At 34.4% G+C, this 71,519-nt stretch overlaps 5 protein-coding genes, 3 long non-coding RNA genes and 1 pseudogene across 25 annotated transcripts; 4 read left to right on the top strand and 5 right to left on the bottom strand.

Annotated features, from left to right (window-relative positions):
- Positions 1-1,252: 1,252 nt before the first annotated feature.
- On the bottom strand, positions 1,253-7,723 carry LOC140882714 (uncharacterized). 7 transcript variants are annotated; one of them, XM_073288878.1, is made up of 8 exons: positions 7,474-7,723; positions 6,812-6,868; positions 6,617-6,724; positions 6,326-6,508; positions 6,164-6,245; positions 4,741-4,848; positions 1,850-2,008; positions 1,256-1,721 (listed from the first exon to the last, which is right to left on the bottom strand). In XM_073288878.1, the coding sequence occupies exons 2-8, from the start codon at positions 6,866-6,868 to the stop codon at positions 1,504-1,506; spliced, it is 915 nt and encodes a 304-aa protein (XP_073144979.1). In that variant the 5' UTR covers positions 7,474-7,723; the 3' UTR covers positions 1,256-1,503. The 7 variants fall into 7 exon arrangements, with proteins under 7 accessions (XP_073144980.1, XP_073144979.1, XP_073144977.1 ...); XM_073288876.1 differs by having other exon boundaries at positions 1,257-1,721; positions 7,489-7,723; XM_073288879.1 differs by having other exon boundaries at positions 1,253-1,721; positions 1,850-1,918; positions 6,617-6,868; positions 7,489-7,723.
- A 7,378-nt stretch (positions 7,724-15,101) lies between these two features.
- LOC140881229 (uncharacterized) lies at positions 15,102-17,398 on the top strand. The gene is made up of 2 exons (XM_073286373.1): positions 15,102-15,434; positions 15,684-17,398. The coding sequence occupies exon 2, from the start codon at positions 16,079-16,081 to the stop codon at positions 17,009-17,011; it is 933 nt and encodes a 310-aa protein (XP_073142474.1). The 5' UTR covers positions 15,102-15,434; positions 15,684-16,078; the 3' UTR covers positions 17,012-17,398.
- Positions 17,399-17,608: 210 nt separating this feature from the next.
- Positions 17,609-20,468, bottom strand: LOC140881228 (uncharacterized). Of its 6 annotated transcripts, none has more exons than XM_073286368.1 (7): positions 20,055-20,468; positions 19,696-19,975; positions 19,441-19,626; positions 19,012-19,093; positions 18,787-18,894; positions 18,010-18,165; positions 17,609-17,929 (listed from the first exon to the last, which is right to left on the bottom strand). In XM_073286368.1, exons 2-7 carry the CDS (start codon positions 19,930-19,932, stop codon positions 17,670-17,672), a joined length of 1,029 nt encoding a protein of 342 aa, XP_073142469.1. In that variant the 5' UTR covers positions 19,933-19,975; positions 20,055-20,468; the 3' UTR covers positions 17,609-17,669. The 6 variants fall into 6 exon arrangements, with proteins under 6 accessions (XP_073142469.1, XP_073142470.1, XP_073142471.1 ...); XM_073286369.1 differs by having other exon boundaries at positions 20,086-20,468; XM_073286370.1 differs by having other exon boundaries at positions 20,226-20,468.
- Positions 20,469-22,074: 1,606 nt separating this feature from the next.
- On the top strand, positions 22,075-24,434 carry LOC140878872 (uncharacterized). The gene is made up of 3 exons (XR_012149354.1): positions 22,075-22,175; positions 22,540-22,602; positions 23,913-24,434. It is a non-coding gene; the product is annotated as an uncharacterized lncRNA (long non-coding RNA).
- A 2,138-nt stretch (positions 24,435-26,572) lies between these two features.
- On the bottom strand, positions 26,573-29,879 carry LOC140880374 (uncharacterized). 6 transcript variants are annotated; one of them, XR_012149634.1, is made up of 5 exons: positions 28,908-29,879; positions 28,077-28,814; positions 27,230-27,720; positions 26,916-26,945; positions 26,573-26,804 (listed from the first exon to the last, which is right to left on the bottom strand). It is a non-coding gene; the product is annotated as an uncharacterized lncRNA (long non-coding RNA). The 6 variants fall into 6 exon arrangements; XR_012149636.1 differs by having other exon boundaries at positions 28,132-28,814; XR_012149638.1 differs by having other exon boundaries at positions 28,594-28,814.
- Positions 29,880-36,567: 6,688 nt separating this feature from the next.
- Positions 36,568-42,354, top strand: LOC140885184 (uncharacterized). 2 transcript variants are annotated; one of them, XR_012150830.1, is made up of 6 exons: positions 36,568-36,696; positions 37,391-37,421; positions 37,522-38,007; positions 38,103-38,179; positions 38,263-38,711; positions 42,246-42,354. It is a non-coding gene; the product is annotated as an uncharacterized lncRNA (long non-coding RNA). The 2 variants fall into 2 exon arrangements; XR_012150829.1 differs by having other exon boundaries at positions 37,522-38,179.
- A 10,652-nt stretch (positions 42,355-53,006) lies between these two features.
- LOC140883236 (uncharacterized) lies at positions 53,007-55,407 on the top strand. The gene is made up of 3 exons (XM_073289621.1): positions 53,007-53,759; positions 53,831-53,995; positions 54,939-55,407. The coding sequence occupies exons 1-3, from the start codon at positions 53,585-53,587 to the stop codon at positions 54,983-54,985; spliced, it is 387 nt and encodes a 128-aa protein (XP_073145722.1). The 5' UTR covers positions 53,007-53,584; the 3' UTR covers positions 54,986-55,407.
- Positions 55,408-55,941: 534 nt separating this feature from the next.
- On the bottom strand, positions 55,942-59,514 carry LOC140881748 (cyclic nucleotide-gated ion channel 17-like; annotated as a pseudogene).
- A 663-nt stretch (positions 59,515-60,177) lies between these two features.
- LOC140880878 (probable alpha,alpha-trehalose-phosphate synthase [UDP-forming] 11) lies at positions 60,178-63,408 on the bottom strand. Its single transcript, XM_073285727.1, has 3 exons — positions 61,006-63,408; positions 60,656-60,929; positions 60,178-60,590 (listed from the first exon to the last, which is right to left on the bottom strand). Exons 1-3 carry the CDS (start codon positions 62,994-62,996, stop codon positions 60,510-60,512), a joined length of 2,346 nt encoding a protein of 781 aa, XP_073141828.1. The 5' UTR covers positions 62,997-63,408; the 3' UTR covers positions 60,178-60,509.
- Between the last annotated feature and the right edge of the window lie 8,111 nt (positions 63,409-71,519).

Below are 71,519 nucleotides of genomic sequence, written 5' to 3'. Positions count from 1 at the left end.
GCTTTAAATGAATAAAAAAATTAAATAACATACGTATTTGATGTTCAATTTCCATTTTGGTTGATTAAATTTGTGTTAGAATTTGAGTAATATAAATTAAAAGTTGGCTTTAAATGAATAAAAAAATTAAATTTGTGGAATATTGAATTGGCATATGTTTAGTATATTTTATTTAATAAATATAATTTGCTTTATTTTGTTTTGGATAAATTTCAGATTACCTTTTATAAATATTAATATTATTATATTTTTAATTAATTTATTGAGGTAATTTGTTTTAAATTTTTTTTTGTTAGATATCTTATAGTATTTTATTTGAATATAGATCTAAAAAATATGTTTATCTTTATTATGTAATATTCTATAGTTTATGTCAATTTAATTTTATAAGAACCTTTATGGTTTTAATAAAGTTAATATATGTTTGATTATTGTAATATGAGAATTGATGAAGCCACATTGTTCCATTGATTACTATATTGATCATTTTGAATTAAATCAATCTTATTCCAACATTTAATTTTATATTCCGATTGAAGGTGATTAAGAAATTTAAACAAAATCATATCATTAGAATAATTACTAAATATATTTTTAAATTTAAATTAAAAACAATTAAAATAACGAAAACATTAATTAATAAGACGAAGATGGAGTTTTAATAAATTCATTGACAGTAATAATCTAATCATAAAATTCTAAAAGATAGACAATAAATACTAAACCATAGTCAATATAATTTATTAATCATTAATGCTAATCATTAATGTATAATCCGAATTTATATATGCATGAATCTATTTAATCATTATTATTATTATAAATAATGTAATATAGAATGGAAGGGTAAAAAAGACCAAATGTACATTATGAAGGGTACAAACGTATACACACAATTGAGTTTTAGTTTCATACAATAAACATTAAATCATAGTCAATATCATTTATTATTCATTAATGCTAATCATTAATGTATAATCCGAATTTATATATGCATGAATCTATCTAATTATTATTATTATTATAAATAATGTAATATAGAATGGAAGGGTAAGAAAGACCAAATGTACATTATGAAGGGTACATACATAAATACACAATGAGTGTCATATTCATGCTTTTAAGATAGTGTATGTATGTATATGTATTAGATATATATTGTACCTTTGCATATTACATTCATTAAAATATTTAATCTTTCCAAAATCGATTTGAAATTTACAATTGAAATAATCGAATAAGAACACCCATATTTGCTTACTAAAAAATAATAATAATAAAAATTAATCCCAACAAAACAAAAAACACATTTACCTAGTTAATAAAAAAAAAAAACACACACACACACACACACACTCACCTTGTTTGTGAAATATGAAAATAATAGAAATTTCCAAATGTTAAATTAATCATCCTAACGACAACTATCGGGACTTGATGCATTTCGAAATAAATAAAAACGTTAAGATAGATATTGCAACACAAAAAATAATTATAGAAAAATCACACCACATCGTCTTCTTTTGGAACTAACAATAATTTACCTGGAATACAACCCTCCTCAAGGGCTCTATGTGCCTTTGCGGCTTCAGTGAAACTGAAGATTTTACCAATTATTGGTTTTATATGTCCATCTTCTATTAGTGGCCAAAATTTTGCTTCAACATCAGACCAAAGCTGATCACTTTCGTTCAAAATATCTATAGTCCGCAGATCCACCCCTATGTACATAAAACATCATAAAAATAATATTAACATAAAAAAGAAAAGAAATGAATTATTAAACAAAAAAATGAACAAAAAATCGTCTAAAAGGATGAGAAATAATAAAGTTGGATAATCATTCTACCTTTGATGCTTGTATCCTTCTTCATTAGGGAGGAAAGGTCAACATCCACCCAACTCGAAATCTTGTATCCTGAAACGACAATAGACCCACCTTTAGCCAGACAATCCATGTTTTTTTGAAAATGATCTTTTCCACTGACATCTAGAATAATGTCCACTCCTGAAAAAGAATGATTGAGTTAGATGTAAAACCGAATTAACAGTCTCATGAGAAAACTGAGGCATCAACGACAAAAAACGAGATCACAACCGACATACATACTAAATCAAGCACTGAAGTCAGTAAAATAAAATCCATACAGATCTACCAAAATTCTTTTTCCCACTTATCGAAACATGCATTACATTGCTCAAGTATCGATATCTCAACCTAAACACACAAGCAATAATATCACAACCTATCACACCATATCAAAAGGTACATGTTTTTGGGATTCACCATTTTATTTACAAAATCATGAACTACTTTTCTTCACATCTCTATTTTTGTCTAACGGGGAAACGGGTGAGACTGTGATGCACCTGGAGGTGCATAGCCCTTGGATTAGGGAGGCCGACATGAACCATGATCCAAGGGCTTAGCTCCACCAGGTGGAGCATAGTCTCACCCTACGGAAACCTGCTATTCATATCCTCATATTATCACGTACAACTGTATAAACATAGTCTGCACATCATTTCTACTGGTCAATAAACAACCTGGAAATTTTTGTCAATACCCTAACTCATTGTGGGTTAAAATATAACAAATACGACGGTACCTTCACCCAATTACTTTTTACTTAACATGACAATAGACGGCTAGATAATCATGTACAAAAATGAAGCATCTATGGATTTCTAGGTCTATTGTTCTTTCGATAAAAAAATAATGCAAGTGCATATGCCATAGGCCCCAATCAATCTGTAAGATTTAACATTATTAGATCCATGTGAACCTACCTTAAAAGGATTTTGAACTTCTCTTTCTCAACAAGATGATGATGTTCTAGCTTAGATCCATGTGAACCTACCTTAAAAGGATTTTGAACTTCTCTTTCTCAACAAGATGATGATGTTCTAGCTTTCACATTATCCTACTCAACAAATCTTAATTTATTAGAGTTCCCACTAGTCACAAAATTTTCACTCACACGCAATGTATATCACTTCTAAAATGTATATCAATATTTATACTGAATATAACATTATACATAACCTAGAATGTATATCAATATTTATGCTGAATATAACATTGTACATGAGCTAGAATGTTCAAGTGCTAAATTAATTTCCCCAATACAAAAATGTTCCTTCTTGAATAGCTGTATGCATGAAGGTTAAATAATAGTTGAACTCTCATTCATAAGTAAAAGAATTTGTAATTCATTCTAAGAATATTACCTATATAAAAGTGACTTCGTCATTCTATCGACTGCTGTATACTTCTCTATAAAAATCTAATGTTATATTGGGATATGAATGTAAAAGTGAAATATCAGTCAGGGTATAAAAGTATAAATATGTGGCAATAAAAGATTGAAGTGTAGAGAAACGGAATGGATGAAATTAAATGAATAATGATAAAATTAGTTGAATGACATGAAATGAGTAATGAGAATAAATGACGAGGCTGAACATGCATGGATGTAGCGAAAGTGGTATAAATGTAGTATTTGCATTTCAAACGTAGTGATAAACATCTTAATTTTGATAAGGTTTTATAAACTAAATGTATGTCACAGAAGTTAGAGATAGCCTGCAAAGGGAATGCATTGGAATATATTTATGGAATTGATTTAAATAACAGAGACTGGAAGCATCACAATTTGTAGATATATATTTCGTTTGAATCATTGTTGATTCTAAGGTATCGTAAAGATATAATTTTACTGATATTATATTTTTCAATTTAGACGACTCTCAATTTGTCATTTCATTATTTGTCCCAATTATCAGTCATTTTTATATTTTGTACTGCAACTTTCAATATACAACCATCATCTTGATTGTTTTCAAAGTTTATATCAATCTGTAGTACAAAGACTAATAAGAGTGAAAAAGATCAGTTAAATAGTGGTTTTAATTGATCATATATAATATCACAATCCTAAAAAGAAAAAAATTATCCAAAGTAAAGAAAATGGTTTGCAGTGGTTGCAGGTGTTCAATCATTCAATGATGTCAATATGGCCCTTGTGTGTGTGTGTGTGTGTGTTTGAAATGGATTAATGAATCTACGGATACTATAATAAAATGTTTTGTTTCATTTATTGTTAGATAAAAAAGATGTAAAGTTAATATGGTTGAGAAAAAAATAATAGATATCAGATGGTATAAAAATAAAGTACACAAGCAAATGAACAAAGCAATCCAATAAAGAAAAGTTAATATGTTGGGGAAGACCGTGTAGTTGTTATTTGGTAAAAACCTCATAGAATGTAGATATAGAAGCTTCATCAGAATCCAAAAATACAAAAACAAAAAAATTAAGCAGCACAAAATGTTTATCCCCAGGCCTTGTATAATTACGAGCCTTCAAAGTAAAGATGCTTAAAAATAGCTTCATTTGCCAAGAAAAAAATACAAATGACAAGGTACATAAAAATTACAGCCGATAAAGATGGAGAAGATTTTGTAACCACTTATCATTTTGGATGTTGTATTTCAGCTATACAATAATACATATAACAATTGCTTCAAAATTCTTAACACGTACAAACTATAACCTTCACATAATATTCAAAATATTTCTTCCTTTAATTTCCATTATAAACAAAATGTTTCCACGTGATTTTTAGGTTTACTAGTTCAATAAAAATGACAATATTTTGTAATTAATCATAACCAAATAATCGTTCGCCAATAATATACAGATCTGAAATGTAAAAGGCATGATAATTTGGGAAGTACCTGTTTCTCCTGTTTCAGCCTTCACACGCTTGCAAAAGTCTTCTTTTTCATAGTTGATGCAGACTTCTGCTCCTAGCAATTTGCAAATTCGCAGCTTTTCTTCCGTTCCTACAAAAAGGTAATTTAGTTACAGTAGCAAAAAGTGTCTCGCAAGTTAATAACGTATTAGATATAACATAAAATAAAAATAACTTTAAATTTATTCACATTTATAATAGGAATAAAATAAGTAGTAAAGTAATAATCAAAATTTCAAATAATCCATTTTTTTTAATGTATTACATTTCCAATAGTAGCTAAAGGTCTTGCGTTTGGATCTTAAGTTTCTTTCGATAAATGCTGATTATGTTTTTAGTTTTCCTCTTCAATAATTATCTTCGATTAATTGTATTGATGAAATTAAATTTTAATATTTATTTTTTATTGTATAACAATTTTTTTCAATATTTACGTGACTACAATATTGCTACATTTTTTACTTATTATTTATTTTAAAAAGTTAAGTAAAAATATAAATAAAATTAACATAATTTTAATAGTAGTTAATTTTGTTGTAAATGCAATAAATTAATTACCATTATGTCATTACATTCAAATGCATCGATCAATTTCTTGTTTCCATATCACTTGCATGTAGCATATGTAGATAGATTAGAAGGAAATATCAATTTCTTGTTTCCAATTTCTTGAAGATGATCTGAGCTGTAATTACCAAGAGAACTAGGAAAAATGATTTAGCAAAGATGCCAAATGAGCAAAGATGGAAAAGCACTTGAGTACTCATGTTCCATTCAGTGACCAACTCTAGCACCAACCATATGCACAATCAGTAATTCATATTCTATTTAAAAGGAGTTCCACAAATAAGTCACTATAGTTGTCAAATTGAGGTTTACAAGGAATTTCCAAGGCCATTAACTACATGTCAAGCCAAAAACATTTGAACTATCAAGTGTTTCCAAGAAAATCAATATAATACATCACAAATTACACATCAGCTCTCATTTCGATCCATACACAACTGCATGGAGAAGTCAACTCAAGTATAGAGATATAAATCATTAATCTCTGGTAATATAATGTTCCGAATGTAAAACAGTAAACTCCATCTGTTCCAGAATTCCATTATATTCAGACCAGAGAATTATAACCACTACACTGTCATCATACTTAACTGGTATGAGCCTTGAAGAAAAAACAATATTCTTGTGATATTACTAGCATTAGCGCGATAGTTCAGTGGATTCATACATGAGTAAACATGATACCTCTGATGACCATATTATTTTCCCTAATCATAGATAACTGAGCACACCAAATTTCTCCAATTAAGTGAATTGAAACAATCAAATGCACGAGCCCATGAACAGCTAAAATGCAGTATTAGCATACGGTATAAAATGAAAACAATAACCAGTTTTACCTGCAGCCGCAAATACTTTACAACCGATATGCTTAACATATTGAATAGCAATAAAGTCAATTCCCCCAGCAGTCCCGTGTATCTGCAATCGCTCTCAAAATTAACATTTTAAAATTTCGACATTGTGTAAATTATCGAATTTGTTTTAAAAATTGGCAATACCAAGATTGTTTTGCCAGAAGTGACGTTTTTCACCGCTGAAAGAGCAAAATCAGTTAACCGCAATGCTTCGGGCAACGCTGCTGCTTCAACAAGGGAAACTCCTGAAGGAATTCGCAGAGCATCAACTGCGGGAACCACCACAAACTCTGCATATCCACCCCCAAGTTCAAGAACAGCACAAACCTGTATAAACGAAAAAAAAAAATTTGCAGTCATAATAGATAAACCTAATTATTTAAATGTGAAAAAAGCCCATAAAAACTATTAAATCATTGATAAATTAATACTCACCTCATCACCCTCTTTAAATTTGCGTACGTGTGAGCCAACTGCAAGAACTTTTCCCGAACACTCACATCCAAGGTATGAATCATGATCAAACTGATATAATAAAATACCCTGTCGGAGCCAAGCGTCATAAATGTTTAGTCCAGTCGCTGCTACTTGTATCATTATTTCATTACTATTAACAGTGGGTTTTGGAACCTCTTCTATTTGAAGAAGATCCGGACCACCTGGTCTTTCATAATTCACAGCCTTCATCTGCAGAGTTAAATATAGCAAATATTAGACAAATATCACAACACGAGAACATTCTCAATTCACCCTCAAGTTAAGTGAAATAAAACATACAGCTGCGCACAGTCCCAAAAAAGGGATGGGGTCATTTAGGGTGACAAACGCCATCAGATTGACGACGTTGCTAACCACAAATAACATGAAACCTAGGGGCATGGAACATTCGGGAAGCAACTTTGCTACTCGAACCCGAAAATTAAAACCGAACTACCGAATAAGTCGGGTACCCCACACCGATGGGTACTCGAAAATTTATTTTAAAGTAAAAAAATTGACAAAAACAATTTAGCATCAATTACCCAATTGAGTGAAGCAACAAAAACAGATTGATACCTAGCATAATTGCACACAAAAAATGACAAAATCGGCTTAAAATAATCTGTAAATTGAGAACATCATAATTGCATATGAGAAATCAGTTTAACCGTATAAATTTATGAACTTGATAACATAATTGCATATAAGAAATCAATTCAGAAAATGACCGAAAATTATGCTGAATCTGTAGAGTGTAGAGTACTAGAATGTTATAAAAGAAACACAAAAATAATTAAACGGAGGAGGCTGACTACTGAGGAAGAGACCGTGAGTCCGGCGCGGTAGAATTAGAGAGAAAGAGAGCCGCAAGGCTTCAACCTTCAGCCGTTCAGCGAACTGTGCAGAGTGCTGTGCGCACACACCTTAACACTTCGCGGAATCGAGAGCAAGAGGTGTTGGCGAAGGCTGCTGCAATTTTGCAAATCGTAATGGAGATCGGAGAGGGCAGACCGCCAAGGAGGAGAGGCAAGAGGGAGGACAAATTTCTCAAATTAGGGATTCTATTCCTTCGTCATATATTAATATATAGTCATATCTTAAAATAAAATTTGTAACCTACTAGGAATTTTATTACCTCGTCATGCATTATAGCCGTTTTACAAAAAAAACTATTGGCTTAAAAAAACATTTAAATACGTTCAGCTTTTTAAAATATTTTTATTAATGTTTGGATAATTATTAAAAAAGTGTTTTTTTAAATTAAAATATAAGCAAAAGCCAAAAAACCAAAATTTCTGACTTTTAAAAAAGCACTTATTTAAGCAAGACGCGGGCGCGCTGAGTTAATACGATGTTACTGTTTTGTTTGAATTGAAGATTTCAGAATTTGAGAAGAAAATACCATATTTTAGAAATTCTAAATATGTTATTTAATTTATGGAAGAATTTTGAAGAGAAGGTTTTCTTTTGAATAAATATTGTTGGAGATTTGTTTTTTATTTAAACAATTGTCGAGATTGTCTTGTAGATAATCTTATCTTTTTTCCTAGATTTTATTTTTTTTTCTCTCCTAAGTTTTACACGTTAATTAAGGTTGAACAGAATTCTACTTTGCACGTTTTGCACGATCGAAGACGGTGAATATTTTTTCTTCTTTCTTTCTTCATAATTTATAGGTTTAATCTTTTATATTTTTTAGAAAATTATGAAGCCGACTATGCTTGGTTAAGTTTTTATGTCTGATTCAAGGAATATTTCTTGTATTTCGATTTATCACTGTGAGTTTCTGCGTTTAAATTGATGTTCTTGTTTGTTTCTAGTATTTGTTAATTTATTATTTATTTCATGAAAGTTGTGGGTCGATTAATCTGACAAATTAATTGATTTTATGTCTTTTGAATGCTATCCATGAATTCAGTGATCCGTAATTGTCATGAATGATTGGTATTTGAGTAGCGATAGATTATGTGTGTTGTGCTATCATATCATGTTTGATCAAAATAAATTAACGAAAGTAGATTTAACAATTGCAGCTATCTCGATTTTTAGATTTTAGGATTAACTGTTTTCACAAATCGAAAAGCTATTTTTAATCAATATGGAACACTATCAAGCCCAGTTGGTTATTAATAAGTTTTGATTGGATGCTGGGTTTGGTTAATTAAAATAGGAGAACACATAAATTTTAGTGGCTATCCCTATGATTTTAAGGTTAATTGCTAGAAACTGAATGAATAAATTATTTGTTAGCCGATGACCATTGATATAATTAAAATAAGGAAATTTCTTGAATCAGAGTTTGTTTAATTATTGAATTTCATATTTATTTGAGTGTTCATCTCGTTTATTTAATTCTTGCTTATTTTTATTTCTAATACATACTAAACCCCCCTTTTAGTTACGTTTACTTGAAAGAAGTAAATATACGTTCCCTGTGGATTCGACCCTGCTCACTACTACACTCGTTTTGTTAGTGAGTAGGAATTTTAAGTTTGTTGGCTGACGACAAGCCTATCAAATTTTGGAGTCGTTGCCGGGAAACGATGTTTATAATTATTTTTTTCGAGTTTGTGTTATTTAAATATTTTTTTATGCCTCGTTCTTCTCGTACAGGTGAATTAGAATATATTCCAGAAATCGAGAAGACAGCTAAGAGGTTGAGAAAAGAGGCGAGGCTATGATGTAACCAAGCATCGATTCCATCTCCTAGTTTGAACGTGGAATTGAACTCGAGCGAATCTAACCCGAGTTTGAAACTGAAGAAAGTGAGACAGAAGAAACAATGGCAGAACAGCGCAGAGAACCCTCAAGGAGTTGGCTAATCCTAATGTTACTCAACAACCATTATACATTCAATTTCCTACTACTGAAGCCAATTTTGAATTAAAATCTGGTTTGATTCACTTGTTACCAACTTTTCGTGGTCTTGCAGGTGAACATCCGCATAAGCATTTAAAGGAGTTTCATATTGTTTGCACTGCCATGAAACCTCAAGGAATTACATAGGAACAAATTTCACTGCGAGCTTTTCCATTCTCTCTGACTGACAAGGCTAAGGATTGGCTCTACTATTTGCCATCTGGAACAATAACTTAGAATGGAATGAAGCAGCAATTTCTGGAAAAGTTCTTATCAACTTCGAGAGCACCAAACATTAGAAAGAACATTAACTACATGTCAAGCCAAAAACATTTGAACTATCTAGTGTTTCCAAGAAAATCAATATATTACCCATCAACTCTCGTATCGATCCATTACACAACTGCATGTAAAAGGTCAACTCTAGTATAGAGAGAAAAGTCATTAATCTCTTAGCTTTCAGAGAAGGCAATGTAATGTTCCGAATATAAAACAGTAAACTCCATCTATTCCAGAATTCCATTATATTCAGCCCAGAGAATTATAACCACTACACTGTCATCATACTTAACTGGTATGAGCCTTGAAGAAAAAACAATATTCTTGTGATATTACTAGCATTAGTGCGATAGTTCAGGGGATTCATACATGAGTAAACATGATACCCCTGATGACCATATTATTTTCCCTAATCATAGATAACTGAGCACACCAAATTTCTCCAATTAAGTGAATTGAAACAATCAAATGCACGAGCCCATGAATAGTTAAAATGCAGTATTAGCATATGGTATAAAATGAAAACAATAACCAGTTTTACCTGCAGCCGCAAATACTTTACAACCGATATGCTTAACATATTGAATAGCAATAAAGTCAATTCCCCCAGCAGTCCCGTGTATCTGCAATCGCTCTCAAAATTAACATTTTAAAATTTAGACATTGTGTAAATTATCGAATTTGTTTTAAAAATTGGCAATACCAAGATTGTTTTGCCAGAAGTGATGTTTTTCACCGCTGAAAGAGCAAAATCAGTTAACCGCAATGCTTCGGGCAACGCTGCTGCTTCAACAAGGGAAACTCCTGAAGGAATTCGCAGAGCATCAGCTGCGGGAACCACCACAAACTCTGCATATCCACCCCCAAGTTCAAGAACAGCACAAACCTGTATAAACGAAAAAAAAAAATTTGCAGTCATAATAGATAAACGTAATTATTTAAATGTGAAAAAAGCCCATAAAAACTATTTAATCATTGATAAATTAATACTCACCTCATCACCCTCTGTAAATTCGCGTATGTGTGAGCCAACTGCAAGAACTTTTCCCGAACACTCACATCCAAGGTATGAATCATGCATGATCAAACTGATATAATAAAATACCCTATCAGAGCCAAGCGTCATAAATGTTTAGTCCAGTCGCTGCTACTTGTATCATTATTTCATTACTATTTGTTGGATCATAAATCTAACGTTGGACTTATATGTAAATAATTATATATTGTGGACTGTCAAATAAAGTTAGCCCATAAAAAGTGATCTAATTAAGGTTTCGTTTTATTTGGGCTTTAATGTATCTAATAGGGTGTGGACTTTAATGTGTAGATACTAGTGGGCTTTTCTATTTGATCGATGGACTTAAATAGAATCCCAAATTATAAATAAAGGGTTCTGGTCCCCAGATCACACGACGTCTACATCGACACAGACACACAGTCATTATATTCTATTCACATCGATAGTTAGAGAGCATGAGAGAATTGAATTAACTCTCAAGGAAAATCGTGTTGATCTGGAAGGCCAAACCATGCAGATCTACATCAGAATCAATTGTTAAGAATTAAGGTACGCTTCCGCTTAAGTTTAACAGTATTTAATCTTAATGATTTAGCATGATGATTCTGAGTTTAAGTTTATAGGGAATTTTTCCTACCAAGTGGTATCAGAGACACTCATATTTAAATCATTGAGATACGGTTTATATTCGATTTGGTTTAATCGAAAACAGAAAATTATAGTGTTCGAATCAAATTCAAATTTTCCAGTCCAGAATTTAATTTTTATTTTCATATTTAAAAAAAAAACCGAAAAAATCGAATTTTCAGCTAGGGTTTCAGGGGCTGCCGGAAAATCGCTGTAAACGATCGGCTTTCAGGCCGTTTCCGGCGGCAATACATGAGGCGTTTTGTTTCCCACGTCTAGGTGCCTCAGATAGTACAGATACCTTGCCGGATTCAGTCGCACAATCGTCGGATTTCAAAGCCGAAGTATGGCCTGTCAAATCGCGAGTTCGAAATTTTCAGGGATTAAATTCCGGCCGATAATGCGACGATCGGGATAGGTTAAGGCACCGTGGTGGTCGTCTTTTCGTGGGCTACCAGTGGCCGGTCGAAATCGGCCGGAGGAAAGGCGGCGACGGGGCAATAAGGATGAAGATGTTGATGGGTTAGGGTCTTTTCTTTTTGGCCAATTTTCGAAAATTCGAAAATTTAAATTTTTTTTTAAAAAAAAAATTGAAGGAAACAAAAATATTTCAGATTTTAGGAAAATTTTCTAACCCATCACATATTTTTGGATAAAGTTTAATTTGGTTATAAACCCAATATTTTTATTTTGGGTTTAAAGGTTTAAATTTTCAATTATTCAAATAATGATAAGGTTATTTTTATATATTTTAAAATGAGTTGATTAAAATCAATTTATTTTGAAATATAAAAAGTTTTGTATATGTAATTTTTATGAGTATTAATCGGCCCAAAAGAAGATTAATATTTAATATGATTACATATGTGTTTATATAAGGGTAAAATTGTGATAGTTATTCGGTTTTCATGTAAATAATAATCGGCTCAAAGGAAGATTATTATTTGACATGTTATTTACTATCAATTTTCGGTATCCCTTATGAGGTTTGCATTATTTGAATTAATTGATTATTTTCTATGGATTAAGTTTATCGGGTCAATATACATGGGTCAGTTAATTTTTGAATATACGAGAATCCAACCCGAAAAGATCACCCATGACCAGTAAATTGTCTGATTTGCCCGTCAGTCGGCATTGATCTTACGATCAAGGTTAAATAATTAAATTTGGCCAAAATACTTATAATTTATTTTTTAAGAAAAAGGTCAATTTTTTTATATTAAATTTGAATAAAGGAACATTCAAGGTATATATATTTTGGGATAAATTGATTGAAGCAACATGTCGTCAAAGTGACCTCTATTGTGGAAATTAATTTGTTTTGAAATATAAAAGGTTTTGTACATGTAACTTATGTGAATAATTAATCGGCCCAAAGAAAAGTTATTATTTAACAGAATTACATGTGCAGTTGTGGTAATAAATATGTGATTATTATTTGGTTTTACATATGAATAATAAATCGGCCCAAAGGAAGATTTGTTATTTGATATGTTCTTATGATCAGTATTTGATTACTACATCAAGATATCATTTACAAGTTAATATTTTGTCCAAAGATGGAATATTAATGGAGTGTCCGATATCTTGAGATGGGGAGTGCCTTTATTTGAATTTAATATTACTTATTTGGGCATTTTTTTCTGAGCATATTTAATTTATTGATAATTTTCTGTTCAGTTATTATTTAAATATTTCAGTTAGTTTACTGTCCACATCAAATTTATTCTTACTTTCAAAGATGCTCGTTACTTCAAGTTATGAAAAAGTAAACATATTGATAGTTCTTGGAATAATGATCAAATATATTGCAATGAAGATTGATTCAAGTATATTTTTATGAACTAGAGTACCTCTTTTGAAAGGGGGGAGATAGAAAGGTATGAGAAATTAAATTGCATGTTTGATAATCATTAAGGTAGTCATTTAGGAATTATTAGGGCAATATGTCGAAAAGATATAGCTATAGTTAAGAATCACCTTAAGAATATTGAAATTGAGGTTTGTCAAGAATGAAAGTGTGAATTTTGTACGTTCTTGACAACTTCACTTTCAATGAGGTATAAAGATAAATGATTAAGGATAAAGTAAGCTGCAGATATAGCACTTCAAAAGAAACAACAAAAGAAACCGAGTTAATCGGAAAATAATAGTTGTTTATTCCGTGGAGCTAAAAGGCTCATGAAAATAAAGTTTCTAAATTTGGTTTGTTTTAAGGTTAATTTATCTTTGATGTCACATATGATGGATACATTTTGGTGCTATCATCAGTGTGTATATGCGGGGTTATTATTATTATTGCTAAAGTTCAAATGATGATGAAAGATTCATCAGTGTACGGCAAAAAAGTTAAAGTTGAAATAATTGAAAATTTTAGATTATTGTTAAGGCCTGAGTTTTATTTGAATCCAAATGAAACATTTATTGTACCGACTTTCAGGCGGAATAATTTTTATTTCTTTTTTGGGCAAATTCGGTTCTCTTGCTCATTTGGAAATGGAAATTTAGGTTGTTTCATGATTCAAAATTGGTTGGCTCTGGCTCGTCATCTCGTTACAATAATATTTCTTCGGTTGATACAATTGTTTCATTTAATGAGTCCCTGCAATTAAATTTAAAAGTCTCAAAGATAAAATTCCAGTAAATGAGAATTCAGTTACGTCGTGACATGAGATATTATGTTATATCTCCGGATGGAGAATAAAGAAACTTATGTATGACGAAATTCTCAATCCTTTAAATTTAACATATTTTGATATTTGTGTTAAATGTATAAAGGGAAAACAAACAAATTAAAGGAGATTTGAACTAGTCAACAATAATTTGGATATCTATGAACTTATAAATATGGATATTGGTGGGTCTTCCAAATGGTTTTTTGGAATGATCAACAATAATTTATATATTGTTCATAGATGATTATTTTAGATATGACTTTTATATCTCATTTATGAAAAAACACTAATGACTGCAGCATATATCCTTAACAAAGTTTGATTAAAGTGATTCTTAAAGATCTAAGGGGTAAAAGCTTTATGGTCCCACAATTAATTTGATTCTCGGTTAGGAAAATGCTTGGTTTTTGAGGATGCCGAGTTTATGGGGGGAGATAAAGTTTTAAAAATTGTCTTTAAGGAAGAATATTTTAATATTCTCACATGTGTTATTGACATTGATCAAAATTAAACTAAAATATAAAAATATGCATAGTTTAAGCTAGGGTTTTTTTTTTGTTTGTTTGTATAACGTTTTGACTTGTCTTAGGTTAGTCATCATACTTTCAAATTTAAGCTAAGTGTAAAACAAAAGAATGGATTCGAAACCATTTTTTCACTTTTGAAAATAAACTCCTTTTAGTCTTGGTTCTCACCAATATCATTTTATCTTCAAGTGTCTTGGGATCACACATTTCAAATAAAGCTGACCATATGTTGCATGATGCATAATGTAAGCCTCCGCATAATCTAAGATAGTGTTTATAAACTTTAAAAGTGATTATGAATTTTTTTATTAACAAATTTGTGAAGATAGAAAAATCTATAAACCCTAAATCAATATCAATAGGAAATGGAAGAAGAAAGTTTGCCGACACAAACACTTTTCCAGCCTACCCTCCTCCCTCGAGAATGACACAAACCTAAAATTCACAATTTATGTCATGTGTTGCAAAGAAATACATAATTTATGATCATTCTGTAATACATCTGATGACATTACTTTTGCTCGAACTTTCCAACAATTGACATTTCTTCCATCTGCTTCAATTATTCCAAAGCATTCCGTAACCACAACTGCTATATCACCCCAATTGACCTCAACACCACACATCATTGGTCGATTTCCCTTTCGAGACATGAAACATTTCAAATAAAGCGGTAAATAGGAAGGCAACACAAAAACATAATTTATCATTCTATAATATAACTCTTGTGGGAGAAATGACGACATTATCCTTTCTCCAACTTTCCAACAATTGATATTTCTCAGGTGAAGAAGATACGAACAGAAGATCAAGTTGTAGATATATTTACAGAAGCACATGGCAAAGCAAAGTTTGATGAGTTTCAAAAAAAAAAAAATTAACCTTTGTGTCTTTGACCGTAAGCTTGCACGACTGGAGAGAGTTGCAAATGAGTTAAACATGTCATATTTTCATAGTTGAATTAACCTTTGCAAATAATTATAGTTTGTTATTGGTTTTTTTTTTATTTTCTCTCATCACTTCTTTTTCTTTAGGAGTTGGTGGCTTTTATGCTCTATATGCACTTTAATTAGTGTTTGTTGGAATACACTGGTTGAAATGACAAAGATGATGGAATACACTGGTTGAAATGGAATCGTCTATGTTTAGCAAAGGACCATGGTGGTTTGGGATTCCGTGATTTCTGCAAGTTTAATCAATCTTTGTTAGCCAAACAAGGCTGGAGAATTTTACAATATCCGAGCTCTCTCCTGTCCCGTTTAGTCAGAGCGAATACTTTTCGTCTACCACTTTTCTTGGAGCTCCGTTGGGCAGCAATCCATCTTATGTTTGGAGAAGTATCTTATGGGGCAGAGAGTTACTTGTTAAAGGGCTTTGTTGGCGTATTGGGTCAGGCCATAACATCAGAGTTTTTCAAGATCCATGGTTAATGAGACCTCTCACTTTTCGACCGATCACAAAGTCTAGACCAGGGTACGCAGACATTCGAGTGAGTGATCTTTTGACTGAGACAGGAGAATGGAATTGGCAACAAATTCATCATATTCTATGGCCTATCGATCATGATGAAATCCGACGTCTTCCGCAGCGATGCTTAAATGATCCTGATAAGCTTATTTGGCATTTTAATACAGATGGTGCATTCTCAGTCCGATCTGGTTATCACTTGGCTTCTTCTGTTTGTGAGGGCAGTAGCACGGGAACCTTCTCAGGAGCTGTTTCTTTCCTTCGAAAACTTGGGAATCTCAAAATTCAGAGTAAAGTTAAGACATTTATTTGGAAGGCTATTCATGAGATTTGTCCATCTCGCTTTCACCTTGCATCTCGTGGGATCAAGCTGGATACCATTTGTCCTCGATGCCAGTCTTTTCCCGAACATAGTTTTCATGTTTTATGGCATTGCGAGAGAGCGAGAGAAGTATGGTTTGCCACTTCTTTATGGCCCCTTCTATCTCAATTTGTTGGAAGCTGTTTTATGGATTTATGGAGTTGGGTTTGCTCTTTTGGGGTGAGGAATGATTTGGCCTTATTTGCGATGGTATCTTGGAGTCTATGGCTGGATAGAAATCAATTTGTTTTTGAGAACAAGTTTCGGAAAGCAGAGGAGGTGGTCTCTCGAGCATGCTCGTTGTGGGAGCAATATGATTCAACTCTCAAAGATCGCATAGTTATTCCATCCACTCAATCTCCTATTTGGCAGAAACCCATCTTGGATTTTGCTAAGATTAATGTAGATGCAGCAGTATCGGAGACTCTTCCAGGCATTGGAGTGGGGTGGTGGCTCGAGATGATCGTGGAGTTGTGCTCTTATCTCGGGCCAATTTTCTGTATGGATCTTTCACACCTTTTAGAGCGGAATTGATGGCTGTTAGAGAAGGTATTTTGATGGCTAGTCTCCATCGCTGGTCGAAGGTTATTATATAAACAGATTCTAGCAATGTGTTTTTGGCGATTTCAAACCCTTCTCCGTTTGCACCAGATGCAGCCACCATTTCGTTTATTCGGAACCATATCTTCAATGCAAACCTTGCTTCTTGGGAGCTCCACTGTTGTGGACGTCAAGCTAATAACGTAGCACATCTCCTAGCTGCTCGTGGGACTTTTTTGGATTTTGTTGATTTTAGTCCACGCTTTCTTGCTCACTCTGTAATAGTTGATCTACTTGGTTGATTTAATTAAGTTTGTTTTTCCTCAAAAAAAATAAAAATAAAAAAATTAGTGTTTGTTGAGTTTTTTAGGATAATCTTTTACTATTTATATGGTAATATTTTGGTTCATTTTTCTAAGCATAATACAATTTCATATTCATAACTGTTCTCTCTTGGTTGGTTTTTTTTTTTTATCGTTTATATGTTACACAAGTATAATATAACTCAATAAAATAAAATTTAGTCCACTCCCTCGTAAACAGAACACCTGGAAGAGTATAAATCTAACCTAAAAACACATACAATAGGGCTATAAATTAAGCTGCCCCATAAATTTATATGCATTATGATCTCGGTTATAATATTTATTATCTAGTTAATTTTAAAATGACCACTGGTCTTCTCCATTTTAAGATGGCCACTGGTCTTCTCAAAATTCATACACAAAATAATCTTCCCAATGCTATCATCTTCCTTCAAAAGGTCCAAAGCTTTTTGAGCATCAATCACTGCAAAACGACCCCAAACTGCAGGGATAACTTCTTTTTTAAGAATGGCAGGCCACAAATGAGCTCTCACTTTGGCAATCACATAAGCTTTATAATCCAAATCTCTAGATCGTAGATCGAATACTACAAACACATTCGAAAACAATTGGGAAGAGGATTCTAGCCAACACCAAGCACTATTAAAAGAAGCTAATAATTTTTACCTTTAATTTCAGCATGCATTCTTTGCAGCATAGCAATATCTATCCTACTACGTTCCATTCCATGCAAATCCACGATGACAACCTTGCCCTTTTTACAAAGGCAACAAATGTTTCTTTGAAGATCGGAAGCTCCGAAATCAAGAATAAAATCAACACCTGAAAAGCCGATTAGCAATTAAGTGGAAAAAAATGTCTCACATTTTTAGTTTACTCTAAGACAACATATTTGCGCTGCTCCAAAATTTTGACATATAAGGTTACAAACACTGTGAAGTGTAAATTAGCATGCAACTTTAAGAAGTTGATAGAAATATTTGGTTACTTAAAAACATTTGAATCTCACTTAATTAAGTTATGAATCTCTTATGAATAAGGGGATAAAGAGAAATCACCCATTCTAAAACAAAAACAACAATAACAACGATCAAGTCTTTATTCTGCTAAACGGGATCAGTTTGTCATGTTCCAAAAATTCATGCAGAAATAGACCTCTATTAGTTTAAAATAGTACAAGTATACATATTTTTCAGATTTAGTCTAGCCATTTATTTGATTTAGAATATGTTATTTGAGTTTAAATTATACTAGGATACTAGTTTTGCTTCTCACATTTTCATGGGATCTAATGACTTGTTTAAACAATTAAAGCAGCAGCTACAGCCTACCATATCATGGTGCCTAACAAATTATGCTAGGGGAGAGAAATAATAAAATAAAAAATAAAAAAAATCATGTCAACCATCAAATCTTTCAATGAAAAGATAGGTGCAAAGTTACCTGAATATCCAGTTCTCAAGAAAACCTCTTGTACAAAGTCCTTCGATGTGTGATCTAAACAAATGTCAGCACCATAATCACGACACATTGAAAACATGTCGCCACTTCCTTCAAAAACCATCAACAAGAATGAGCATATGTGACAATCTAGACAACTAAAAGACATCATAAATTGTCACGAAAACGAGCATAGGCTTAAGACTATAATGGAGTAAACAATGTCACCTGTTGAGGCAATAACTGTTAAGCCCATGTATTTTGCATATTGTATCGCCAATGCGCCAATCCTGCTAGTGCCTTCACGGATCTAAGCATTACACAAATCTAAATTTGTTAATGGCTTTGATACAAAGATGAGAATATATCGAAGAAAAACTCTAAAATACAAATTGTGAAACAACTAGTGCTTATGGCTTTTACAAAGCATAATACCTCAATGACAAAAAACTAAAAAAATATAAACATAAGGTTAGTTAGACATGTTGGGATGCGCTAGCGGGGAGGACCTAACCCGTTTTGACAAGTCTAAGGTTAGCTATCATGCTTTGAAATTTAGGTATAAACAAGTTCAAAACAAAAATATGGATTCAATACCAATTTTTCACTTTTTTAAAATAAGATTGTGCATGGGCGACTTTCAGTCTTGGTTCTCACCAATATCTTTTTATCTTTAAGTGTGTTGAGATCACATATTTCAAATAAAGCGGACCATATACTGCATGATGCATAAAGTAAGCCCGCAGCATCAGCTAAATCAATATCACCAGGTACTGGAAGAAGAAAGTTTGCCGGCACTGCCACTTTTTCAGCATACCCTCCTCCCACGAGAATGGCACAAACCTGAAATTCACAAATTTATGTCATGCGTTGCAAATAAAAACATAATTTATGATCATTCTGTGGCATTACCCTTTCTCCAACTTTCCAACAATTGACATTTCTTCCAACTGCTTCAATTATTCCAGAGCATTCCAGGCCTGGGCAGTGACCATCAACCACATCTGTTATATCACCCCAATTGACCCCAACAGCGCACACCTTGATCATTACTTCGTTGTCCTTCATTTCAGGAATTTTAACTTCTCGCTGCTCTAAAAAACAAGTACTTGAAAACCAGCATTTTTTAATTACCATCACCTTCATCATCGTCGGTAGGCAGGTAACAGTTCAAAAATGATTTATGGACGTCCTAGGATGAAATCGAGGTACAACAGATCAAAGGGGGAAAAAAATCAAGAATCTGAATAAAAAGCAAATTAATTTTGTACTCTGTTCATGCGAAGAACCAGCCGCTTTAACCTTCAATTTCAGGCGAAAAAGTCGGCGGGGGCGGTGGCGGTGCCCGATAATCGGACGTAGGGTGGTGAATGGGAAGAGTGTGGTGTGATTGGTCTGGATCACGAGTCGACGAAACGAAGGAATCGAATAGTTAGTCTCACCTGTCGCGTGCGCGACTTCTCTTTCAATTTCCGGTGTTTGGGCGGCGGAGACGGGTGGGTGATCGATGGAAGAAGGTGGAACCGGAGAGTTTGGTATGATACTACTTTTTTTGTCGACAAATCGAATAGTTTGTCTCACACTGTCGCGTGCGCGGCACTTTCCCGTGTTTGGGCGGCGTTGACTGGTAGGTGATCGATAGAAGAAGGGGAACGGGTGACCAGTGAAGAGATGTATTTTTTATTATAAACTAGCTATCCATCCACAAGTAACCTAACGAAAAAATATATGTAAATAAAAAATTTATCAAACTTAAAAATAAAAATATATATATATATCAAGTGAAAAGATATATAAATAAAAAATTTAAGAAAAATAAAAAATAAAAAAACACATCAAATAAAAAGATGTTCATAAGCCGTTTTTTAAATTTTAAATTAAATATGATATTGAATTCTATAATAGAAAAGAGAAAAATATTGATATAGACCTTTTCGTCTTTTATCTATTCTATATATAAAACTTTGAGACACACCTATACTGATCCAATGAGTCCGTTCATATGACACCAAAGTGATATAAATAAAGGGAGCATATCCAATGAAAATTTAATTACTTACTTATATGGATTTTAAATGTTAGATATTTATCTTATATTTTTATTTAGAAACTCTATAGAAATCTTGTTGTATTCAAATTAGATTTTATAGATTTTTAAAAAGTAATAATGTAGTATTGATCAAACTTGATTTTTTTAAAATTTTGTAAAAAAAAATTTGCGAGATACGTTCCTTTCTCTCCAGAAAACAACGACACAATCAAAATCGAGGGTTCTCATCGACCTCTTTCAAAGGTATGTTTTTTTCATGAAATTTTATTGTGATTTGGCTAAAAATTACACGACATTTGAATCCCTTTTCGTCTCTTTTTATGATGTTTCCTTTTTTTTTTTTTTTTTTTTTTTTGGTTGCAGAAAGTTATGTGTTATATACGTATATGTATGTATATATACATGTTGAAATTTGGAATAAAATCTTGAATAATGTAGGGAATCATGTCATTGGAAGACTATCAAAATTCAAGCTTGTCTCATTACCGAGCTACTCTGTGCAATTTTTATACTCATATTTTTCACCCAAGTACACAGACATATTAATGTCGATGCTTATTTGTTTTGTTAGTAGAAGAAAAAATATCATAAGGTGTCAACTAGGACCTAAATTTTTCTGTAGCGGCTGTCATTATTACCAGTATGTGTTCGTGGGCCTATTAATCACTATCTTATGTCCAATGTAACTGTTTGAATTTTTTTGGTCGTTTTTTTTCTTGGAACTGTAGTTAATAAGAATTTAGTTGGTACCTTTTACATGTCGGTTGACCAAAAGAAAAAGCTTTTGTTGGGAAATAAGAACATTAAGGTTGAGGAGGTATATAATATCATCAGCCTTGCTGCTACATTTATGATTTCTGATTGGATAGAAAAGGGAAAATTTTTGTTAATGTTAGATTTTTATCTTCGAAGTAGTGGATTAGAAGTCTACTGCCTAACTTTCATCTGAAAAATGAATTTCTATTCTAGAAAAGTGGAGCAGTAATGCATTATTTGTGTACATTGTGATAAGAAATATGAGGTAAAAGTTTGAGATAGAGGGAGCACTTTTTTTTCGTAACGACTTTTTTCTATTTATCCAAATTTTGAATTTGCAGTCACCAAATTGTTGGGGTGTTAGGCTGTTCAATTTGGTCATTAAGAGTGTAACGCCTCGATTTTATCTTAATGAGTTGACTAAGTCTTGTTCTCTTCCCTTCTCCTTCTCCAAAAACCGATTCCTCCATTGAAGCATAGAACGAGATCTTCAAGCTTTCTGATCTCTCGGTTTGCTCGATCCGTTCGATAGAAATTTATTCTGAAGATAGATTCATGATCACAGCGACGAGAGGTTCGTTATATCGTAAGTATTTCTCCGATCAATTATACTTTCAATTTTCGGATGTTGTTATAATCGAATGAGTTTTGGATATGATGTTCTTGAACTAGTTCTTATCGTTTATTTTCAGTCGGAATTATAATAGAGCGTCGTTCGGAATTGTTATGAATTTTCTTGTGATTTTCAAAAATGGAGATTGGAGATTTGGTTGATTTGCATTGTTTTGATGAGATTGGAGTTGTACGAATTGAACGAGATATTGTATTGATGTCTGTGATTTTCGGTTAGTCGATTTATAGTCGTTATGCCGCCGGTTTGAGATTTTAGATTTTGGAAAAATTGATTGGTTTTGGATTGATGATTGATGCTCTTAATTATCTCCTTTCAGACTTGTTTGAGCATCGTTGGACTCGGAGTCCTTAGAGTTCGAATCGTCGAAGAGTCGATCGAGGTTTGGTATCGAGTTTATCTTTTTAGTTGAATTGATTTTCGTTTGGATTGTGATGGAATCTCTTGTCTTTTTAGCAATCCAGTTTGGATCAACTTTGAATCGAGAAAGGTATAAGACGACTTTGGATGGAATATGACGATTAACTTGAATCCGGATAGATTCGAGTGTCCTAGAGAAATCACATACTTTCATGTCTATGTGAATTACTTGAATTATTTGATTGAATGTTTTAGTTTTTCATATGCATTCATATTGATCCGAACGTTTCGTTCCTTTTGAATTAGACGATATGGTGGTTATAGTCAGGTGGCACTGGTAGACGATTTACTACAGTTATTGTCGATTAACTCTCTATTGAACGACCCAGATTCTGGAGGATTGAAGTATACATCGTCCACCTCGAAAGGAAAAGTCGTTGTGATTGTTGTGATATTTCATCCTCGTGATCCCAAACCATAGAATAGAGAAATTGATTCACCTTTGATTATCCGGATTGATAATCTAACCTTTTGAAGTCATGCATTCATTTTCTCTCATTTTGAATATCTGGAAGTTGATGTATTTCATTTTGAGATGTCTATTCGATATAACTTGTTTGTCTCTTTTACTGGGAATATTATTCTCACCGGATTATCCGGCTGTTGTATTGTCTTTGTATGTGTGATTGGTAACAGGTGGGGCAGGACCGAGTCAGATATCGCATGGATAGGTGGTTGAGTTGATAGAAGTGAGGACTTGGTTTTTTTTAAGGCAGAGTTTTGTCCGCTCGATCGGTGAAGTTTTACCGATCGAGCGAGCTGGAAAACTTGGGCAGGGATTTTCTCGCTCGCTCGGTAAGACTTCACCGATCGAGCGAGGCCTGTAGTTGAGAAAAATAAATTTTTTAATGGTTCATATTTATTTCTTTGGACCTTTAATTACCGATGTTTGTTTGTATTTATTCGAGTTTAGTGTATTAGAACCGACGTCCTCACATTAAGTGGTATCAGAGAGATAAGTTCTTGGTTTGAACTAGAAGTGAGCGGGATAGATCAAGTCCGCTTGTATTGGCTTTTCACATGTGATTGAGTTATTTATTTGACTATTTGAATTGCATGCGATCATGCTTTATTAATTGAGAATTATTTGAATTACATGATTATGTGATTTAAATTTCTAAGGCATGATTTACTTGAGATATCAATTGCTTTGATTCCTGAATCGAATTCGAATCTTCTCGAGATGATTGGATTATTCGAGAAAGAGGTTTTGGGCACCGAATGGAATTGTTGGAATTGGTTTATCTGTGTCCTAACTCCTTTGGTTATCAGATTATGGGTCCTCGAAGAGTGTTGAATAGGAACCCACCGCCAGTTATTCCTCCAAATGAGAATCCGCCTGCAGTTACTCCTCCGAATGAGCAGGGTAGTAATGTCACTGATCAGATGGATGCCACAGCAACTCCTATGGGAACCTTACTAAAGAGGTTTCAGTCGTTCAAGCCGCCGACTTTGAAGGACACTGAAAAACCTGTTGATTGTGAGAGTTGGTTTGATGATATTGATCAGGTGTTCGATTCCCTTGATTATTCCGATGATCGCCAAACCAGGTTGGTCATTCATCAGTTGAATGATTTTGCTAAGAACTGGTGGATCACGACGAAGAGAGCCATTGAAAATCGAGGTACGACTATTACTTGGAACTTGTTCAAAACTGAGTTTTACAAGCGGTTTTTCCCAGTTTCGTACCGGAAGGATAAAGGTGCCGAGTTCGCTAATCTGAAACAAGAGAACTTGAATATTGAGGAGTATGTTAACAATTTTGACAACTTAATGAGGTTTGCACCGCATATTGTTGACAACGAAGAAGCAAAAGCCGATCAGTTCATCAACGGCTTGAAGTGTAATATGTGTGCCATGATGAAATCCATCTAGGGAAAGCTGGCAAATGCTTTTAAGGATCAAAATAGAGGTCATTTTTGTAAGATCCAAATACACTAAACTCGTTCACGATAATTTTAAAATAATATTTAGTGATTTTATGTCATAAATTATTGAAGTTATGATTTAATGATTATGATTTAATGATTATGTTTATTTTACGTTTAACAATTTTGATTAAGTAAATGATTTCAGGTCGAGTTGATTCTGGATTCATGGGATGAGACTAACCTATGAACGAGGTGTAGAACGTATTTTTACGAGCGTTTTGAGTATAATATTGAAATGTTTTTGATAAATGAGTTGAAAGGTATTAATTCTATCAGTACAAGTTGGGATGTGTGCTCTGACTCTGTTTTATGTAGTCAACAAACAATTTATATTGTTATCCTATCTATCTACCCGGTTCCCACACCATTAATGCCATGTTCCCTTGTTCCCTCTCTTGTTTACTCAATCACACGGTTTTTCTCTTCCCTCATTTACTTCCTCTCCTTTTCTATTCCTACTTTTGAAATTCAACCAAGCTTCAAGATCTCAAGAGTTCAAACTCTAAATATCGTTCATCTTGTGGTTAGCTCGTTGCCAAAACTTCGGATCAACTCTTCCTGCATTCAAGGCAAGTATTTAAAGCTTTTGAAACCACTATTCAAGATATAATTATTCTGATATGAATTGATGTACGTTGAGATATGTATGCATGATTTTCAAGAATTTCAAGAGCATGAAGTTATGATTTTACGAGATCGTGAAGCGTAGGTTATTCTTTTCAAGTTCTTGAGTGGATTCAAGAGATTCATGTTTATTTTAAATTTTGATGTATTCTTGTAGTTTCAAGAATGTTTTATTAAAATTCTATAGCAAGAGTAGTGAAAAATATCATATTTTTAAGTGTTTAGTTAGTTTGAGTTGAAACTTTGAAATGTTGCATGTGTTGGATTGTTTCGGATTAGCAACACTTGTTACGATTTTGAAGATAAAAAATAGTTTACTAATGAAAATGATATGGGGCTAATTGTATTTGAAATATATCTCATTTATCTATAACTTTCATGTTTTGAGTTTTGTTAAAATCATTTTGGAAGATTGGCCAAAATCGCCCCGAAGTGTGTCGAGCGTTTTGAATTTCCGGCAGTGACACATCTCAGGAGAATGAGCATAACTTTTTACTGAAAAATTCAATTGAGGTTCGGTTTTCGGAATTGTAAAGCCAAGATCAACGGGTACAACTTTTATGTTTACCACTTTTCCAAATTTCGATTGAAAAATATAGTTTCAGCGCCTGCAATATGCTAGACCAGAAAGGGTCTCGCTCGAGCGGGAATAGTTTACCGCTCGAGCGAGGTGTGCTCTGTCCAACAAAAAATTCATTCATGTTTTTAAGTTCTAAATGCATGTTTATGATGTTTGTTTTAAGAATGTTTAAAAGTTTCTATGCAAAAAGTTTCAAGTTTTACGGTAAGAACGAAAATAACGACTTACGTGGACCGATTACGCTATGTGATGCATGTACATGTCTATGTTCATTTATGAAAGCTATGTTCAATATGAAAATATGATTTTTAATCATCTATGATATGCATGAATTTATCGAGTAAGTTTTTAAAATCACGACATAAAAGTTAAGAAATGAATCATGATATTATGATGAATGTTTTATGACATACAAGTCATGCAAAGATAGAATGTTATGATGAAATGAGAATGATATGATACGAAATATGAATGATATGTTGAAGTATGAAAATCACTACAAGAAAAATGCAAAACAACAACAGCTTTTTCCGTTGTTAAAAGGCCAAAAAAACTGTTGTTAAATGTGACGCTCAAAGTAGTATAAACCACATTTTACAACACAACATTTAACAACAGTTTTTATGGTCTTTAACAACTAGTATAAACCGTTGTCTTTTTTCCAGAAAAAAACAAAAATAAAAATTAATACACAATTTTTCATTTTTAATTTAAAATAAAAAATTCAAAAATAAAATTTAACATACAATTATCCAATATTATCAATAATTAAAAATAAAAAATTCAAAAATAAAACTTAAAATACAATTTTTATAACATTCGAAAATAACATTTACAATTAAACATGAAACGTCTCTCGCTTCAGCATAAACATCCGGTTCAAGCTAGTACGTATCGATTCACAACTAAATTTTCATAAAAACTGCAACTTTAAAGTTAAAAAAAAATTCATTAACACAATTCAATTGTATATCAGATTCCTAATTAGGAATGACAGTCCAACAAGGATCCTCGAGACAATGAGGAGAACTGAAACATAATTCAAATCCAGACAAGAAGTTGTCATTTGCAATTTAAGTTATAACTTCAATGGAAGAAACAAATGAACAACTTAGTGCTAAAGCAAAAATAAAAGCTTACCGGCACAAATTTCAGAAAGCAAGAGCACACCTGCAAGTACACCACATAAATTAACATGCATGATAAATCAACAAATAGAAATTAAAAAACAATTATCAGAATCCTATAAATGTAATTTATATGAAATTTGGAGTCTCTAAATAAATAACCAATGCCCTCTGAGAGAAGTATAATTTTAAATAACATCTATCATGTATATCGACTGGTCATGCAAACAACAAACTCTTCTCCAAGTTAACATGGCCAATACATGGCACATCAATAAAGCAATGTCCTCTGGTCAGAGAGAGAAAATGATGAAACTGAAGATTTACCTGTTGTCAGGCCTCTATGATGAACTTAAGCTGAGATTCAGGTTGACATTGATTGTCTCTATGTTTTTCTGGCTGCATAATAAAATCATCATCAATACATTTCTTCATCTTGAGTTAAAAAACATATGTGAAACGTTGTTTGATGATATCGTGTGGATCAGAATCACAAGTACTGGAGTTTTGATCATGCCCACTTTCAGCAGTAACCTCCTCCGCTCCAGGTATCGCCGTCGCCACGGCCGCCGCAACAGTTTGATCATCAGTAGATTTCAACTCCGGATTCGAGCTCCTGCCACTCCATTGCATTGAAAGGTGGCCTATATCCACCATAACCTACCTCCTCCCCTCCTTTCACCCTAACTGTCGTTGATGTCGATGTTGCACTCATCTTTTTACCTCCTCGCTACTCGATCTTATATGTTTTCAACCTCTTTTAGTCGTGGCCATGAATCACTTCAGTAATATAATCCACCTTTTAGTTCTCACGTAATCTGCATTCGGAATCAATACGATAAAAAATAATCAACACAATCACAACAAATAAAAACATACATGCAGAGTCCAGTGTTTTTTCTCAATTACGTTAATTAGCCTTTGCAGTCAATCATCCATGAGAAACTGAAGCAAATACATAAAAGAGTATCGATCAACCGGTGTATATAAAGGACTATCCACATAATGCATGTCTCCATGGCCTAAGAACTATGAACATTGATTATGTAGAAATATTGCGGATCCACAAGCATCAAAAAGACATATCCAATATCCTGGTAACAAATATCCATTCTGTTTTGGTGTTGTTCTAACACCCAATTTAAACATAAATATAAAGGTTAAAAATCTAAACCTCTACTAGAGAAGCTTCTTTCCGATGAAAAAATCGACAATAGAAGGTGACACACCATTTCTTGCTCCTGCAATCATGGATGCATTCGTCCATCCTAATCCAATCTGCTAAACTATAGCAAGTAACCATTAAAATTTGCATAAATTAATTTCGCTTAAGCTATCACTCCAATTCTACTAAGAAATTGGACTGGTTTAATTCATTAGGCACATCATCAATACATAATCGATTTAAAAACTCCAAAAATAGCTTTAAAACATTGATCAGCTTCGTTAGGCCACATCGATATGAAATCAGATATGAGAATGCATACAATTCAATTTATAATTTAACCATAGTAATTCCAATCGAATTTTAATTTAATGCACTAAAATCACAATCCAAAATAATCCATTTATTTATCAAACGAGACCATTTTTGCATCCTAAAAAACAAATAATTAACAAATGAAAAATCGAAAGAAGAATCGAAGGAAAAGAATGGGCCACGTGGCCAGCAGAGGCATAAGAACACGGGCCTGCTCAACCCACCAACGATCTTTAGGAGGCAAAGTCTTCTTCGCACCACTCTCTCGCTCGCCTGCCGAAGATGAAGTGAATCGCGTAGGGTTTTGATTGGGAATCGTTTCAGATCCTTACCTTGCCTCGGGTTTAATGGATTAGCTCTTTTCCGAGCCAGTTTCTGCAATTTAGGCACCTCCTCCAGAAGCCTCGCCTTCAACAACCACACCTCCACATTCTTCGCCACCAATCAAAGCCAAACATGTCATAAATTAAGGAAGTATCAAGTTTCCTGTTCAATCACTTTCTTAAATTGAATTGTTTCACTAACCCATAGATGTAAGGAATGTAGTTGGTAAAATATTCCGATACACAACAGTGATGCAAAGGTCGGGCTCCAGAGCTGCAAAACTAGAAATAAAAGGTTATTGCGTGGTTGTATCATGAATTTATGAATCCTTTAATTTATAGAAGTATAAATAATTAAATACAAAGGTTTCACATTCCAGAAAAAAATAAAATCTCAAAATTTGATCACAATTAATATTGGGCTTAACAATTGCAACATAATAGTTAAAAATCGAATAAAGAACCTCAATTGTTTATGGAATTTTACCAAACAAAATTAGTTGCAAAACATACAGGCTTTCACCATTCAGCTATCTAAACTACACATGAAACCGTGAGATTGAAAAAAAACGAATGCCTTCAAAACATAACAAAATTAGTAAGCAAGCTGCTATGTATCCGTCCTCTTCGTTGTCAAGTTGGTCATCTTGTTTCTTGTTAATAATCTGCACAACAGAAAAGAAAAGAAACAAAAACAGACAAGCCAATAACAAGAAGCCACAAGCAACGTAATATACTAGAAACTCCCGGGGCTCAGACGCTTCGACCTCTCCTATTTAACCATGAACCAAGGCGAAGACCACAAAAGTATTGCCAACCCGGATTCCCAACCCAAACTCACTGCCTCTACACAAAGTGGAGCAACTCAACTAATACACCTTGTTGCCCCTACACCACACAGAGTAGATACACCCCGAGACACTGCCCTTAGGAAGAAGAAGACACTTAGTCACAAAAGAGAAGACTCACGAAGCAGATGTGACTCTTTATTTTCCTCATTTCTCCTTGCAATCAGACGCTCTAACATATATGTAGAAAGGAGGGCTACTCACCAAGATACCAGTTGCCCAGAAATCATGCAGAGAAAAGGGGGATGTCGGCTGCCCCATGTTTCACGCAGAAAGCAGAGATGCGGCGCCTCACTCAGAAGCAGAAAAGCAAAAGGAACGCACTGATGAAACAAGGGCTGGGGCAAGGGTATTAAGTAAGAGGCTTTCGATGGGCTGGGTAATAAAATGACAGTTGGTCCAAAGCCCAACAATCTCTACCTTTTGGCCCAATATCGATTCACTGGTTACAAGAGTTACCTACCTAAAGCCATCATCATCACCCCAACAACATAACACAAAGTTAATGTAACAACCAATACGTAGCAAACACAAAGTAAGCTACAACACAATACACAAACAGAACAAATCTGTAAACAACGTCAAAGTTTAAAATTTTCAGACAACATCTAAACATTTCAACAAGTAAATGCTCCACCTTGTTTGGAGCAGTAACAGGTTTGAGAATAGGGGAATTTGAAAACTTAACTCTACCAAGAACACAAAGTTCAGATTCAATATGACAAACATACAAGTTTTTAATTTTCACAACGTTGAAAATTACTACTGACCTTTCATAATTTTCATGACCCCATTACCCCATCTACCTTGTAAACCAACATCTTCCAAAGATGCACATGAAATCAAATTATGACACAAGTCAGGAACATGTCTCACATTCTTCAAAGTTAACACATAACCAGAATCAAACTTCAACGAGACATCACCAACACCAGCAACTTGACACAATCATTCATTTGCCACAGAAACATAACCATGCTTCACTTCTTCATAACTAGAAAACATATTTTTAAATAGGGACATATGAAAAGTGCTCGCAGAATCAACTAGCCATTCATTTTCACATAAAGAACTTGAATGCACAGAATTCACCATAGACACATCACATATCTCAGTCACCATAAAAACATCACCCATGTTTTCACTACTAGAAGCCATATTAGCATGCTCGTCATAATCCTTTTGGAAATCTTTGTTTTAGTTTTGGTTCTGCTTAGGCCTAGAACAATCTTTATGAAATGACCAATTTCACCACAATTATAACATTTTCTATTCTTTGGTCTCGACTGGAATCTGTTTTTAGACTTTCCTTTGAAAAACATAACTTCTCCAGAATTATTATCACCCTTATTAGCCTTTAAATATATTTTTTTGCTTTTCAAGTTATTCACAACAGTATCTAAAGTTATTTGATCTCTACCATATTTAATAGCAGATTTAACATCACTGTAAGAATCAGGAATATCATTTAAAAGAACAATATGTGTATATTCATCAATATGTTTATCTCTGGTTTGCTTAATATCTTGAACTAGTTTGTTAAACACATCAATATTCTCGTCAATGTATTTTTCTAAATCAAGCTTGAACCGGAAAAATTTATCAAGCAAAAACAATTTACTGAGCAACGAATTTTCAGTATAAAGTTCTTTTAATTTTTTCCAAAGTTCCTTATCAGATTTCAGTTTACCAAGTTTCCTTAACACCTAGTCAGACAAATTCAATATAATAGACGAATAAGCAAACTCATTTATTTCAGCTTTTTTCTCAGCTTTTTCATCAGCAGAATATGACAAGTTTATCGCTTTGAAAACTTTTTGTTGAATCAAAATACCTTTCATTTTCTGCTGCCAGATTGAAAAATTCATTTTCCCATTAAACGGTTGGAGATTATAACCGGTCAGCCATTTTCTTTTTTCACACAGAAAAACACAAAAGCCTAACAAGTTTTCACATAGAAAACATTAAACAGATTTTCACACAGAAATCTGTAAAAATCACAGAGAGCACATCGGATATAAATATTTCCCGAAGATTGAAACACAACAGTAATCAATCACACAAATAAATCCTAGGTTCTACCAACACGCAATCCCAGAGCCTAAACTGCGGCCAGCGGCTACTACTAATGCAATAAAAGAGGTTCAAAGTCAAGCCAATATACCAGAGCGAAACTCCCTTACTTAGAGTTTCGATTCCACGAATCAGTAAGGCCAGCAAGCTTACGGCGGTGATGGAAAGTAGGTTGTCCAGCGATGGCGACGACTGTCCAGATGGCTCGAAGACAGACCAATGGCTCTGATACCACTGTTATGTATACGTCCTCTTCGTTGTCAAGTTGGAAATCTTGTTTCTTGTTAATAATCTGCACAACAGAAAGAAAAGAAACAAAAACAGAACAAGCCAATAACAAGAATCCACAAGCAACGTAATATACTAGAAACTCCCGGGGCTCAGACACTTTGACCTCTCCTATTTAACCATGAACCAAGGCGAATACCACAAAAGGATTGCCAACCCGGATTCCCAACCCAAACTCACTGCCTCTACACAAAGTAGAGCAACTCAACTAATACACCTTGCTGCCCCTACACCACACAGAGTAGATACACCTCGAGACACTGCCCTTAGGAAGGAGAAGACACTTAGTCACGAAAGGAAAGACTCACGAATCAGCTATCACTCTTTCTTTTCCTCACTTCTCCTTCCAATCAGACGCTCTAACATATATGTAGAAAGGAGGGCTACTCACCAAGATACCAGCTGCCCAGAAATCACGCACAGAAAAGGGGGATGTCGGCTGCCCCATGTTTCATGCAGAAAGCAGAGATGCGCCGTCTCACTCAGAAGCAGAAAATCAAAAGGAACGCATTGATGAAACAAGGGCTGGGGCAAGGGTATTAAGTAAGAGGCTTTGGATGGGCTGGGTAATAAAATGATAGTTGGGCCAAAGCCCAACACAAGCGACACATACACAAGGACATATGTGGCAGAATTGGGGATGATCATTAACTGGAATAAATATATTTTATTTTAAGTTTGAAAAAAATATAATTTTCTTCCGAAACGAACCATCTAAAATAGCCTATACAGAGAAACAAAAACGTCAAATGCGTATTGATTGATACCGTCGGAGTGAGCTTCACAGCCTCGATCATGAGGAATATCGAATCCATGCCCGAAAATCAGCAAAACACAAACATGGATACCACAACAAAATCACAGGCTGGACATACGTGACGAAAAAAATAAAGAAAATAGGGCGAGGCGCAACTATGGTCGAACAGGGTGAGGCGATGGCTTCCACACTTCATGTTGATTCCATGTTATATTGGCATTAAAAAGAAGCTTACGACAGATCTAACCGTATTCTAGCTCCAATTACAGATTTCCCACGTTGGTGGCAGCGGATCGACGACAAAACATAGACGGCTAGGGTTGGGTTTTGGGGGGGAATCGTGAGAGAGAAGAACACGCAAGTTCCTTAAAACAAAGAAGGAAAAAAGTTAAAAGAAGGATAATGTTGTCCAATCCTCCATAAAACAAAAAAACATACCCATTAAAATAATAATAAAAACAAAGATAACGATTAAAACAACTGTTGTAATAGACCATAAAAACTGTTGTCTTATATCTCAAAAAACGCACATAAACAACTGTTTTAAAAATCGTTGTCGTAGGCCATAAAAACCCGCTCATAGACAACGGTTTTCAAAAAACCGTTGTCTGTGACCTATAAAAGACAACGGTTTTTTAAAAAATGTTGTCTATAAATGGGTTTTTTGGACTTATGACAACGGTTTTCAATAAAACCATTGTTATAGGAAAAAAGACAACGATTTTTTTAAAAACCGTTGTCTATTAAGTGTTGTTGAATCCAAATATTCTTGTAGTGAAATATTTTGATGTCTTATGTGTCTTTGTGGTGGCAAACACAGGATTGGTGCTCCGGAGAGGGCCTTTACAAACATGGCTCATGAGACGGATAAGTACACAGGACTGGTGCTCCGGGATGAGCTTCGAAGAGGGCCTTTCCAAAGAACAGATGTTATGAGGCTTAGTGTCATATGCTTGTTGATCAACAGGAAAAGATGAATGTGCCCATTTTGTCGGTTACCAAAATTTTGCATTGTAACGACCCACTGTATCAAGACGGGTCTTTTCAGCGTGCTTTTGTCCTCACTCACACGCACCCTGAGAAACTTTCCAGGGGGTCACCCATCCTATAATTTCTCTAAGTCAAGCATGCTTAACTTTGGAGTTCTTACGTGATGAGCTTGCGAAAAGAAGATGCACCTTCTTGATATGAGTAGTACATATGAAATCTTTTAAACTCTCATCAACTATGCAGTCCCATACCTACACAGTCTCAGAATCCCTCTCATTCCGGCAGGATCGGTTCATTCATGTCTCCCTCCGCCTAGAAGCCTACTAGGAGCCGCTCATTGTCCGTGCAACCTCTTTGCACCGACGATCACTCCTCGCCTCTTCAGCCCCGGGCGTCACCTGCCCACCAGCTTCCACTTGGTTCGTCCTCGAACCATATCGTACTAAGAGAGGTCGCCTTTGATACCATTTGTAACGACCCACTGTATCAAGACGGGTCTTTTCAGCGTGCTTTTGTCCTCACTCACACGCACCCTAGAAAACTTTCCAGGGGGTCACCCATCCTATAATTTCTCCAAGTCAAGCACGCTTAACTTTGGAGTTCTTATGTGATGAACTTCCGAAAAAAAGATGCACCTTCTTGATATGAGTAGTACATATGAAATCTTTTAAACTCTCATCAACTATGCAGTCACATACCTACACAGTCTTAGAATCCCTCTCATTCCGGCAGGATCGGTTCATTCATGTCTCCCTCCGCCTAGAAACCTACTAGGAGCCGCTCATTGTCCGTGCAACCTCTTCGCACCGGCGATCACTCCTTGCCTCCTCAGCCCCGGGCGTCACACGCCTAATTCGTCACCAAATGATAAGTTTATGTTATGTTATGTTATGTTTAGATGATATTTTAAATCTCATGATTTTTACTGCATACATTTGTTGAGTCTTTAGACTCACTATACTTGAATGGTGCAAGTAATGAGGATGACATTTATGCATATGTCGACGAGTTCAATGCCGAGCATGAAGAAGAGCAAGGAGACGGACCGGTGGACGATGCATGAGTGTGTTATGTGATGAGTGTTCTATGTGATGAGTGTGTAACGTGTTAAGTTTTATTGGTTCCAAATAATGTTGTATCGAGTAAACAAGTTTAAAGTTTAAGATGTTAAGTTGGTTTGTAAACTATTTGAAATGTTTTAAGTGAGGTTCGATGTATGCACTATGCATACATCTATTGAAAAAAAAATTTCTTTGTGTGTCCGCTTGTTAGTCGAGTAGCGTTTTCATAGGTTGAGGACGTTACAACTTTCCAAGCAACACTGAGGTCAATCTGAAAGAGCAACGCAAGACTATTACCTTGAGGAGTGGAAAAGAAATAGGGGATGAAAGAAGCAAAGTAGAGAGTGAAAAGCCAAAGAAAATTGAAAATTCTGAGGTTGATGTCTAAGAAGAGAAGGTTGCAAGAGAACAAGGTCATGAACTTGACTGAAGAGTGCGACACCATTCTACAGAAGAACTTGCTCAAAGATCCAGAGAGTTTTACTATACCTTATTATATTGGTGGTGCTAAGGTAAATAGGGCTTTATGCGATTTAGGATAAAGTGAGCATGAAAAGCTCAGTACATGAGTATGAGTATATGGTGTTATATGTGCATGCATGCAAGTGAACTGGGTACCAAGACACTCAGGTCAAGAAACAAGCTCATAGGCCGGGCCCAGTGTATATAGCACGCTGCGCCGTCGCATTAGAAGGTGACTCTTATACCCAGTGGATAATGATGACCTGATACTAGTACATGTGTCCAACCATCACGGTAACCTGACACGAGACTTACATATCCAACCATCCACAAACTCATAAGTTGAGCTCCCTACTACAGGATACCTCTAAGGTAAAGGCTCAATACATGACATATTGTAATGAAGGCATATAAAACACGCAATCACATAATCCGTGCAAACACATAATACATGCATATTAAATCTAGAAATCTCGAATAATACTTCCGTACCTCATACACTAGGCAAGCTAGATCAGATCTATTTCCAAGTCAATCGTCCGTACTACAATGCAAATCACTCGTGCATTACAATCTTATTTTAAAATTCTTAACTACGCTATAACATACACCCCATTTAGTATAAGGAGTCAGAGCTATACATGTGTTCATCGTCAATCCTCTGATGACGACTGCCCCAGAACTTGAGTACCTATCCGCCGCAACCCCGGAGCACCTTGCCAACTCCTGGAACGAGCCAAAGAATGACAAAAAAAACCTTAAAACTAAGCTAAAGACGAGAGAGTTCTAAATTGGTGTGATCAAAATAAGGCCTCGGATGACTAATTTAGAGGCGGAGTTCAGAAGATCCGATCTGGGGGTTCAGATGGCCTATTTACTAAAATCGTTGTTGTTGGCCATATTTTGATTGAAAAAGACAACGTTTTTTTTTTAAATCGTTGTCTTATATATGTAAAAAACAACGGTTTTAAAAAATCGTTGTCTATGAGCGAGTTTTTATATGGCTTACGACAACGGTTCTATGACCCAAGATCGAATACGACAACGGTTCTATGACCCAAGATCGAATAGTTTTTGAAAACCGTTGTCTTTTACCCAATTTTTATTACTCCCTCCGTCCCAATTATAATGTCCACGTTTTCTTTTTTGTTTGTGCCAAATATATAGTCATACACCATATTTAGTAATATTTTTTTACACTTTTTTACTAATATACCTCTATTAACTACACTTTGAAAATTATGCAACCGGAGGGTCCAGAAGCAGCGTCCTGAAGCAGCCGCTATCGTCGCCATTTTCAAGACTTAGATTTTTTCATGAAATTGATAGTTGTTTCTGGTATTGTATTTGTTGTTTATTTAAGGTGTTTGCTCGTCTTCTTGGCGTTAAAGTTCAAATTTTTTATTTAAGTTCCGCGGGATCTGGAGAGTTCGTATTGACGTTGGGCCACTCCAATTTCATTGATTTCGTCCCCAAACTCAAGTTCATCATCGTTGAATTCTATGAACCTTGGTATCTATTTGGTTTTGATCATTAATTCTCTTTTTTTGAAGTGTTATTTGCGTGTTTATCTGCTGGGATTCTGGGTGGGCGTTTGGTTCTCCACTTCTTGTTTTGTTAACTGGGTTTTTTGGGGTATTGTTATTTTTATGTGCGCGTGTATGTTTTTTTCCAACTGCTGCATCTTTTTTTTTTTTGTTTGGTGTATTTTTATTTTTTAAGTTCGAAGTGTCAATCTTTGTATCTAAAGACGAGGATATTCTGTTGCTTTGTCAATGTGGAGAATTTTTTTTTTTTGCTGAGATATTGAGAGCCCAAAGTTTAATGATGAAGATCTGTGAAGGAAAAATAGGGGATATATGAAGAGATCCGTAAAACTAAAAAAGTGCATATTTTTTAAGCAGAACGTCTCTGACATTATGATCCGAAGTCTTTTTCCTATTTAAATCTTGAAACGTCTTAGAAATGATGAACATTTATTACCTATCAGTTTTATTTGAATCATGCTATCGGTGTAAGTTAGTATCATCTTTCTCTTATAGAATCATTCTACTACAGCTCAGACACAAAACTAAACTCTTGTCACTGTTATGGAAGTTTTTTCCCAATGAAGTTGCTGTTTTTAGTTTTACTTCCTTAACAACTGAATATGTTAGAATCTCATCCAATAGTACAAGCCTGTTTTAATGTTCATATGTTTTAACAGGTGTGATCACTGTAAGAAACTTGCTCCAGAGGTACTCTTACTGTTTTTCTAAGTGGAATTTGAATTACCTTATTTTTGGAAATATCCAGAGAATTCTTTTGATCCGTTTTGTATCTTCTATGAATTTTCAGTCTGAAAAGGCTGAATCTATTTTCAGTAAGACTGATCCTCAAGTTGTCTTGGCAAAAGTAGATGCTAGCGATCAGAATAATAAACCCGTAGCTAATGAGTATGAGATTTGAGATTTTCCCACTCTCGAAATACTGAGATATGGTGGTAGTGTTGTTCAAGAATACAAAGGACCCCGGGATGCGGATGGCATAGTCAGTTATCTGAAAAAGCAAAGTGGTCCTACTTCGGTTGAACTAAAATCACCTGAAGAAGTTACTTCTATATAACTCCCGAGCAAATCTGTCAAAGTTTCAGACCCTTATTAATCCGGGAAAACATCATGAATTTCTCGGTGAGTTGGTGATTTTGATTTGTCAAGCATGTGTTTACCATCTTGTTTTTTCTGCCTCCTGACTGCACATTCCAGTTTTAGGTTCTATGTATGCCCATTGTTTTCTATGAGATGTTAATTAGATTTTGATTCTCAGCACAAGTAGTAAGATCGGGTAAGTTCTCTCCTACACAGAGACATTTCTTAGTAATAATTCTGCTATTTTATTCTTTCTTTTCTAAGCATAAATAACTGTCTAGACCATTTTAGGCAGCTAAATGAAGCCTAGAGGCCGAAACAATCTTCCACTTGCTGCTATTGCTGGTCACTGGTCAGGCTGCGGGGAAGTAAGAAGATGGTCGTCTGATTGATTTTGAATTTGTTGTTTGTATTGCACTATTATTAATTTATAAATGTTTTAATGTTGCAGGTTCTACACTTGAAGGAATACGAGTATATTCCGGAGACTTATGAATTATGTTGGTTTAGTTTGGTGCAATGTTTTGGAGAAGTTATGATTTCTCATGTTTATTGGATTATGGTAGCTATTATTTAGCTAAGAAAATAATCGTGAGTTGAATATCGAAAATTTTTTAACACAGTTGTCGATGTCTTCTTATGGTGAAAGGGTAAAAGATCGATTACTTCTGATTATGGTTTACAAATATTGGAAGAATTTACTTTTTGCTATTGAGTTTTCTTCTTGGTTTTGTTGTGAAATATGTCTTAGGCATATTATTTTGTTAATATAATCCTAACCAAAATTTATTAACTTACATTCATGCCTCAACCTGTGTCAACTTGGAGGTGCTTGCTGAAAAGTTGCCAGAAGTAATAGATTTTCAGAATGATCTAGTGAGTTTAGAGGCTGTGACAAAGGTGTGCTTTATTTTAGCATTTGTTTTAATAATTCTATAATATTTTCATATTACTCCTGTGAATAATCGAATGTAATTTGGATTCATGCAATGAGGAAATCAAACTGAAACTAATCTTGCATTACGGTTGCTCATTGATGCTTTCTGATGATTTAAGTAAGTGTTGATGACTGGATTAGTTATTTTTCGATAGCAGATTATAAAATGGGCATGTCATTCATAATGTAGATTCAAGAGTTTGGACGAGTTTGAGGTATTAACTTTTCAACTCGAGAATTGGTGTAGAATTATTTAAGTGTGATATCGATAGGAATTATTGTTGTTTGATATTGTTAATATATTTTTCTGCATAAAATTTCTACAAAGCTTCTAATTCAGAGTTAGGATTTGGTATCGAGCGCGCAAGTTTGGTGTAAGGAAGATTGTGGGTTCGTGAGATGCGCATCGCAAGCTTAGTAGAAACCATAGCTGAAACGCCCAACTACTAATAAATGCGGAAAAACTTTTTTTTTATGCTATATACTATACATATACGCCCATACATATATGTATATAAAAATAACATACTTTTCTTAAGTAACCTAAAAAAAATATTAAATAAATAAATCCTTAAAAATGTTTCATGCATCAATTTAAAATAATAAACAATACTGCTGAAAAATCTCATACGCGGAAACAATAATAAAATAAATCATGTTTCAAAACTCAATGCAATAATCTAAATAACTGCGACGGTCACGGGGTCCACTGCCATGCTCGCTCATACGTCCTCGCCACCGGTAGGAGCTACATAGACATCATCATACTCATCTGCACCATATAAGCGTAGTGAGCCTAGAGGCTCAACATGTCTAATCCTTGATAACGAGGTTTAAAATAATGCATCACATAATCATACTAATACATATAACTTACGTGGACATGCATGCATGATCTTAAAATAAATGCATCATAAAAATTATTCATCATTAGTCGTACATACATCATAACTAATCATACATAACATAATTGAGCATGTCATAAACGTAAAAACTGAGTATGGTCATATCCATGAATGTGACTAATAACTGTGCCGACTGATCAGTCTAAAGAACCATCGTACGTGGCGGTGGATAAATCCACCTCTATGCTGGTAGTAAACTACCTCTGTGCCAGTGGTAAAACCACTTCTATGCCGGTAGTAAAACTACCTCTGTGTCAGTGGTAAAACCACTTCTATGCTGTCACATCACTTCAATTTCCATAAAAATATTTTTCATGCTCAATTCTTAATCATAAACACATCATAAAATATTTCATGTATGCATGCACTGAAAATTTGTCCGTAATATATATTTAATTAATTTTAATAATAAATATACTTTTACTTAAAATAAACTTCATGCATAAAAATAATTAAATATATATTTCGGACTTAATTTATTTTCATGGATTGGTCCAGACTGCTGATCACTCACTCTAAGCCCATTAAACTTAAATAAAATCCAATAATCATATTTTAGCCCAAATAACTTAATTAAACTTAACTTGACCTAAATAAAATATTTAAGCCCAATTACTTAACTTAAGCCCAATAAAACTCTAGACTGGCCCAAAATCCACTGACTGGCCCAAAAATTCCTGTGGGCCTACGAGCCCATAAAAATCATTGGGCTAACTTAAAAATAATTTTGAAAGCCCAAATAAAATTATTTGGAAGCCCAAATAATTTTATTTCTAATTAAATGGCCCAAAAACCCATTAAAACATTAAACATTTTAAAATTAAAATACTCGAGCCCGGCCCACCTAGCCCGGACCCGGACCTACCTGACCCGACCCTAGACCCTACTGACCCGACCCACTACCCTGACCCGACCCGGAACCACCCAGAACCCCCAACCCGATCCCCCCTCCTCTCCTTACCTTCGGCCGTGCGAGCAGCAGCTTTCCGGGGCTGCTGCCGCCGTGCTCCGGCCATCCCCTGGCCAGAGAACCACCACCTACCCCTAGCCCTCTTCAAGACGTTTCCAACAAGCTAAAAACCAGCCCAAACCGATCCCTAACGAAGGAGAACGAAGCAAAACCATTTATCCCTTAATCTGCTCGCGTCCTGCGCGCGACGCCGGACTTCCGACCGTTCGGCCGCCCAGATCCGGCCACCACTGGCCGGAGCACAACTTGGGTTACCTTCCCCTATGTCTTGTGGTTCTAACCCAACTGGAATCAGTCTAAAACACGCCTTATGGACCGAGAACGACCCAATCTCCCAACATCGCTCAACCTGCGCACCCTAGGACCTGTTCTGAACCAGCTCCTCTCCTGGCCATGCATGGCTCGAACCACTGGACCCAGCTCGACCCTAGGCACCCTAGGACACCCCTTGACCGAGCCACAACCTCTAGACCGAACCATGTTGGTTAAAAAACGTGAGTATGACCATGTGTCCACCAAATTATGCAACAAGCAACCAAAACTCCCATAGAATTCGAAATATTCATGAATAATTCTGAAATAAAAATATCATGCATGAATAGTAGCTTATATGGTGGTCAAATAAAAGTTTTAGACATGCCTTTGATTTTTAAAACGAAGCTAGACCGCGTGAACGACTCCGGGACGACGGACCTACGAAGAACTCGAATTTTTCTTGAATAAATCGGCTATGGAGGCTGAAATCTGCTGTGGGGCGTGAAGAAGATGATGGAGAAAGGTTGGAGGCAGCTAAGGGAGTTGTCGGCTGATAAGGATTTGTGTAGGGTAGAAATTGATTTGTTTTGGTTTAAATAGAATAGATAATGATTTAAATAAATAATAAAAATCAACATAAAGATAATATACCAACAAAACTTTATTTAAAAGTCCTCATAACAATAATAATCTGATGTAAAAGCATAAATCCCGAAATTAAAATTAAGGGAATTTTTAAAAGTGATTAAAAGTCATTATCTTGGCTAATTTTGGATAAAAAGGACTCCTAAAATTATATAAAATCAAATACTAAAAATTTTGAGATAATAAAACTCAAAATAATATTTTAGGGCTCTAAAAAGGCTCATAAAATCATTTGGGTGGAAAGTTGTCATCTCGTCCGTCCACGGTCCCGTCTACGCGATCAAATATTTAAAATACTAAAAATCATAAAAATCACTAATTATGGGTTAAATGCTTAAAAAAAAAATTAAATCATGCATATAAATCACATAATAACACATAAATTCATTTAACCCTTATTTTAAAAATTAATTTCTCCTAATTATGCATGCGAATTTACGTATTAAAATTTCGGGTGTTACAATAGCTCTCTATATTATTTGTTCTTATCGGTAGAAGTAGTAACATTCATGAACTAATTTTTTTTATTAATAGCTGATGTACGTGAACGACATTCGAATGACTACTTACTAATTTTATTGTTCTTCACATAAAGTATGTGAAGTTTCTACTAATTTTTTTAATAGTTTCTTGTGTGAAGTTAACCTATGATAATATAAAGTATGTGAATACTTAAGACTCTGCATTGATGTGACCTAGGAGCTAACTACCAACCATTGTAGGCACATATTCTTATCTCATGGCTATTTTCATGTCATGGGTCATCGGCAGATTTGGTTATTTCCATCCCAACATCATTCATCTTGGCAAACTTTTTCTCGGGCTTTTGATCTGAAGGTTAATTTTGCTGGTTAACTTAAAGCAATTGAATCAATAGGGGCAGTCTTATTTTAAGCTTGTTAATCTAATTCAACAAATCGGTCATCAATCCAAAATTTTTTTTATACTATCAGTGAATCTCATTATTTTTCATGTCACTGTCCTAATGCTTCTTTCCTCACAGGTGGTTCTAGCCAATGGAGATATTGTCAAGACAGGTTCCTGTGCCAGGAGGAGTGCTGCTGGGTGCGTTTCTTTTTTCTTATTCTTTTTTTTTTTTTTTTTTTTACTTTTTTCAAATTTCTTTCTACTTTGAACTTGTAGCTTTAGTGGGTAACACTTATGTTTTATTAAATTTCATTCAGAATAGAAAAGCGCAGATATAGCTAATTATTATGACAAATTCTCTCGTATTTAACTGAGAGAAACAAATAATTTTTCTTTGACAGCCCTGGCTCTTACGCTTAGTTTCTTTTATTGCGTTTCTCTAGTTTAGATGGTAGATGCTTCATGTCTGCACAAACATCTGCTTTCCAAGCACAGTGACATTTAGTAATCAATTTTTTTTTTTTTTATTTATTATGTTGTAAGATTGAATGTTTGGATATTTCTGGTGTTTATTTGTCAAATCTGGTCGCAGAGGTTGATTCATTAGTTTTCCTATTTTGTTTGTAGCTTCCTGGTAGGCTTAAGTTGTAATCTATAATTTTTTTTCTGGGACGTATGTACATGAATGCAAACTAAATATAGGCCCAGAATTTTGATTACTCAGAGTAATGGGGAAAATTAGCATTTTAGTCCTTATGTTGGCTTCATTTTGGTTTTGGTCCTGTATATTGGCTTGTTTTGGAAAAGATCCTGTAACTTTGTTTTTATTTTGGATTTAGTCCTACATGTTGATTGTTTTGGTTTTGGTCCTATAAGTTGACTTAATTTTTTATTTTGGTCCTATACAAAGTTATGTTTTGAAAAAAAAGTACATGAATTTGGATTTTTTTTGGATTTGGTCATATTAGTTGACTTGTTTTTTTATTTTGGTCATGGAAAAGATACGGTTTTGACCAAATTAAGCTCGGTAATTAAGTTAAAATAAGCGCCTATATTTTTTATTTGAAAATAATAAATTAAATTTAGAATTTAGAAGTTGACTTTCTAACTTCACCGCTTAAGCTTTTATAATAAATATTTTTTTATGTTTTTATAATTAAATAAATTAGGTTTAAAATTTAGATGCTAACCTTCTAATTATTTTTTAAAATAATAATTATGTTCTAAAAGGTACAATAACTTGATTTTTTTTTTGTATTTTTCCTCCGTCGCCGAAACTGGAGGGAGCAGCAAAATTTTGCTTATTTGCAGTGTTCTAAAAAGCACGCTTAAGCGGCAATTAAGCGTGATAAAAGTGAAACATACCTAAAAAACTCTGCTTTCGAGAAAAGAGGAACAAAAAAAGTCAACCATAGTTGAGAACGATAAAAAAATATATTAAAGTGTTACTTTTTAAAAAAACAAAAGTATGTTTTAAATATATTTTTAATTTTTTAGCTAATTTTTTTAATTTAGGTTGTAACTTATTTATATGATCATTAATAGGTGCTAAGTGGGCGAACACTTAGTGCCAAATAAATAAAAAAATCGAAGTTATAATTGAGAACGATATAAATGAATGTTTGTTTGTTAATTTTTAAAAGAACAAAAGTATGTTACATTTAATACATTAAATTAACATATTTTAGATTTTATTAAATTATTTAGATTAAAAAAAGTTTAAGCGTAAAAAAATATTTTTTTATTAGTTAGTTGTAATTATCTCAAACCAATAAGCAGATAAAACATGAAAGAATAAAAAATATTTATTACAAAAATAATTAGAGATCAACTTCTAAATTCCAAAACATGATAACATACAGGACGAAAACCAAAAAACAAACCAACTTATAGGACCAAAACAAAATAAGCCAACATATAGGACTAAATCCAAAAAAAAAAATCGAGTTACAGGATCTTTTCCAAAACAAGCCAACATACAGGACCAAAACCAAAAAGAAGCCAACATACAGGACCAAAATGCTAATTTTCCCCAGAGTAATGTATTATATTGGTTAATGGTTTTTTGCATCTTTGTGGCATCCTACATGCACTATGTGCTTTGTTGGTTTAGAGTTTATCTTTAAGTTGGAGTGTTCTTTTATGCAAATGGACATTTATTATAATCCAAAAAATGAGTTTGCAAATTGGCGCTGCTACATCCAAATTCAATTCCCGTTGTCTGTAAACTTCGAGCCCCTTATTATCTTATTTCATTTCATCATTCCAAGTAAAGCTCTTAGCATTAATAGTGTAGCTTTTTAAAACGATTATGTTAATTTTTTTCTTTTATACATTACTATGTTTCGTATTATTATTGACTATACAAAATGCAGCTCTATTGAAAACAAGACTAGATTAAATGAAATGAAAAAAAATTATGCTTATTTTCAGTTAAGTTTAACTTTGAGTTGGAAAAATTTTATGCTTATTTTCAGCTTTTAACTCGATTTTTTAGCTCGTTATCTTGAGGTTCAGGGGGCTGCTCGGAAATGAAAAATTATCCCCTCAATTATTTCAAATTTCATTACAATTATCTCACTATCGTTGATATACAAATTGGTTATCCTTGTAGGTTGAAGAGTTTGGACGAGTTTGAGGTATAAATTCTTCAACCAGAGTATTGGTGTTGAGTTAAGTGCTATATTGATAGGAATTATTGTTGTTCGGTATTATTAATAAATTTGTCATTCTTGTCATTGTTGGTATAAAGATGGGTGGGAAGGACGTAATTTACATGAAACAACAACACTCTTCAACGCTTCAACCAGCTGATGTCCAAAAAAGATTAAAGGTGATGGCAGATAAGAGGTTTTTGGATGCAAATGAACAAAATAAACTTGATTCGGAGCAAATGTACCAGGGTGATAAGGTTTGAATTTTCTTGTTATCTCGATCAATGCAAACTGGAGACTAAGGAAAAATACAAGCTATTAACCATGGCTCTTGCTGTATTTCATACTTCAAGTTGTCGTGCCTAGTAGAAATACTACTTTAACAACGGTTTTTAACCGTTTGTGAGCCAACAACCACGGTTTTTCACCGTTGTGAAACCGTTGTCGTTGGCTCAAAACCGTTTTCTTTGACCGCACTTTTAATAATAGGGTTTTTAATATCGGTTTCAGACCCTCCCTTAAACAACGTTTTTTCATCCTTGTTTATTAGCTTTTTTGTTGTAGTAAGGTGACGGGAAGAGACGGCATGGGTGGCGACGAGGTGACTGGTTCAGGCGAAGGTGGTGAGACGATGGACGACGGTGGAGGAGAGGATGAAAGGGGCGAGGCGACGCACTGGGCTATGGGTTGTTTAGCGTGTAAGTGTAATTGGTGTTATGGGTTGGGCTTTCAAATAAACAACTTAACAACGCTTTTCAAAAAGCCTTATAATAGACTATAAAAAATAATAATAATCCACAATGTTTTTAAAAAGCGTTGTTGAAAGTTGTAAATAGTAAAAAAAAACGTTCATACACAACGCTTTTTAAAAAATATTGTTGCCCAAAATAAGCATTTGTAACAATGCTTTTTCGAAAAAGTGTTGTCATTTATTTATAAAACGAAATATTGATGACTTTTTAGAAAAGCGTTGTTAAAAAAAAGACAACGCTTTTTTAAAAAAAGCGAGTCTTTTAAGTATTGTCTATGACTTTTTTCCCTTGTAGTACGTAAATATGACGCTTTCATATCTTTATTCATACTGCATTGTACTGCCACTCACCTTATGTTCTCACCTCTTTGTTCCATCTATTCTAGTCATATTAAGCTCAGTGTGTTTGCTCCGTGGTATCTGGATCTTGGTTTGTCTGATTATCTCGAATAAGCTCGATTTGTTTGAGAGAGACCAAAAAAAAACTTTTCTTGTTCTAGCTGATTACAGAGCTTTGGCGGTGACTGGGTGATTTATATTGTGTTTTTTTCTTTTTCGATTTCCTTTTTAACTCAATCTTGAATGCCTAAGAAGTCTAGAAGTGGCTTTCGAAAGTTATTTCCGGACAGGTCATGAGAATACTGACCTATATTCGGGTATTGGTAATATAGTTTGTGGTTACAATTGAAGCGCATTTATGGTTTTCCATAGCTTAATGAACCTGCATCTGCATGTGTGCAATCATATAATGTTTCAACTTTTTCTTTCTTTCTGAAGATAGTCTTCAATGCAATGAACGTTTTTGTTTCGACGTCGTGTTTATGCTGGAAATGAATGTGTATCATCTAAACTAAAGATTCATTCTTGTTCAAGTGATACCAATCATTGTTTGAGGGTTTTTGTACGATCTAAACTTTATTTGAAGATATATATGTGTGTATAAGCAAGTTTTGAGGCATGTGTATTTTTGGTCTTTGGAGGTGTTATACCATGTGTATATGCCCGTATACTATCCATATACGTGTATACACGTATATGATTTGTTTACGTGATTATAACCCGTATAAAGTATGTATATCGAGGTTTGATTGGTGTGTTTGTGTGCCGTTTATGTTGTGCGTGAAGGGTGTGTGCGTATGTGTATGTGTGTTGTGATAATCTGCTCTGTGTGTGTTTTTTGATGTGTTTTGGTGTGTTTAGGGACCATTTTAGAGCATATTTGAATCCGTATATGTATGTATTTTGGTCCGTATATGCATGTATAGGATGAGGAAGCGTGTGCAAAATATTGTGTGTGTGTGTACGCGCGAGTTTTGTGTGTGTTCTGCTCGTGTGTGTGTATTTTAAGTGTATTTGTGTGTTGTAGTGTGTATTTTTGTGTTGGTATAAGTGTATAGGTGTAGGTGTGTGTCGTGTGTGTGTGTGTGTCTAGGTGTTCTAGTGTGTGTTGTGTTGGTTTTTAAGAATAAGAAAAGTTTTAAAATATTTTATGACTTGTGCTAATGTTACAATTGAGGATGACGACGTGTTTGGATAAGACATTCGGGTCATAATGTCCCGTCACTAAAGACGAAGACGTGTTGAATAAGGACTTTGGGTCATGATATCCCGTCAAACTTGGATATCCTTGTATAAGCTTGATCAAGTTATCTTATTAAAAGAAAGAAAGAAATAAAGTTTTTGAGTCACGGGTTGAAAGAAAATAAATTGTTTGAGAAGTTTAAGGTGTCGACGGGTAAATTTTTAAAAGAAAGATGAGGATCATGATTCATGTGCTTTGTGCGCATGCTTGTATGTAAAAGTGTTGAGGTGTTAATGTTTTAAAAGTTGAAAGAAAAGTTAAGTTTATATTTATGTATTTGTTATATCCGGTATTATTTGTTGAGTTATTAGGCTCATTAGACTTTATCGGTATCAGTAAGACAATGCAGTCTGGCGAGAACTGTAGTGCTTCGAGAAGACACCATCCAAGGCCGTGTTGTTTCTGCATGTTTTTGTAAAAGAATTTAAGAATATTTATGTTTAATTTGCAAGTGAAATATTTTGATGTTTTTAAAAGTGCCAGAATTTTTCGGGAGATTTATGTTGAATTTATCAACTTTTGATTGTTGTGCGTATGTTGTATTTAAGATTATTTATTTGTTAAACTATTTTTCGATGAATTGTTAAACTTTTATTTTAAATTGTTGCACTATTCAAGTTTATTCTACTATTTTAGTTTAAATATTTATTTATTTTATGTTCCGCCCCTTCTATAGTTATTATAAAAAAATATACAACATATTTAATATTTTTAGATTATATTATTATTAAATATTAACGACTATAGTTGTCAGTTGAGGTCTTCATAGCTTTCAATTTGTACAAGTTTAAGTTGTACTCGTCTCTACTGTATTGTACACAATTATATTTATCATTTCAAAAATTTCATCAAACGATTGAATAATTAATTAATTCAAAATGCAAGATTCGATACTCGCTATTATTAACATTTGAATTAATATTAATATTTTATATTTGTCAATTCAACATAGAAGTCGAGTTTGAGCTTGCTCACAAGTCATATAATGTATTCAACATATATATAAAAATCAAACTCAAACTTAGGGGTGCAAAGAACCGAATCGAACCAAATAATCATAAAATTTGAAGGCTCAAGTTTGTCTTGAACTAAATATATTCAAGTTCGAACTCGATTTTTTTTATAATTTCAAATATTGTAGCTCGAGCTCAGTTCGAAATGAAGTTCGAATTCAAAAAACTCAAAATATTCAAAAATATTAGAAATATATATATTCATTATATAATTATATTAATAATATATTAAAGCTTGTGAACTATCGAACAAATTAAATTTGGCTCGAACTCGGGTCGAAAAAAGTTCGAACATGTTCGAATTCAACTCGAGTTTGATAAGTTCGAATACGAATAAAATATTTATCGAGTCGGCTCGAAAATCTAGCGAGCCGGCTCGATTCGTTTACACCCCTAATCAAACAAGATCAAGGAACCAAATTCGGGCTTGCAAACCATATAAATTAAATGAACATATTCGAGCATTCTAAACGAGCCAATCCTGATCTGGAGCTCACGAGCCGAGCTCAAGTTCCAGCCCGAGCTGACGAGCCTTCTAAACAAGCCGATCCCGAGCTCGAGATCCCGAGCCTATTAACAAACATGTTCGCGAGCTCACGAACCAAACATTCTCAAAAGATTGAGCTCGTAAAAATTACCGAGCTCAAAATAAAGCTCGAACTTGACTCAATAAGCTTCACAAATGAGTTTTTATCGAGCCGAGCTTTGAATAATTTACGAACTATTCGATTCGTGTGATACCCGATTTTGTTTTAACAAGTGATGTAAGAAACTCAACATTTTAATTATGAGATAATAAAATATTTAATCTATTCTAGATTCAATTATATTTAGCTCAAAAAGCTAGATACGATGAAAAACCGAAGCTCAAAACCATGACAACTTATGAACTCAAAAACCTTCAGCATGAGTTAATATTAATTCAAGCTCATTAAACCTATCAAATATTGTCCTAAGGGGCATGTATAGAAGGGTTTAGTACATGCCGCCCGCAAGGCGCTACCCTGCGGGTGATGTGTAACCCCATGATTGGTCAAAATTAGTAGGTCCCACTTGAGCCCCACTGATTTTAACCAATCATGAGCCGCCACGTCACCCGCAGGGCACTACCCTGCGGGTAGCATCTACTCAACCGTATAGAAGCTTGGAGTTGAGCTAAGGGAAGTGGGAATTTATGGTGTAAGAAATAACCCTTTGACTCACCTAGTGACCCTTGAGTTTTGGATTAAGTTTTGAACACATTGAAGACTAGTTTGGGATCCAAGTTTTGACCACATTGAAGGCTGATTTGCGCCTCAAGAAAACGTGCTCCCAAGCTTCCAATTTAGATGTTTTTCAGCCTATAAATAGTTAATGAAGTGAGGAGAAAATGAAATTCAAAAATAGTTCCAAAAGTCTTTAAAAAAATCGAGCACCAAAGAGCACTTGGGATGGGGTTTTGTTTTCGAGTTTGAGCAGCATAGAAGTAGGGTTAGGGTGTTAAAATTATTCACTTAGTTCAATCATAGTGTGGTACAAGGGTAGTTCGAGAAATTCGTTTCGCGATCAAGCCACGTTCGGGCCATTTGGAGCCAGTATCATTCAACTATTGCAAGCAACATTCTTGCATAAGTTAAATCAACTGTAAGTGGGCTTATATATACTTATATATATGTTTTAAAATTAGTATGGTTATGTTTAAAATTTCGATCGTACACATGATACTTCGTGTCTTTTGATATGTATATGTTCAGTTCATATGAATCAGTTATTGTGATGCAAATATGAAAGTAAGCACTGTCAAGATTTGATTTCAAGTTTTTTAATTTTATAAGTTGTGATATGGCCCTCACACGGTGGGTATAAAATCGTTATATGGCCCCTACATGGTGGGTATAAAAATATTATATGGCCTCACCCCATAGAGGAGTAATATATTGAGGACAGATCCAACAATTATATTGTCTCGCCCCATAGAGGAATAACATATTGGGGGCAGATCAATGAACCTTGAAAGAAAAGATGAAATTCAGTGCTTATATATGATATGATATGTTTTGAAATATGTATACTTTATGTATTGAATCTTATCGTGAAAAACTCCATAATGAGTCACTTTTGAAATTTCGTTCCTACTAAAATCACTTGTAAAATTATGAATCACTTTTGTACATATGATTATATACTTTGTTATTGGTACAACGATCGGCCCCCAATTGCTGAGTGTTTTTCAAAACACCCACCCTTTACCTCCTCTCCAGATAAGACCGAGGAACAAGTGAATGATGATGAGCAAGAGACATTCTAGGGTTGGTAGAAGATCAAAATCTGAAGATGCAAGTAGCAGCTTAGTTTTATTATATCTGTGGTCCGTTTTAATCTGCTTCCGCAACGTCATATTTCTATTGACATGTAAAGAAAACTATTTATATATGAAAAAGACTGGCATTGGTTATTTGATATGCTATGTGGCTTATTATATTGTTTATGTTAAACAATGCCGGTGTCAATTAAGCCCAGTTTCGAGACGTGACAATTTGTTTACATTCCTCATCTATAAACCTAAATCACCATCACCGTTAATTTATTGTTATATTAATAGAATAAAAATAAATGTCTAAAAAAATGTATTTTAGGATTTTAAAATTATGTAAAGCTACTATTCTATTTTTCTATCATTAAAATTTACTCATGTGATTGAAACTATTGGTGTGTCGATCATACGATTTTTTTTTCTCGCAATTTTAGCCTGAAATCATTTGTTATGAATATTTTATGAGTTAAATGATAAAATTAGCAACTATTTTTATTTCTCCCACTTCCCACAAAAACTGCACGCAAGCACGTCTAATCAATTCAACAATTCCAATTTTAATATCCAATTCTAATTTTAATATCGAACAGTTGACAGTCTTGGGACTCATTCCTATGTACTAACAGCACCACGTACGCATTGTACGTGTAATATTATATATAAATATATATTTTGTGTGTATATAATATAAATTTATTTTTTTTCAAGTACTTGATTTTATTTAATTACTCTATTGGATACTCAGAATATGTAATAAAATATTGGATCTTCGAGTTGTCAAAATAAATTTGGTCATTATTGACATTTTTATGAAAGATGCATTTGGATAATTTATTCATGTCATTCAATTTTTTTTTTTAAAAAAAATGACCCCAACTAATCATGAAATTTTAAGTACTTACTTTGACTAACAAAGTATGGCACTTGAGTTTTCAGATACTTGATTAGTATCTTCAAATACTAACCATGAAATTTTTTTAAATACTTAGTTAGAACCAGTGTTCTAAAAAGCGTAAAAAAGCGTCGCTTAAGCATGAAGCGTGAGCAAAAAGCTTCACTTTGGACAAAAGCGGTCAACCCCTTGGTTGACCATATTAAGCGCAAAAAAAACGTGAAAAAACTCGAAAAAAGAGTGAAAAAGCTCGAAAAAAACGTGAAAAAATATAATTTTTTAAAAATAATATTTAATTTAAATTTTATTTTTATTTAATATTTTTTAACTTTTGAATTTTATTTTAAATGATAAATATTTAATAATACATATTTTTTAAAAAATTATTTAAATACATCAAAATTAAATTTGTTTCGTACATTTCCTTTCTTTGCGACTAAGAGATGAAATCTTATATAACGCAAACATTTTACCCTAGATAATTTGTAATTTTGAGACTTACGTTTTTTATAACTTGAAAATTTATGTATTTATTCTTAAAATCTTTAAGTTTATATGTTATTTATTCTATAATATAATTAAAATTATAAAAAAAATGAAAAAAACATTTTCACGCTTAAGCTTGTTCTAAACTCGCTTAAGCTTGTAAAGCTTGAAGCTTGACCGTGACGCTTCGTCACGCTTCACGCTTTTTAGAACCTTGGTTAGAACTATGAAATACCTAATATGAGTTTCCATATATTTGATTTGGTATCTTGGATACTCAAAATATGTAATAAAATTGGATTTTCGAGTTGTATTAATGAAACAACAAGAGTACGTACATAAATTATTTGCACCAAATTTATAAGTATTATAAATGAATACTATAATGATTATCAATAAGTATTATAAATTAATAAAAATAAGTGTAATAGTTCATTTATAATACTTATTGGTAATGAAATCACAAAATGATACTTGTAAGTAAGAAATTCATAATACTAATTAGTAATTATCCATTATGGTAATAGTATTTTTTTCATAGTTTTAATAAAAATAATAGTATTATTTCATAATACTTATTGTTTTTGCATTCAAAAAAAAATACTTATTGTTATTGGTATTAATGAAATGACCATTGACTACCAATAAGTACAATATCAAATTAATTACTATACTAAGTTGTTTCATTAATACCAATAAGAACTATGAATTAATACTATTAACGATAATTCATGATTACCAATGAGTATTGTCAATGAATATCAGAGTATAGTATTGATTAAAAAAAAAAATATCAAAGTATAGTACTTAATTTAATATCATATCGTATTTATTAGTATTTCGCCATTAGAACTGGGCTGGGCTTTTGAAAATAAAGTTAGAGGGCTCATTGGAGTCGGCCGAAGAGGAACATAAAGGCCGGTGGAAAAAAAGCTTGAACCCTACTTCTCATCTGAGTCTTGGACGGCAATGGAAACATTACGCCATTCCGACTCCACGTCCCCACGCCGCAACCGCAACCGCAGCCGCAGAAAGAAATCAGGCGCCGCAGAAGTACCCAAAGAAAAAGCCGACTCCTCGATAAGTTTGTTTGTGAAATGTTTATTGGGATTTATCTCTTTGTTGTGTTATGGCTATGCCCTTTGTCTTGTGCATATAGTCGGGGCGGGATTTGACTTCTATGTTGAATTGGGAATGATCTTTTTCCCATTCCTTTTATTGGCAAAGAAATTAACGATTGATTGTATGAAAAAAAAAAGAACATTGGCTTTGGTTGGTTGGGGTCGAAACGTGGCCATCGGTTTTGAAAATGGGAGGATTTGCTGCTGGATTCTTCTTGGTTCTTGGGACATGCAGGTGACGAATGGAAATATTTGACAGTTACTGTAGCTGTGCTAGTATCATGGGAATTCATCTTCAATTGCATTGATTCCGGGGTGGTAGAATTTGTATCGTATTCAATATTAAAACCATGGGCTTCGAAGAGTACGAAGAATTTGTTGATAAGCTTGTGTATTGTTTTTATGATTCAATTTATTAGAAGGGTTGTGGTCTCTATATTTAAGCAAATTGAGGTTGTGAATAACATTGAGACTATGAAAAAGGAGAAAAAATTATTAGATGACAGAAAAGAAATTTTGGATAAAAAAGAAAAACAGTTACAAGAGGATCGTGCCAACTTGGAAAAAGATTTGATAGGTAAACCATCAATTTTCATTAAAAACATAATCTGTTTCAATTTACGTTAATGTTTTGATATTGATATGCAGAGTTAGAAAATACGAAGCGATTTTTGCAAAGTCGACATGCTCAGTTAAGAGGTCAACTACGGAAATTGACTGTTGAAAATGATCTCCTAACATTTGAAATACGAGAATCGACTCAACAGAGGAATATGCCAAGAGATGAACTGAATCCTCTTATGAGTCTGCACTGTGAGAAACACTAACTCAAAACTTTTATGAAATTGTAGTTTTATTGCGTAATTTGGTTTGTTTTGGAAGCTATCTAGTTGCGTTGTATTGCTGTACTGCTTTGAATTTTTCGATCTCATCTTCCAAATGTGAACCATGAGTTTCTCAAGAAATCAAAAGAGTTGTGAAAATGTATTGTAGCGTCTAGAATTTCATAATTTGGATTGCATGCCTAATTTCGTTTTAATATTTATAATTTAATTACCGGGATTTAGTTGTTTTAAAGTCCTTTACAATTTTAGGAGGGTTGGGTTGAAAGGTGTGGACAAGGGTTGACTTGGTCTGATTTCAATTCTTAGATGTGATGAGCTTGTCGGTTTAATTTGGGAGCAATTCGATTAAGTTTTAGATAGGTCAAGGGCGATTTAAGCTAAAGTGGTTGTGCAGATTTTCGTTGAAGCGTAGTTGCTGCCCAGAAATTTGTGTTGTTCGGGCCGCTCATTTTGGCATGGGAGGTTATGGGCGGATCCTTGTAATAGTTTAGGGTGGATAGAAGGTGTCGGTTCAAGCCGAAGCTAATTCGGTTAAGGTAAGGTTGAGTTATGGGTTTTTCGGTTGGATCGCTTGAGGTAAGTCGTGTTTGAGGAAAAAGGGAGTCATGGTTGGATGGTTTATCCTAGGGACAACCACTTAATCATCATTCTTTCTTGTTTTAAAACATGTTTTCATCCCCTAAAGTTGTATATTCGAGTGTGTTGCTCTCATCTTTTGTGTGAGTACATTGCATGTGTCATTCTTTATAGTTCCAAGTCTCATTTCTTTTTATCTTCAAGACTTTTCCGAGAAAGTTTCAAGGTATTATAAGGACTAGTATTTTAAGTATCGTGCTTGTATTTTTAAACATTCGCTATTTCATGGTTTATACTTGTCGGATCTTTAGATTCACAAACTTTGCTTGTTGCAGGTGAGGATATCAAAGGTAGCAAGGGGCAAGATATCCAAGGCAGATGACACTGGTGAGGATATCAAAGGTAGCAAGGTGAGGATATCAAAGGTAGCAAGGGGCAAGATATCCAAGGCAGATGACACTGGTGAGGATATCAAAGGTAGCAAGGGGCAAGATATCCAAGGCAGATGACACTGGATGCACAGACTCTTGACCGTGACTTTTTTTTTTGCACTTGAGTATTTGAAATAATGAACTAGCAAACTATGTTTATTTTCAGAGTTTGATGGCAGGATGTGTTTTCCCTGCGACTGGTTTTATTTGGAATGTAAACTAATTAACTGTTAAACTTTGAATGTTTGTGATCCCGAACCTCTTTCATTGGGTTCCTGTTCGTTTTTCGTTTTGAATTTTTTGTCTTGTTGTTGGTTACATCTTTATTGTGTTGATTGGGACAAATGAATTTTTAATAATTATTGGTAGGTAATGCCGAAATTTTTTAGAATCCGCATTTTTTTTATTTAAGTTTTATTTAAAGTAGAGGTGATATCTCTTAGGGACGTAATCGAGTCGGGCTGATCAAACTCTTGAATGTTTGGAATTAACTCATTTATAATCGAGTCGAACTAAAGCTTTATTTAGTCATGACTCATGAGCACATCAAACTTTTATCAAGTATAAATGAACTTAATAAATTATAAATTTAAATATCCATCAAAACTAAATTTATATTTAGAGAAAAATATAATATTCTTATTATAAATTGTAATTTTGTTCTAACGATAGATTTTTTTTATATTTTGTAAATTTTATAAATAAAATATCAAAACTATTATTTTTAATTGAAAAGTTGACTTATGAGCCTATTACATATCGAACATGTTCATAAGCTAATAAACTCACTATTGTAAATTTGAAATTGATTTGGTTAAAAAAAAGCTTAAAAAGGTTTCTCAAACACTACTTGAATGATGGTCAAACATTTTAGGAGGGAAGGTCAATTTCCTCGAACAATAATTAAAATGAAGATACAATGATCATATGTAGGATAAAACAAAATCCATAGTTGAATCACCTCATTTACGGGTCAATACACGTTGCACCAAGAGTATTTCTCTCAGTTTTCCGGTACATGAAGTCCTCATTTTTCATAGAAGTTAGACGTCAAAGAACTAACATTTGACATACTAAAACAAAATCAGGGACATCCTCTACAATTTGACATATTTCTTGTGATGGTACATACAACTAATCGGCTTGCTCGACTGAAAAATCGGTTTCCTCTGGTTTGGGTAATTTTGGCAAATCCACATTTTTAATCTTCTGAACTCCTCTCCTTGTATTGGCTGCATAACAGACGGAACCGTTCTCCGTCTTCAGCTTCTTCTTACGTCATCTTGTCCAACCTAAGCGCCTCCAAACGAGCAAGATCCATAGCCATCTTACTCCTCTTAGTATACCGTCTCCATGCGGCTTGTACGAAGCAGGCTACCCATGACCGCCAATGGTGGGAGTAGAACCGGAACGTGTGCTGCAGCTTCTTGCTGTGCAGCCGTCTAAACTGATTCGCGACAAACTTAAGATCTTCGGCTCGTATTGCGAATGTTTCAACCTCAACAAGGGCCCGCACTGTCCTGGTTGAAGAAGGCGAGTTTAGAGCTGATTTTGGGAGCAAGGCCCATGCAAGAAGCTCCTCTCCGCAGAAATCTCCAGGTCTTAAAGAAACCAGTTCGGCCCCCATTTGTAGTCGAGCTCTCGAGCCTACCTCGGAAAATGAAGAGCATCTCGGTCACGGGATCACCCTCCCCTCAGTGCTCAAGGAAGAGACCAGGCGCTCGCATATTACATCGAGCAGTTGATCATCCATTGGCGACAAAAAAGGAACTTGACATGTGGTTCATTAAGATTAGAGCGCCAGTTTTTGAATCTAGATGGCAAGAGAGTAAGAATAATAATACTCGTTGGACAAGGTCCAAGCATAGGTGGCATTGAATATCACAACCAAAATAGATTCTTCATCTACTCCTCGAGTTGCAAGCCACTTGTACTGAACAAAACGACTCACACATTTCCTCAAGTCTTCCGGTAGTTGCCGATGCCTCATCCATTCCTCCGTGTCTCTTCGTTTCAGTCTCCATTCTTCAAGCCTCAAGGTTAAAGACTGGGAGGTATGTCTACATAACGAAACAGATTTATGTGAATTGGGTTTCACATGAGATATAAAGATTTGAAGTTGGAATACGACCTGAATTTTCTCATTTACCTGCATATTTCCAATTAGATGCGCGAACAGAATGAGACCCAATATGGCAATGAGTATGGAAAACGACGTCTCCCAATAAACGTGCTTGTTGACAGATTCTGTCCGTATGAACTGAGTAAAAATAATCAAGAATTACAGCAACAAAATTTGAAAGCAGTCATTGGGATCACTGGTCTAATAAACGATATCTTAAAATATTAAAGATGGCCGGGAAAAGGCACCTTAGGTTTTGCAATCCCCACCGCAAGCAGTAGAAATACTTTTGGACAAAACTTGATGAAACAACTTGCTTTTTGACAGCATTTTCGAATATTCCAAAATTGAAATAGCTGCTTTCTTCAGGATTGCAAGTTTTAAAAACATTTGTCCCATCGATCCAAACGTTTCGCTTTCGCTGTTCATTATCACCAGCATCACAGTTCAGATATTCAAGAAAGTATTTTGTAGGGCTGTCTTCTTTCTTGCATATTGATTTCCAGCAAGACAAGTATCGATCAACTGATAAAACATACCATGCTGCGCCCAATACCTATAACAAAGACAATGTTGAAACAAACATTAACTATGGCGAAATAACGGTGTAACTAAAATTGCAAGTTTTGAGACTTAGCATACATGGCTAGCTAGCATGTAGAGTAGCAAATCGTAGGCTGCCCTTGCCCAAGCAGTTTTAGTGATGATTCCCGTTGCTTTAAGAATTTGGGAACTTAAGTGGGAAAATGACATATAACCTTGGAATATATTGTAGAAGGACAATCAATGCAAGGGCATTGTTGTTATGATTAGTTCGACTGCTCCTTGTTGCTGATATAATGAACCATATAACAATCTACATATATAAAAGTTAAAGTGTGCTAATTTCAAAAAGTGAACAATAGAGGAAACATAAGGTCGGGAACATATTTAAAAGAGAATATCATACACATGAATTATAGTACCTGAGGTAGAGGAAGTGTTGCCACTAGATCAATAAAGAAGTCTGTATCTAACTATCTAAGGGTTATTTTCTTGGGATCCATAACAAGCTCGCCTCTACCAAACACACGTGAACTAGGAGCCACGTACGCCGTCCTAAACTTAAGCACCACATGCAACAGATAAAAAAGATCGGAAATTGTCCAGAAACATGTAACAACGATTCGCAGATTTAAATCTGTCTTAACACAGAATTCTGGCTGCCTAGGGAGGTAAAATTACAAAGGGTCAAAGAATAGGGCCAACAAGCAAGAAACTATGAAAACCCTGTTCCAGTTCAGCACAATCTCGCTCCCGGGGTCAAATATATGCTTGTGCCATGGTTCATGATCCACAGGAACTACCTTAAGATCACCAAACTTAAGGGGATTATTAATCTTGCTTTCACTGCCAGAATTTAATGAAAAGTTATATGCTGAGAACGATTTTTTGGATCGTGAAGAGTTGGTGTTTTGTCCCCATGACATGAATTTCATCCGATGCTTCTCATCAGTGTAAAACCCGAGAATCCAGAAAAATCTGCAGAAATCACCAAAACAATTTTTCTAGTGACATCCCAGACAAAATCTTACTAAACCACTATCGTGTTCATCCTACTTCAACTGAAGTCTGGAGATTAAAGAGCACTGAGAGCAGTGTTGACCATAAAATTTTAGATCAAGCATACAAGGTTACATCCCAGAAGTTTAAATATAAAAATCATATAAGTTCATTGTAGATATCCTACATCCAGTGCTTACATATGATTTTTTTTCTATTCATTTTCTCAGCAAACACAAACGAAATATCCCATCCCACGATGACTATTTTGATGCGAAAATACTAAGACCATGTTGGACTAATGATCAGCATCTATAAAAATGAAAAGATTTGAAGTTAGAAAATCAAGAAAAATTACTATGCTTCATCCAGTTAACTCGAACAAAGTCACATATATATTTGCACGAATATGATCTGCCTTAGACTCAACTCAAGAGCCCATTACTTGGGCACTTCCCGCATTCCACCAAATCCCCCCTCTTCTCTTGAAACGAAGGAACACGATAACAAAAAAAACCCACATGTGAAAAACAACTGACATACCTTACTTGCTTCTCGTTCTTGAAATCCATCTCGAAAGAAGTAAATCTTGAAATGGAAAAAAAATCATAAAAGTCGCAAATGCTGACCCATTATTCAGAATCAAAGGAAGAAAACATGCTCGATTATTCCTGTGAGTTGTGATGATTTTCTTGACCGATTAGGGAAAAAGGTTGATAATTTTAGTTGGAAATTAGACAGCATGTGTGTGGGGGTGATGTAGGATAGATAGATCCATGGAATTAGGAAATGGAATGTTAGCGCAGATTCAGTACTTTGGGCTAAGTATGAAATGAGTCAACAATAATTGACTGGCCTTGAGTTAATTAAATCGTATGCAAGTCTCGTCTCTCATTTAATACAAAGGGCCCCATTGTAATAATTCCATCTCAAAATGGATGAGTCAACAATATATATATTTTATTATGTATTTTCCTGAAATAATAATAATAATAATAATTATTATATATATATTTTATTATGTATTTTCCTGAAATAATAATAATAATAATAATAATAATAATAATAACAATAATAATAATAATGAATGAATGCAAGAAATTTAAGTTTTATATCAATTTATGTTTAATTTAATTCAAAATTATTTCATCCCACACAATTTAAGCTACAACTTGATAGCTTTCGTATAACTTTATTAACATTTTCTTGAATTTATTTATATGTACCAAAAATGTGGCTCCCTTTTAATGCGCCGACGTTGCTAGTCCTTCACGCCGCTTGTTTTTTTAAAAAATACATCAATAATGATGAAGCGCAGAATTAATTGTGAACTTGGAAGAACATAGACATGTCGTGATATTATTTAAGAAAGACCTGTGTGTTCAAGATTCAAAAGAAAACAAACATTGATGTCCTCAGTAGAAAAGAAAACATATGACGAATCGCGTGGCTATTTTTATATACAATTAAAAAAAAATATACAGAGAAATTAAAATTTTATTAAGAAGTTATTCTTGACCGATTAATGTGAATTCTAAGATGATATGTTGCTCTATGAATCTGTAATGTTATGTACAAAGCTGCATTTCCCTCTACCTCTAGTTCAAGCTAGATTTCTGTGCTGATGCGGCAGCTGAAAGGCCCTGAAGCATTTTGATGACTTCAAATGTATCATCTAGATAATATTTCGCCATGCTCGGTTTCTGGCCAACGGTGCAGGCGAATACTTCTGCTGCAGCAGGCAATACTCGGTTGGCAACCGAGCTTGCTATAAACTCGAACATGTCCTCATCGGATCTGTCATCGCCTATTCACAGAACAAAATCTGCCGGCTGCCCTTTGATCTGCATCATTTCTATTGCATTCTTGACCACCATGCCTTTGCTCACGCCCTGCAAGACGTCGTTTTTCTCAGCAAAAAATTCTGAAGATGCAAATGCAAATGCCTGATCCATACCTGTGGTTTCACCTCAACTATTTGCTGGCCACGTTTCACGACCACAGGATCATTGGCGAGCACGCTCTCCAAGTGATCAAGAAGTTCTTTCGCTTGCCACGAGCCAAAATCGGGATCTGCTTCTTGATGGTGCCAAACTAAGGCACTCTCCTTCATCTCAATCCAAGAGCCATCTGTAGCTTCTGTGTAATGTTCCATTACTGGCAAGGCAATCTTTCTCCAATCCGAGTCAACTGCTAATCCGCAAGATTCCCAACCAGAAACTTTAGTCCACCTAGTTGAAAACAAAGATACAAATTGAGCAATGAAATACAGAAACAAGCCCATAATCATATCAAAATTTACCTTACCTTGTGAAATAACCATGTTCTGCGGATAGCCCAAGCCGCTCACAATGTGAGAACCACTTTCCCAATGAATCCTTCCCTCTGCCACTAACGATAAACACCGTATTTTTTGGGTCACTGCATAAACCGTTCAAGACCGATACAACTTCAGGGCTTGGGGTTTTGTCGACTCTATCTTGTGGCATCACAGTACCGTCATAGTCGAGAAGTATAAGCATGTTCTCTGAGTTGTTATATGCAGCAACGATATGTTCCACGGAAAGTTTCCTGAAATTCGGACCCAATGCAACAACTCTCGAATTCAAACCGAATCCAATCCCCCAACACCTCTTGTTATAATGCTCAGCACAGGCCCTCTCAAGATCCTTATCGAAACTCCTAGCCCAATATGCAATGTCATGCGACAAAATGTACTTGTAATGCTTCTCGTGGCGCAACTCTTTCTCAGAGTCAGCCATCTTGATCCCTGAAACCATGGCCTCAGTCACGCTATTAATATCCCAAGGATTCACCCTGATTGCACCGCTGAGGGATGGAGAACATCCGATGAATTCTGAAACTATAGTAACACTCTTCCTAGGTGTGCCAGAATCTTGTAGTCTTAAAGCCTTGTCTAACTCAGGGCTGCCTTGTCTAGATACAGTGTACTCATATGGCACCAGATTCATTCCATCTCTAACGGCATTAACCACAACACATTCTGATATGGCGTAATATGCGACTTTTTCTTGAGTAGACACAGGCCCATTGAGACAGACAATCGGCTCATACCCCGGTTTACCATGTTTTCTATTAACCTCCGTTGCAACTTTCATGATCTCATTCTGAACTTGTTGAATATCCTCACCTCGACTCCTCGGTGCATTCATGATCTGAACTAAGACCACACGTCCCCTATAAACCGGATTCTCATCCAAAACCAGCCCCAAAGCCATAAACTTCAAACTTATCCCCTTGAACATGTCCATATCATCCACACCTAACAACACAATTTTCCCATCATATTTTTCCTTCAATTCCTCTACTTTATGCGCGGTGTCTCGTAACGCCATGAGATGTTTAATTTGACCCATGTGAATCCCAATGGGGAGAATCTTAATATTAATACTTCTACCGAAGTAATCCAGTCCAATATAACCCCGCTTGGATTGGTAGTCCAATCCAAACATCCTACTGCAACAAGACAAGAAATGCCTAGCATAATCAAAAGTATGGAATCCAATGAGATCACAATTCAAAAGAGCCCTCAAAATCTCCTCTCTCACCGGTAAAGTTCGATACATTTCCGACGAAGGAAAAGGAATGTGAAGGAAAAATCCAAGTTTTACCCGATGGTACCTCTTTCTCAAGAACGTAGGAAAAACCATGAGATGATAATCATGCACCCAAACATAATCCTCATCTGGATTAATCACTTCCATGACTTTGTCAGCAAAAATCTTGTTGGCTGATACATAAGCTCGCCACCATGATTTATCAAACCCAATCCCGTGATTCGATGCCAAAGGCAACATATAATGAAACAAAGGCCACAAGTAATGCTTACAAAAACCATGATAAAACTTGTTAACCAAATCTGCAGACAAAAAAGTAGGCACACATTTGAACTTATCGAACAAGAACTGAGACACCTCTTCTTGCTCTGCCAAATCAATTTCCACAGCTAGACACCCCACATACACGACCTCCACATCTGACGAAAAGCCATCCCTCAATTGCGAAGATACGGAATCTTTATCCCAATCGAAGCACCATTTTTCACCTTGAGAAGAATCTTTACGACACTTCAACGGCAGCTGGTTGGCCACAATTATTCTCCTCTTTTTATTATTAACAGGGGAGAAGGGATAAGATTCCGGGCTCTCTACATCACTCCCATTCTCAAAATCTGAAATGATCCCTGGTACAGAAATCACTTTCGGAATCCGGGTTCGATCCCCAATACCCGAATAGTCCTCTGAGTTCAAGAGATTGAAATAAGATCTCGACAACATGATGAGAAAAGCCAAAATCTTGGGATCTTCTTGAACAGAGAAAACAGGAAAATCCTCGAATGTGCTTGAAATGAAACGAGATCAAGATTAGACGATGGGGTTCTTATCATTTGTCTTTCAACGTGTGTGGGTGAGCATGTTGTACTAGAGACGGGGCAGAAACTCGAAAGCTACGAGGTTTGTGGTTCATGTGTTGCTTTTACATAGAAAGTGATGGGTTTTTGAAGATGGAGTTTCGAATTTGCGAATGAATAATATGAAAGGAAAGTTTGAAATTTAAAAAATTAGTATTTCAAAGGTGGCGAGGATAAGAACGAAGGAAGATGGATCGACTCACAAATATGGGGACTCTGATATTATATATATATATATACATGAGTAATGCTATATGTACACCTCGGTGTACACCTTGATTTATGTACATTATAAGGTGTACATCTAAGCATTTTTCTATATATTTTTCTATATATATATATACGTGATTACTTTGGTTTGGAATTTGATAGCCAAGATTGACCATTTTCACTTGGTTTCAAACTAGCTAGTCTTCTTATTTCCATATATATAACATTGGATTGTATTATTTTTTTTAAAAAAAAATGAATTGTTAATATGAATTATGAAGTATGAATATTATATATGTGCGAACGGCTTGTTTCAAAATACATGTCATAGGTTAGAGCTTCCCTCGTGTCAATGATTGTCCTATTTTGACTATAAAATAATAAAGGTTGGATAATTTAATCGAGGTTGTTTCGTATCTTACTCGCAACCGAAACACATGGTTGGGGAGATGGATTAGTACTAAAGTTTTTCAAGAATTTCGGCTTCGGCCCGTACGTTATTAATGTTCCTTGCACGTCGTATTTCGCTAATTTTGGTCATCTAAATTATTTCTCATTTAATTAAATTTCAACGTGTGTGGTGGGAAAATTCGATGCTACCTGAGTGTAGACTCAGGGTAGCATCGTGTCAGTTTTTTATTGGCCATTTTTGTGAGACCCATGTGTGGGTCCCACATGAGTGACCAATAATAAACTGACACGACACCCTGAGGGTAGTACCCTCAGGGTGGCATCGACATATCCGTGAACCCTAAACCCTTACTTCAAAGCTATCTCTCTGAACCCAGTTGTAAACTGGAAACCTACCAGGAAGTCTCTACTGTCGCGCTTTGAGTCATAAAAATCCCCAGCATGAATCTTGAACTCTATTTATCTCGGCTACCTTCCTTCTGATTCTGAGATGCCGAGAATCCGATTTGCGCTTTCCAGAGGTGGAATCTTCTAGTTCTTCCTATTTGACCCGAAACCGATCGATCTAGCCACGCATTCTTTTTGCCTCCTGTTGTTTGCACCTTAAAGATGTGCTGCTAAGGTTTGGAAGCTGTATAATATATAACTAGCGCTCATGGCACGTGCTCGATAATTTAATTATTTTTAAAAAAATACAAAAAAATTATTATTGTGAAAAAATATGAGAGTTTTGATATAAAGTAGAGAGAAGTTAAAAAATTATGTAGATAATTTACTAATAATTGATAAATGATAAAATTTTAAAAAAGAGAGAGATAAAAGTAGATAAGGATGTTAGAGAAAGTGGCTATAATTTATTCATTTAAGATATAACATAAAAAATAGTGTATAAAATTTAAGAGTAAAATAAAAAGAATTTTTGGTGTGATTTGACACACAAAAAATGGTTTAGTATAAGAGGTGGAACAATATAGATAATAACTTAATAAGCATTTATTCCTTTAAAAAAATAATAATAAATATTTATTTACCGTAACTAAAGATGCATCACAACATTTTGTGGCATTTTTACCATACAACTCTTTATTCTATTTGATTCTTATTTTTATTACATTAATATTAATATTAATTTAAACATTTCGGTAACACATTCATTCAATTCACTACGATATGATCAGCTTAACCGAAAAATAAAATATTCTCCCTACTATTCAATTAAACATGAGGTCCATGTAAAACTGCAACACCCGGAATTTTAATACGTAAATTCGCATGCATAATTAGGAGAAATTAATTTTTAAAATAAGGGTTAAATGAATTTATGTGTTATTATGTGATTTATATGCATGATTTAATTTATTTTTTTAAGCATTTAACCCATAATTAGTGATTTTTATGATTTTTAGTATTTTAAATATTTGATCGCGTAGACGGGACCGTGGACGGACGAGATGACAACTTTCCACCCAAATGATTTTATGAGACTTTTTAGATCCCTAAAATATTATTTTGAGTTTTATTATCTCAAAATTTTTAGTATTTGATTTTATATAATTTTAGGAGTCCTTTTTATCCAAAATTAGCCAAGATAATGACTTTTAATCACTTTTAAAAATTCCCTTAATTTTAATTTCGGGATTTATGCTTTTACATCAGATTATTATTATTATTAGGACTTTTAAATAAAGTTTTGTTGGTATATTATCTTTATGTTGATTTTTATTATTTATTTAAATCATTATCTATTCTATTTAAACCAAAACAAATCAATTTCTACCCTACACAAATCCTTATCAGCCGACAACTCCTTTAGCTGCCTCCAACCTTTCTCCATCATCTTCTTCATGCCCCACAGCAGATTTCAGCCTCCATAGCCGATTTATTCAAGAAAAAATTCGAGTTCTTCGTAGGTCCGTCGTCCCGGAGTCGTTCACGCGGTCTAGCTTCGTTTTAAAAATCAAAGGCATGTCTAAAACTTTTATTTGACCACCATATAAGCTATTATTCATGCATGATATTTTTATTTCAGAATTATTCATGAATATTTCGAATTCTATGGGAGTTTTGGTTGCTTGTTGCATAATTTGGTGGACACATGGTCATACTCACGTTTTTTAACCAACATGGTTCGGTCCAGAGGTTGTGGCTCAGTCAAGGGGTGTCCTAGGGTGCCTAGGGTCGAGCTGGGTCCAGTGGTTCGAGCCATGCATGGCCAGGAGAGGAGCTGGTTCAGAACAGGTCCTAGGGTGCGCAGGTTGAGCGATGTTGGGAGATTGGGTCGTTCTCGGTCCATAAGGCGTGTTTTAGACTGATTCCAGTTGGGTTAGAACCACAAGACATAGGGGAAGGTAATCCAAGTTGTGATCCGGCCAGTTGTGGCCGGAGCTGGGCGGCCGAACGGTCGGAAGTCCGGCGTCGCGCGCAGGACGCGAGCAGATTAAGGGATAGATGGTTTTGCTTCGTTCTCCTTCGTTAGGGATCGGTTTGGGCTGGTTTTTAGCTTGTTGGAAACGTCTTGAAGAGGGCTAGGGGTAGGTGGTGGTGCTCCGGCCAGGGGACGGCCGGAGCATGGCGGCAGCAGCCCCGGAAAGCTGCTGCTCGCACGGCCGAAGGAAAGGAGAGGAGGGGGATCGGGTTTGGGGTTTTGAGGGTTGCTGGGTCGGGTCTAGGGTTATGGGTCGGGTCTGGGTGGTTTGGGTCGGGTCAGTAGGGTCTAGGGTCGGGTCAGGTAGGTCCGGGTCCGGGCTAGGTGGGCCGGGCTCGAGTATTTTAATTTTAAAATGTTTAATGTTTTAATTGGTTGTTTGGGTCATTTAATTAGTTAGAAAATTATTTGGGCCTCCAAATAATTTTATTTGGGCTTTTTAAATTATTTTTAAGTTAACCCAATAATTTTATGGGCCCGTGGGCCCATCGGAATTTTTGGACTAGTCAGTGATTTTATTGGGTCAGTCTAGGAATTTTTATGAATTAATTAGTTATTGGGCCTAAATATTTTTATTTAAGCCCAATAACATTTAAATATTTTATTTTAGTAAAAATTATGATTTTTAAAATTATTTAGTTAATTATGGGCTTTAAGTTAGTTAACAGGTTTTAAGTCAGTTAAGGGGTTTAGTAGAGAGACCAGCAGTCTGGACCAATCCATGAAAATAAACTAAGTCCGGAATATATATTTAATTATTTTTATGCATGAAGTCTATTTTAAGTAAAAGTATATTTATTATTAAAATTAATTAAATATATATTACGGACATATTTTAAGTGCATGCATACATGAAATATTTTATGATACGTTTATGATTAAGAAATTGCGCATGAAAAATATTTTTATGGAAATTGAAGTGATGTGACAGCATAGAAGTGGTTTTACCACTGACACAGAGGTAGTTCTACTACCGGCATAGAAGTGGTTTTACCACTGGCACAGAGGTAGTTTACTACCAGCATAGAGGTGGATTTATCCACCGCCACGTACGATGGTTCTTTAGACTGATCAGTCGGCACAGTTATTAGTCACATTCATGGATATGACCATACACAGTTTTTATGATTATGACATGCTCAATTATGTTATGTATGATTAGTTATGAGGTATGTACGACTGATGATGAATAATTTTCATGATGCATTTATTTTAAGATCATGCATGCATGTCCACGTAAGTTATATGTATTAGTATGATTATGTGTTGCATTATTTTAAACCTCGTTATCAAGGATTAGACATGTTGAGCCTCTAGGCTCACTACGCTTATATGGTGCAGGTGAGCATGATGACATTTATGTAGCTCCTACCGGTGGTGGGGACGTATGAGCTCACGGAGCAGTGGACCCCGTGACCGTCGCAGTTATTTAGTTTATTATGATGGAATTTTGAAACATGTTTTATTTTATTATTATTCCGCATATGAGATTTTTCAGCAGCATTGTTTATCATTTTAAATTGATGCATGAAACATTTTAAGGATTTATTTATTTATTTAATATTTTTCAGGTTATTTAAGAAATATATGTTATTTTTATATACATATATGTATGGGCGTATATGTATAGTATTATTTAAAAAAAAAAAAGTTTTTCCGCATTTTAGTAGTAGTAGGCGTTTCAAAAACAGTCTTATATAATATCATATTCTGAACTTTATTTACTTCCAAAAATACAATCTTCATTTATTTAAATGTAACTTCTCATGTCCACATCTTTTCAATTTTTTTTTCCAATTGGGAATGGAAATGGAAAATACACATTGATTTTAATCTCTTTTTTTTATTTAAAAAAACGATTTTAATTACTTAAAAAGATTTGTCATTGGTCAAATGATGCGTGTCAGAGTTTCGGATTTTTCACTTTGACTAATTAGCCAAAATGGACGGCGAGGATGGCAGGTGGCCTACATTTCCTCTTTCGACTTTGACTTTGTAGTATCCAATTACATGTCGACACGACGCGCAAAAAACGTAGGTGTTGACCGTTCGAATGTTTGCTGAAGCCTGAAAACGAACTGATTTTAAGGTTTGGGTTAAAGTGGGGACCACTTTATCCAATGCAAAATTATAATTAAAAAAATGGCAAAATAACCGCTAAATTTTTTAAAAAAGATGAGCAAGCTAATTCGTTAGAAATTGACTTGGATTTAACTCATTTTAAAAGCTAACTCAAAATGTGAGGGTTTTTTTGTTTACATTAAGGGTTCCCAGTAACTCTATCCTACCGATTTGGGACAATATTTCAACACACCCCCACACGCCCAGAAATGAACATATGGAGTGTGGAGAAGATATTAACGAGTGTTCTAAATATAGGCAGCCCAATTATGGGCGATCCAACACACACGGAGGGTTTGAGCTTTGATACTATATTAGAAATTGACTTGGACATAACTCACTTCAAAAGCTAACTCAAGAGGTGAGAGTTGTTTTTGTCTATATTAAGGGTTCCCAAGATTTCTATCCTACCGACGTGGGACAATATTTCAACATGATTATTATTTTTTTCATCTTTTTTAAACAAATTTTATTTTGGATTTTTATATAATATTTTACTATTTATAAATTATCTGGCCCATATAGAAACTGATTTCGTCTGCCTGAATGACACCATCATCAAATTACATGTGTAACCCATGAAATTATCATTTCCTTCTTATTGTTCATGGGCAAAATGGTCCAAAAACAAATCGTGCACACAATCAGGTTTTTTCTTCCTTTAACTTTCCTTTCATTTCTCTCTCCATGTTCCACGTGCAGTTTATAATTTCAAAATAAAAAAAACCGAAAGCTTCAAATTCAAAATCATATATATATATATATAGACGTGGGGATGAGCAATTGGCTAACACGAATCACTATTATCATGTCTACCAACGTAATTACTCCTTAATAATTTTTAATCACAGCAAATTTTGACCAAATTCGTACGGATATACGCGAAAATTAGGCCCCGCTTTGTGGTGCCCATTTTGCGGAAAATGGAGATCCTAGAAATTTATACCAAACCACTGGGTGCCTTTTGTTATTTTGCACATACATATATTTCTGATTTAATAACTAGATTAAAAAATTATGAAAAACATTTCTGAAGTACATTTTTATGATGTCATATGGTTGATCAATTGTTCCGTCTCAATTACATGATTGTCCAAACAAATTAGAAAAATAATTGGAGAAACAAATATAACAAACAAAGTTTTTATTTTATATTTATCTAACAAAAATGATTGCATGTTTTCCTAAATTTATTTAATAGGAATACTGGATTAGTAAAAAAGAAAACAGGAAAAAGACTACTAAATATAAACATTGTAATATTATGTGTTTGGGATAATTCTAAAAAAAAAAAAAAATAATAATAATACTCCCTCCGTCCCAATTATAATGTCCACGTTTCCTTTTTTGTTTGTCCCAAATATATAGTCATATACCATATTTAGTAATATTTTTTTACATCTTTACTAATATACCCCTATTAATTACACCTTGAAAATTGTGCAATCATTTTTTAATACATTAAATAGGGATAAAATAGAAAATTTATATAAAATTTGCTTTCCCAATACATTTTTCTTAATCTGTGTAAAAATCCAAAGAAGACAACATATATGAAACGGACGGAGTAATAATCTCGGGCGAATGCTTGCCGCTTGGGATGAAGGAAATAGATGACACAGATTACGGCTCCCTAGCTAGTTGTTGGTATTTATGATTCTGTCTGGTAATTAATAAATTGTTTGCTTTCATCTCTTTTTATATTTTAAGCATTATATTTGATATTTAATTTTCTTATTAAATTGTAATATTATATGTTTGGGATAATCTTAATAATAATGGTGCACTATCACTTGTTAAATGGCGATTATAGAGATCGAACCCACCAACCTTCCCTTTGCTGATTTTTCAACGTGAAAAATAAAAAAAAAATGGATTTGGGTCAATTCAAACAACTTCTATTTTGTGTCTTTGTTCATGCATGCTCCCTCCTAGGAAGTTGCAATAACAATGAATAAATAAATAATTAATATTCACGATATTCATCACAAATTAATATCAGAAAATGTGTGTGTATATATGTCTGGATAAGCTTAGAAATCTCTGATAAGTAACTTGTCAAGAACTAAACAAGTTACGTACTGTGCCGCCCAAAAGTATGTGAAAAAAACAAATGATTATTATGTTTAAAAACAAGCTCGTAAATTTATTTTTATTCAAAATAATGTCGTTAACACTTATTTTTTATATTCAAAAACCCATTTTTTTCACTATATGTCTCAGCTTTTTTTTTAAAAAAAAAAAAATTATATAATTTAATTTGTTCTTCTCTTATCGATTTTTTCCCAAGAGGATTTATTTTGTTCAAATAATTTAAAATTTTCATTTACATTAAGATACAAACGCTTACATAAGTTGCCAAAATATCTTATGAATTTTAAATTTCATAAAATAAAACATTTTAAATAAACTAATCAAAAAGGGCTCTTACCATGAATTTGACCAGCCTACAGAAATAACTGGCAAAGGCAACATTGCTCTGCATGCAGAAATACTAAGACAATATTACCTCGACCGGATGATCTACGCTTTATTCTTATATGTGAGATCAAAAAAATAAAAATAAAAAACATGGACCACATATGTAAGAATAAATGTGAGTTTACATAGGATATATACTTGGGACAATGTCTTAAGAATAGATTGAACTTAACCGAAATAATATAGTTACGACGGAAAACATCTTGCTACTTTTTGTGAGACCCTGTCCCACATGGAAAAAATTAAAAGTTTAAAATGAATTTAAAATGAGCTACAATGAACTTCTATAGCAACTTGGGTTAATCATTTTCGTAAAGCGAGGACGAATACAAAGTAGTTGCTATAGGGGCCCATTGTGCAGTCGCGCAGGTGCGGGCCTGGGCCCGGGGCGTGACAGAATGGTATCAGAGACAGGTCACCAGCCGGCAGACCCCGGAAAATAAGTGCTATGCGGGACAAAGTGCTACGTGCGTGGGAGCCACCTCTTGAACCTGCGGCACAAAGTGCTACATGACGGGAGCCATCTCTTGAACCCGTAGGAGCCACCTCTAGAATCCCGGTTAAAGGTTTAAAATGAGTTTAAAATGGGCTACAATGGACTTCTATAGCAACTTGGGTTAATCATTTTCGTAATTCGAGGACGAATACGAAGGAGTTGCTATAGGGGCCCATTGTGCAGTCGCGCAGGCGCGGGCCTGCGCCCGGGGCGTGACACTTTTAATCAGTTCATTTTATTAATAT

The sequence above is a fragment of the Henckelia pumila genome, chromosome 2 (genome assembly GCF_033568475.1).
Source record: "Henckelia pumila isolate YLH828 chromosome 2, ASM3356847v2, whole genome shotgun sequence".
NCBI classification, from domain to species: Eukaryota; Viridiplantae; Streptophyta; class Magnoliopsida; order Lamiales; family Gesneriaceae; genus Henckelia; species Henckelia pumila.
This window is presented reverse-complemented; position numbering and strand designations above follow the sequence as displayed.

Excerpts from the sequence above, each read along its gene's own strand:
- LOC140881229 (XM_073286373.1), top strand. The coding sequence starts at position 16,079 with ATGAGACCTCTCACTTTTCGACCGATCACAAAGTCTAGACCAGGGTAC.
- LOC140883236 (XM_073289621.1), top strand. The coding sequence starts at position 53,585 with ATGATTCAATTTATTAGAAGGGTTGTGGTCTCTATATTTAAGCAAATT. Across the intron at positions 53,760-53,830 it reads CTTGGAAAAAGATTTGATAG|AGTTAGAAAATACGAAGCGA; the intron begins GTAAACCATCAA and ends ATTGATATGCAG. Across the intron at positions 53,996-54,938 it reads TCCTCTTATGAGTCTGCACT|GTGAGGATATCAAAGGTAGC; the intron begins GTGAGAAACACT and ends TGCTTGTTGCAG.
- LOC140881228 (XM_073286366.1), bottom strand. The coding sequence starts at position 19,932 with ATGATGAAGGTGATGGTAATTAAAAAATGCTGGTTTTCAAGTACTTGT. Across the intron at positions 19,627-19,695 it reads GTTGGAAAGTTGGAGAAAGG|GTTTGTGCCATTCTCGTGGG; the intron begins GTAATGCCACAG and ends TGTGAATTTCAG. Across the intron at positions 18,895-19,011 it reads AACAGTTATTGCCTCAACAG|GAAGTGGCGACATGTTTTCA; the intron begins GTGACATTGTTT and ends TGGTTTTTGAAG.
- LOC140882714 (XM_073288873.1), bottom strand. The coding sequence starts at position 6,868 with ATGAAGGCTGTGAATTATGAAAGACCAGGTGGTCCGGATCTTCTTCAA. Across the intron at positions 6,509-6,616 it reads AATTTAAAGAGGGTGATGAG|GTTTGTGCTGTTCTTGAACT; the intron begins GTGAGTATTAAT and ends TCGTTTATACAG. Across the intron at positions 2,009-4,740 it reads GGCTGAAACAGGAGAAACAG|GAGTGGACATTATTCTAGAT; the intron begins GTACTTCCCAAA and ends ATTCTTTTTCAG.
- LOC140880878 (XM_073285727.1), bottom strand. The coding sequence starts at position 62,996 with ATGTTGTCGAGATCTTATTTCAATCTCTTGAACTCAGAGGACTATTCG. Across the intron at positions 60,930-61,005 it reads GAACATGGTTATTTCACAAG|GTGGACTAAAGTTTCTGGTT; the intron begins GTAAGGTAAATT and ends GTTTTCAACTAG. Across the intron at positions 60,591-60,655 it reads TAGTTGAGGTGAAACCACAG|GGCGTGAGCAAAGGCATGGT; the intron begins GTATGGATCAGG and ends GACGTCTTGCAG.